The sequence below is a fragment of the Sminthopsis crassicaudata genome, chromosome 6 (assembly GCF_048593235.1).
Source record: "Sminthopsis crassicaudata isolate SCR6 chromosome 6, ASM4859323v1, whole genome shotgun sequence".
NCBI classification, from domain to species: domain Eukaryota; kingdom Metazoa; phylum Chordata; class Mammalia; order Dasyuromorphia; family Dasyuridae; genus Sminthopsis; species Sminthopsis crassicaudata.
The window spans coordinates 246,571,595-246,643,683 of NC_133622.1; the positions used below are offsets into that span (position 1 = coordinate 246,571,595).

General features: G+C 34.9%; 3 protein-coding genes across 3 annotated transcripts in view; all 3 read right to left on the reverse strand.

Moving 5' to 3' along the window:
* LOC141547590 (vomeronasal type-2 receptor 26-like) overlaps positions 1 to 4,726 on the reverse strand; it is a 19,407-nt gene extending 14,681 nt beyond the window's left edge. The window contains exons 1-2 of the mRNA XM_074275976.1: positions 4,563 to 4,726; positions 2,415 to 2,706 (exon numbers count right to left, since the gene is read on the reverse strand). Of these exons, the coding sequence (XP_074132077.1) occupies positions 2,415 to 2,706; positions 4,563 to 4,726 (456 nt within the window). The remainder of the gene's footprint in view (positions 1 to 2,414; positions 2,707 to 4,562) is intronic.
* Positions 4,727 to 15,360: 10,634 nt separating this feature from the next.
* On the reverse strand, positions 15,361 to 42,701 carry LOC141547592 (vomeronasal type-2 receptor 26-like). The gene is made up of 5 exons (XM_074275977.1): positions 42,538 to 42,701; positions 40,365 to 40,656; positions 27,200 to 27,418; positions 25,930 to 26,053; positions 15,361 to 16,265 (listed from the first exon to the last, which is right to left on the reverse strand). The coding sequence occupies exons 1-5, from the start codon at positions 42,699 to 42,701 to the stop codon at positions 15,361 to 15,363; spliced, it is 1,704 nt and encodes a 567-aa protein (XP_074132078.1).
* A 17,547-nt stretch (positions 42,702 to 60,248) lies between these two features.
* LOC141547593 (vomeronasal type-2 receptor 26-like) overlaps positions 60,249 to 72,089 on the reverse strand; it is a 16,785-nt gene continuing 4,944 nt past the window's right edge. The window contains exons 2-4 of the mRNA XM_074275978.1: positions 65,452 to 65,547; positions 64,976 to 65,099; positions 60,249 to 61,153 (exon numbers count right to left, since the gene is read on the reverse strand). Coding sequence (XP_074132079.1) covers positions 60,249 to 61,153; positions 64,976 to 65,099; positions 65,452 to 65,547 — 1,125 coding nt within the window. The remainder of the gene's footprint in view (positions 61,154 to 64,975; positions 65,100 to 65,451; positions 65,548 to 72,089) is intronic.

The window sequence follows — 72,089 nt, forward strand, 5'->3', positions numbered from 1 at the left end:
TTAATCACAGCAGTTCACCAATTAATACCCTCAGGGATGACTCAGTAGAGCAACTTGCATTCCCAGCTCAGAAGACAAACTCTGGGAAACCAGACTCTTTCCTGAACAGAGCAGGCAATGCTAACCTTGCAAACAATTTTCAATTGACAACATTAAAGCCATTTATAATTATATGAAAAAGTGCTCTAAATCACTATTGATTAGACAATTGAAAATTCAAACAGTTGTGCAGTACCATCACACTTCTCAGATTGGCTAAAATGACAGGAAAAGATAAAGATAAATGTTGGAGAGGATGTGGGAAAACTGGGTTATTAATGTTTTATTTGTGGAGTAGTGAACTTACCCAACCATTCTGGAGTGTAATCTATACTATGCCTAATTTGCTATAAAAGTGTGCATGTCCTTTGTCCCGGCAGTACCATTACTGGGTCGGTAGGAAAAAAATCACAAGGAGAGAAAAGGACCTACTTCTGCAAAAATGTTTGTAGCAGGTCTTTTTGTGGTAACAGAGAATTGGAAAAAGAGTGGATTCCCATCAGCTGGGGAATGACTGAATAAACTTTGGGCCATGAAAGTAATGAAATATTATAGTTCTATAAAAAGGATACTGAATAAGCTGATTTTAGAAATCCTGGAAAGATTTACATGAACTGATGCTGAGCAGAACAAGCACAACAAGGAATGCATTGTTCACACCAACAGCAAGAATGTGAGAAGATCATCCAGGAAAGGCTTGGTTTTCAACAGGTCAGAGGTCCAAAGGAATCCCAATAGGTTATGGGCCAGAATTCTGAACTTGAAACAAGGATTCTTAAAAGGTGCTAAATCAGTGGAATTGATAAAGACAATGGTTATCTACTTTAGCATGGTGTTTAGTAGTTCTCTAGTACTTAGTACTTAATATAGTTCTACAAGATTAAAACCTGTGATAATGGAGTATATAACAGCCGGCAAGGACTGAATCAAATTCAATTCTATCTTCAACAGCCTCATGGTTGGTTGACCTGTCCTCTTACATTTCTTCCACTGACAGCAAGTCTCCTCAGAAGGCCTCCAGAAATCTAGAGGAGACCCAAGTGAAGGAGCTAGGACTTCCAAGGAGACAATAAAGACTTTTGGATTTTAACACCTGTCTATTACTGTGATGATTACTCTGCTGAAAGGAAGGCTTCCCAAAGACCTCTAGAAAACCAGAACAACAACATTACACCAATAGACTTTGGACTTAAAATGCCGTCTGCATCCAGAAAAAAAGATCTAAGAAGAATAAATATAAATCAACACATACTATATTCACTTCATTTTTCTATTTTACAATCTCTCCCATTGTTTTTCCCTTTTGCTCTAATTTTTCACTCCCAACAAAATTCATAAATAATGTGTTTTAAAATCAAATAAACAAACAAAAAGTAGAGAAAGAATATTGCCAAATTACAACATGCTTCATACCATAAAGTGGGAAGGAAAGGCAAGAGTACTTTCTCATCCTTTAACATATAATATAATAGGTTTGGATGTGCCTTAAAATGTGCAAAATATGAACCACAATAATGGCAATTTTAAAACTTCAGTAGAGAAATTATGAAAAGTCACTCTTATATCCCCAGTGAGAAAAAAAATACATTTTTAAACAAGTTAGCTATGGTTTTATCTATAATATGCTAGGTAACTATCTCCTCAATGACTAAATACATATAAATTAAACTTCAAACTATTATCATAACAGCATAAATTGGCTGAAATGAGAGAAGGAACAAAGGACAAACAAAAGACAGAGGCTGTAGAAAATTTGGGATACTAAGACTTTTGGTGAGATTGTAAGCTGGTTCAACCTGTTTGAAGAGCAATTTTAATTACTCCAAAAATAGCACAAAACTATCTTTACCATTTGATACATTAACATCAGTATTAGGTGTATTTCTCAAGGAATTGCCTGATTGGAAGATCTCAGGAAACACAGAATGGGATGCTCTTTCTTAGTACATACTGATGAAGACAATTACTAGAGCTTCATGCTTTTAGGGCAAATACAGAAATCAATTTCAAAATGAAAAGGAACGGAGACCTCTCCGTAGGAATTTTTGAAGGTGGGAAAAAAGAAAGCTTTCTCCTATCTAAAGTCTTCAGAGTTCTATAAAGTATAAAAAGATGAATTAGAAGTATAGTCATCATTAGATTTTTGCTTGGTTCAAAATCATCAGACCATAACTTCACTTAACATACAGAATGATTTCCCAGATGGAAAAGGACCTCCTTTTTGTATCACCTTTTGTCAGAACATGTGGGAGGACTTCTTAATATTTGGTTATTGACTTATTGATAGTACATCACAACAGATTATAAAGAATTTGCTGTTTTAAATATAAAGAACATATTGGATTAAAATGAGTGACTGTATTGTTCTCTCTTACCTGTGGAACTTTATACAGTTTGAGAATGGTGGCCATGGCCACAGAAAGTGTAGTTGACATCCCTCCAATGACAGCCACAGAATTGGACTGTTTATCACAGCTATAGTTGGGGATAATGGGACCTCTCCCTGACAGCCATATTAAGGAGCTCTCCACAGCTAGTTTCTCCAGATGGAAGTTATTGAGTAACTGGTATCCCAAGGTTATGTTGGGCAGCAAATAGGGGTTCTTGTTGATCTCTTCAACAGCATATTGAAAAGCAAGGAAATGGTGGTATTGTTTGAACATTGAGCTAAAGTGAGAGGAAAAAAAAACAGGCAAAACTCTATATGCAAAGAAACAGCAAATTTTCATAGTGGGAAGGGTGTCACACACAGAGTCATTAATTCCTATCCTAAATACTGCCCCTAAAATTGACTAAAATTGTGGTCTTGAGCACATCATTTCACCACCAGGAGTTTCAGTGTCCACAATAGTAATATGACAGACTTGGACTACATCCTGTAAGGTTCTTTCAAGACCACACACATTAAGACATTAACACATGCACACACACACACACACACACACATATACACACACACACACATGATGATATACTTTAGACATTAGACTATGTCTCACTTTGAAAAAGAATTAAACAGATCATACAGATTGATTATCTTCAACAATAATAAAAAGATGCATTTCTAATTCTCAAACTGCAATGAGATTACTATACAAAGCCTATATTAGCTAAGAATAGATGATTATATAAGTAAAATTGCTTCTAAATGCCTTATAATGATTCTGGACATTATACATTGGAAAGCAAATGGAACACATATATTTCAAAAGATTGTCATGATCATGTAATGGGTAATACTGGAAGATTCAAGATTAAGTACTAATTTTACTCTAGCTGAAATAGGTACCTTAGTTATCCAGATAGAAAGACAATAGAGAGAAGAAAAATACCTCTGTTCTTTTGGCCACAACAGAAAATGTGTCAGTGTGTGAAATAGAAATTTGGGACAAAGATGATAAAATATGACTTGGAGAAAGTCATCAATAGCTTGGGGGAGCAGGAACGTCTTCATATCAAGTGAGTTAAATTTTAAATGAAAATAGCAATTCTGAGACATGGAACGTAGCAGAGATTCCATTCGTACAATTGGGGACAGCATGGACAAAAGCATGAAAATGAGAGATGGGGTATGGAACACAGAATGCGGTTTGGTGGTCTCTTTGGCTTTATTAAAATGCAACAAAAACGGCAAGGGATAACAAATGTCAAAAATTTCCCCATCCTTTATATTTTTAGACATAAAATGAGGAAAACCTCAGTTCATGTATTGGATCTTGTCAGTAGCACTTGTTGACATTGTAAAGTTCATATTGTTTGGTATTTTTGATGAATTGACATATTACTCTGATATTGGTAAAACATCAATATAGAATCATTCAGATCAAATGGTCCTATCACCCATAAAGTTTTTAAGTAAAGATAAGACATTTTATTGCTTTTCTTTAGCAGCTCTCTGCTGGGAAGATAAGGCTTGAAGCTTTGGATTAGATAAAACTGGACTGAGTATTCTGAATTTGTTCTTTTTTCTGATGCCTAAGATAATGAATGTTTGATCACATACCCCATTTTAGGTTGTTATGATTCAGAAACACTCTTTACCCAAATCTCACTCAACCCAAGCATTCATAAATGACCTTGAGAATTTCATCATGTATAAACACAGCTGTGAATATTTCCTCCTCTATTTAGAACAAGTAATCAAATCCTAACTATGTCCATTCTTAGAGAATATAGTTTTGACACCTAAACTCCAATTGGGAGTGTAGATCCTCTCTAATGTGTTTCACCCCTCCTTCTACTGGGTGAGGTTTTGTCATCAGTGGAGATGAATCTGTGATTGTTTATAATGTCAAATAGATTAGGGATGAATAGTCTCTCTATGTTTGCTGCACTGCACATTAACAATACTTTTAATTTATCAATTTATTGAAAATTAGATTTTTCATCATTTTTGCACCCACATCTTTGCTTTAACCAAAGTTCTGAGAATAAAGGAAACCCATCTCTACCAACAAACCAGTCAATAAGAAATATGGATTACTATTGCAGCAATTAGACAGGGTGAAAAAAAAACTACTTACTTTGGTACTGCTGGAGTTCGGGAGTGATATATTTTGAAGAAAAATTTGTCCACTTGAGTCTTAAACTTCACAAAAAGGGAGAAGAATCCAGCAATGATTAGGTCTCCTTCCTTTCTATACGTGGGATTGAAGCTTCTTTCTATGTGACAAGGATTCTTGGCCATCTGGTACTCAGATAAGAAAATCTGCAAAGTCAGAAATACAAATAATATAGAGGATGAGAAGCCCAGTTTGCCCAAACCCATGGCCAATATCCCAGATCTCTAAAGAGCCAAGGAATGGGGGAGTATAAGATTACAGGAGATCTTGGTTCTTGTAAATATAGGCACATGCTCTGTTGCTAAGCATTTGTCTTTTTAAATAGATGCTCAAGCTTTGTACAGTCTCTTTTCCTTAGGAAAATAGAATGTGAGACATGAAGTTGGCCTCTATTTGGGATAAAGGCAAAAGTTTGGATGAGCAGGACATATTTATTTGACATTTTTGCCTCCTGGATATTATTCATCTAGTTCCTTCAGAAAAATGGTTCCTTCTCATCTCTTGGGTGCAAGTCAAACAAATATTTTGACCAGAGTCTGAGAGTTTCTCCAAGGACCAGCTAGCCCAGCAACTCTGCACCTGTGTCCTTCATCTTAAAAAATTCCAAACTTTACAAAAAAATAATATGAGAACCTTCTTGCTTGTTTTCTGTCTCTGGAGCTTTCACAACTTTGAAGGGATCTGAAATGCCCAAAAGACTCTCTGATCTTTTTCATGCTAGGTCAACCCAGAAATTCCTTCCTTAAGAGTAGATATTAAAATCAAAAGTGAATTATTAGTCAATAAAAAGGAATGATAAAAAAGAATATTTTCAGAAAGAGCAATTATTATTTATTATAGCTTTTTGTTTACAAGATCTATGCAAGGGTAATCTTGCATTGACAATTGCAAAACCTTTAGCTCCAACTTTTCCCCTCTTTCCCCCCACCCCTTTCCCAAGATTGGAGGTTGACCAATAACTGTTAAATATGTCAAAGTATAAGTTAAATACAATATATGCATATATGTCCAAACAGTTATTTTGCTTTAAAAAAGAATTTGTCTTTGAAATAGTGTACAATTAACTTGTGAAGGAAATCAAAAATAGAGGGATTGGGAATTCTATGTAGTGATTTATACTAATTTCCCAGCATTGAGAAAGAGCAGTTATTCTGAAAGCCTTTTTCAGGACAAAATTTCAGACACAGAATATGATTTGAAAACATATTCAAGAAAACTTATACTTTCGCAATCCAATTCTTAACGTGCAACAAGAAAATTGGATTTACACACATATATTGTATCTAGGTTATACTGTAACACATGTAAAATGTATGGGATTGCCTGTCATCTAGGGGAGGGAGTAGAGGAAGGGAGGGGAAAATTTGGAAAAATGAATACAAGGGATAATGTTATGAAAAAAAAAAGGTTACATAGTTAAATGCAGTCTAGTAGCTGCACAGAGTACCCTATAAAGGAATTTACAAGCCTGAAAACTTAGATTGATAAAAAAGGTTTATTGTAGGGGTTTGGCAGTAAGGGTAAAGGTAGAAAGACACCAGGGCCAGAGCTGGCTTCCGGGTGGACAGGAACCCTTGGCATGGCAGATATAAGAATGCCATGTTTGGGTTCCTGCAAAGAGTAGACTTTTTATAATCTTGAAGGTGGATGGAGTCCTAGGTTCCTGGCTGGTTTCTGCCAGGGTTAGCATTGAATAGAATTCAATGGGTTTTTAGATAAGGAAGAAGGTGTTTGTGGGGGTTAGGGAAACCTGAGCAGATAGTGGGGTGCTGGGAAAGCCCAAGTTAGCTCAAATCCCATGGGGGCTGGGAAAGCCCAAGTTCATTGGAATTCAAATGAGATCTTTTGACCAGGATTTATGAATCAATGATCCTAGCTTACAACTAAAATTGCTAGAAAAGGAACAAATTAAAATCCCCAAGACAAACAAGAAACTTGAAATTCAAAAAATAAAAGGTAAGATTAATAAAATTGAAAGTAAAAAACTATTGAATTAATTAATAAAACTAAGAGCTGGTTCTATGAAAAAAACAACAAAATAGACAAACCCTTAATAAACCTGATTTAAAAAAGAAAAGAGAAAAAGCAAATTGTTAGTCTTAAAAATGAAAAAGGAGAACTCACCACTAATGAAGAGGAAATTAGAAAAATAGTTAGGAGCTACTTTGCTCAACCTTATGCCAATAAATTTGATAACTTAAATGAAATGGAAGAATACCTTCAAAAATGTAGCTTGCCCAGATTAACAGAGGAAGAAGTAAGTATTCTAAATTGTCCCATCTCAGAAAAAGAAATAGAACAAGCTATTAATCAACTCCACAGGAAAAACTCCCCAGGACCAGATGGATTCACATGTGAATTCTACCAAACATTTAAAAAACAATTAGCCCCAATGCTATATAAACTATTTTAAAAAACAGGGATTGAAGGAGTCCTGACAAATTCCTTTTATGACATAGACATGGTACTGATAACTAAACCAGATAGATTGAAAACTGAGAAAGAAAACTATAGACTAATCTCCTTAATGAATATTGATGCTAAAATCTTAAATAATATATTAGCAAAAAGACTTCAGAAAATCATCCCCACGGCAATATATTATGATCAAGTAATATTTATACCAGAAATGCAGGGCAGGTTTAATATTAGGAAAACTATTGGTATAATTGATCATATTAATAATCAATTAATAAAAACCATATGATCATCTCAATAGATGCAGAAAATGCATTTGACAAAATCCAACATCCATTCCTACTAAAAACACTTGAGAGTATAGGAATAAATGGACTATTCCTTAAAATAATAATGAGCATATATTTAAAACCGTCTGTAAACATCATATGTAATGGCGATAAACTGGAACCGTTCCTTGTAAGATCAGGAGTGAAACAAGGTTGCCCACTAGCACCATTACTACTCAATATAGTAGTAGAAATGCTAGCCTCGGCAATAAGAGCCTAGAAAGAGATTCAAGGAATTAGAGTAGGAAATGAGGAAATCAAACTATCACTCTTTGCACATGACATGATGGTATACTTAGAGAACCCCAAAGACTCTGCTAAAAAGCCATTAGAAATAATTCAGAAATTTAGCAAAGTTTCAGGATACAAAATAAATCCCCATAAATCCCCAACATTTTTATACATTACCAACAAAATCCAACAGCAAGAGATACAAAGAGAAATTCCATTCAAAACAAATGTTGAGAATATAAAATATTTGGGAATCCATCTACCAAAGAAAAGTCAGGAATTACATGAGCAAAATTATGAAACACTTGCCACAAAAATAAAGTCAGATTTAAATAATTGGAAAGATATTGAGTGCTCTTGGATAGTCCTAGCAAATATAATAAAGATGACAATACTCCCCAAACTAATCTATTTATTTAGTCTATACCAATCAGACTCCCAAGAAACTATTTTACTGACCTAGGAAAAACAACAACAAAGTTCATATGGAAGAATAAAAGGTTGAGAATTTCAGGGGAATTAATGAAAAAAAAGTCAGATGAAGGTGGTCTAGGTATACCTGATCTCAAGCTATATTATATAGTAGCAGTCACCAAAACCATTTGGTATTGGCTAAGAAATAGACAGGCTGATCAGTGGAACAGATTAGGTACAAAGGACAAAAAAGGGTACAACTACAGCAATCTAGTGTTTGATAAACCCAAAGATACAACATTAGGGATAAAAATTCATTATTTGAAAAACAATCTGTTGGGAAAACTGGCAATTAGTATACCAGAAATTAGATATGGATCCACACTTAACATCATATACCAAGATAAGATCAAAATGGGTCCATGATTTAGGCATAAATAATGAGATCATAAATAGATTAGAGGAACATAGGGTAGTTTACCTCTCAGACCTGTGGAGGAGGAAGGAATTTATCACTAGAGAAGAACTAGAGATCATTATTGATCACAAAATAGAAGATTTTGATTAGATCAAACTAAAAAGCTTTTATACAAACAATACTAATGCAAACAAGATGAGAAAGGAAGTAACAAATTGGGAAAATATTTTTACAGTTAAAGGTTCTGATAAAGGCCTCATTTCCAAAATATATAGAGAATTGATCCTAATTTAAGAAATTAAACCATTCTCCAATTGATAAATGTTCAAAGGATATGAACAGACAATTCTCAGATAATGAAATTGAAACTATATCAATTCATATGAAAGAGTGTTCCAAATCACTACTGATCAGAGAAATGCAAATTAAGACAACTCTGAGATATTACTACACACCTGTCAGATTGGCTAAGATGACAGGAACAAATAATGATGAATGTTGGAGCGATGTGGGAAAACCGGGACACTAATACATTGTTGGTGGAGTTGTGAAAGAATCCGGCCATTCTGGAGAGCAATCTGGAACTATGCCCAAAAAGTTATCAAACTGTGCATACCTTTTGATCCAGCAATGCTACTAGTGGGCTTATATCCCAAAGAAATACTGAGGAGGGGAAAGGGACCTTTGTGTGCCAAAATGTTTGTAGCAGCTCTTTTTGTAGTGGCTTGAAACTGAAAAATGAATGTATGTCCATCAATTGGAGAATGGTTGGGTAAATTATGGTATATGAAGGCTATGGAATATTATTGCTCTGTAAGAAATGACCAGCAGGATGAATTCAGAAAGGCTTGGAGAGACTTACATCAACTGATGCTGAGTGAAACGAGTAGAACTAGGGGATCATTATACACTTCAACAATGATACTGTATGAAGATGTATTCTGATGCAAGTGGATATCTTCTACATAAAGAATAGCTAATCCAATTCCAATTGATCAATGATGGACAGAAACAACTACACCCAGAGAAGGAACACTGGGAATTGAATGTAAAATATTAGTACTACTGTCTATCTACCCAGGTTACTTATATCTTCATAATCCAATACTTAATGTGCAACAAGAAAATTGGATTTACATATATATATATATATATATATATATTATATCTAGGTTATACTATAACACATGTAAAATGTATGAGATTGCCTGTCATCTAGGAGAGAGAGTAGAGAGAGGGAGGGAAAAATCTGGAAAAATGAATAAAAGTGATAATGTTTTTAAAAATTTTATTCATGCATATATACTGTCCAAAAATGTATAATTATACGATTAATAAAAAATAAAATAACAGGATCCAATATTTTTGAAAAAAAAAAAGAATCTAACCATTCTGGAGAGTAATCTGGAATTATGCCCCAAAATTTATCAAACTGTGCATACCCTTTGATCCAGCAGTGCTACTACTGGGCTTATATCCCAAGGAAATACTAAAGAAGGGAAAGGGGCCTGTATGTGCCAAAATGTTTGTGGCAGTTCTTTTTGTCCATCAATTAGAGAATGGTTGGGTAAATTATGGTCTATGACTGTTATGGAATATTATTGTTCTGTAAGAAATGACCAACAGGAGGAATACAGAAAGGCTTGGAGAGATTTACATCAACTGATGCTGAGTGAAATGAGCAGAACTAGGAGATCATTATACACTTCAACGATGATACTGTATGAGGATGTATTCTGATGGAAGTGACATCTTCAACATGGAGAATAGCTAATCCAATTCCAATTGATCAATGATAGACAGAATCATTTACATTCACAAAAGGAATACTGGGAAATGAGTGTAAACTGTGAGCATTTTTTTTGTTTTTGTTTTTCTTCCCATATTATTTTTACCTTCCGAATACAATTCTTCCTTTATAACAACAACAACAACAACAAAATTCGCTTCTACACATATATATTTTACCTAGGATATACTATAAGATATTTAATATGTATGGGAATGCCTGCCATCTAGGGGAGGGGTTGGAGGGAAGGAGGGAAAAAATTCAGAACAGAAGGGATTACAAGAGATAATGTTGAAAAAAAAATACCTATGCATATGTACTGTCAAAAAAAAGTTATAATTATAAAAATCAATAAAAAAATAAACTAAAAAAAACTTATTAAAAGTTTGTTCAATAATTAGATATGGATCCACACTTAACATTATATACCAAGATAAGATCAAAAATGGGTCCATGATTTAGGCATAAAGAATGAGATCATAAATAGATTAGAGGAACAGAGAATAATCTACCTCTCAGACCTGTGGAGGAGGAAGGAATTTATGACCAGGGGAGAACTAGAGATCATTATTGATCACAAAATAGAAGATTTTGATTACATCAAACTAAAAAGTTTCTGTACAAATAATACTAATGCAAGCAAGATGAGAAGGGAAGTAACAAATTGGGAAAATATTTTTAAAAGTAAAGGTTCTGACAAAGGTCTCATTTCCAAAATATAGAGAGAATTGACCCTAATTTATAGGAAACCAAACCATTCTCCAATTGATAAATGGTCAAGGGATATGAACAGACAATTCTCAGATGATGAAATTGAAACTATTTCCACTCATATGAAAGAGTGTTCCAAATCACTACTGATCAGAGAAATGCAAATTAAGACAACTCTGAGATACCACTACACACCTGTCAGATTGGCTAAGATGACAGGAACAAATAATGATGAATGTTGGAGGGGATGTGGGAAAACTGGGACACTGATACATTGTTGGTGGAGTTGTGAAAGAATCCAGCCATTCTGGAGAGCAATTTGGAACTATGCCCCAAAAGTTATCAAACTGTGCATACCCTTTGACCCAGCATTGCTGTTATTGGGATTATATCCCAAAGAAATACTAAAGAGCGAAAAGGGACCTGTATGTGCCACAATGTTTGTGGCAGCTCTTTTTCTTGTAGCTAGAAACTGGAAAATAAATGGATGTCCATCAATTGGAGAATGGTTGGGTAAATTATGGTATATGAATGTTATGGAATATTATTGCTCTGTAAGAAATGACCAGCAGGAGGAATACAGAGAGGCTTGGAGAGACTTACATCAACTGTTGCTGAGTGAAATAAGCAGAACCAGAAGATCACTGTACACTTCAACAACAATACTGTATGAGGATATATTCTGATGGAAGTGGAAATCTTCAACATAAAGAAGATCTAACTCACTTCCAGTTGATCAATGATGAACAGAGGTAGCTACACCCAGAGAAGGAACACTGGGAAGTGAATATAAATTGTTAGCACTACTGTCTATCTACCCAGGTTACTTATACCTTTGGAAGCTAATAATTAATGTGCAACAAGAAAATGGTATTTACACACATATATTGTATCTAGGTTATATTGTAACACATGTAAAATGTATGGGATTACCTGTCATCGGGGGGAGGGAGTGGAGGGAGGGAGGGGATAATTTGGAAAAATGAATAAAAAAAAATTAAATTAAAAAAAAAAGTTTGTTCAATGACTTTGTCCATGATACTATTGCTATTGTGGTGGATTTTGCTATTGGTATACAATTGTGTCTCATTCTGTGACTCAGACCATAGTACACCAAGTCCTTCTCTCCTCCATTATCTCTCAAGGATTGCTCAAGTTTTTCTTTATATTATTGATACTATCCATCTATTTTCTCTCCCATTTACTTTTCTTTTCACCTGCAATATTAATCTATAGCAGCATCTTTTCCAGGGAATTCCATCTTTCCATTGTATACATTGTTTTTTAATGATTATGCTTCAATATTTGACCTTCTAGTGAATAATCTCGATTGATTTGATATATTGGCCATTACTGTCACAGGGACTGTCAAAAGTCTTTTCCTGACCCACAATTCTAAAGTGTCAATTCTGGAGGGTTCAGAATTCTTTACATTCCATCCTCAAAAACTCCGTTATAACAAATTCAATTGAATTTGGGTCTCCCGTTCCCCATACAATTGATTTACATTTTTATTTTTAATAAATGTCAAATGATTTCAATGGCTGCAATTGATAACATGGTTTGAGGTTTGTGAATTTCATTTTTTCCCTTTTCTTTTGATATTTTCTTCCACATTTTCCTTCATATTCCAGATCAGACTTTTCTTCAGGCGAATTGAGTTTAAATAGTATTAGACATTTAAATATTTGGTAATCTCTAAACTGACTTTCCTAGTGTGGCCTTTCCTTATTTATTAACATATAAATCAAACTATCCAAGTTTACTTCATACACTGGTAATATCACAGAATAAGTAAATTAATTTCAGTATTCTTTTCATTGAATTATGTTGCTTTGTCTAATCATGAGCAATTAAAATTTATCCAGTTACTCAGATCTTTCTGTATTTGTGGGAAGAGTTTTCTGTGACTCTCAAATGTTTTGTACTGTCAATAACGTTATTAACAAAAATTTGTCTTTTTAGGGCTTCCTACACCATTGGGTAATTAACAAACAGAAATGTTAATGATTTGTATGGATTTATCTCCTACCCTGACATTTTTCTTAAATGACTCCTTATTTCAACTTGTTTTTAAGTTGACTGTCAAGGCCAGACTAGCTACCCGAAGACCTCAGAATCAGCCAGAGCCAGGATAAACAAAAGTCCTTGCCCCAAGTTGGGAGCCAAAATGTAACATTCTGTTATCTCTAGATTTGGGGTCATTCTCTGGGAAGAGATCTCTTGGGGAGTTTCTGGGGATGAAGCCTTGGATTTAGTTCTGTATTGTATCTTTCAACATCTTGAATCTTTTCCTGTCAGAATCTTTCCAGCCAGCTTCAGTCTCTAGCTCCCTCTGAATCCAAAGCCTCCAGTCAGCATGAAGGTAGAATCTCCTCCAGCTTCCCTGAAGTTCTCCTGGGAAGTGTTATCCTTAATCCAATCCAGATTGTGTCCTTCCAGACTGCCTTCTTCCAGACTGAACTTTAGACTCAATGTTGGCTCCTTTTATCCTCCCAGAGAATGGGCTTGTGAGAACTTCTTACAGACCAATGACCAAGCTCCTTTTAAAGGTGTAAACTCCTTTAAAGGTTTGAACTAAAGGTGTGAACTCTGTGCTGGAGAATTGTGATGTACCATGCTAAATTAGATAACCGAGTTAGCACTTAGTAACAGTTGACTTTCTAGAGTTTCCTAGGTAAAAAAATTACATCATCTGCAAAAAATGATAGAAATATTTTGTCCTCTTCTTGATTTTCAGGAAGACCTTGATTTGTTATACTTAACTCATTGACACGGGAAATCATATGTCTAATTCTGAAAGTAAGACAATTAATTTTTTCCCAGGATAATGGGGATGGAGAATTTTCTTGCCTGGACAAGAGAATTTGGAGCTGGAGAAAGCAGGAGTTCATGGCAAGGCATATCTTCCACTTGGTTTGGGAGTAATATGACACTCATTTCCTTTCAAGAAAAGCCAAAACCACTGGGTTCCTACATTTTTAAATATATAGAAGGCAAAGGAATTGTAAGTTTGTGGTATATTTAGGAATGAGAGCAAAGGAGATCCAGGAACTCTGAGAATGTCTGGAATGCCAGGTTGGGGACAGTAGTTCAGATACTGTTTCTAGAAGAATTAGCTAGGAATCAGTTCTTGAATTTTTGTGTTTCCTCTCTTCAGATTTTTACTTCTATGTTATATTATTTCTAGAAGAATGCTGACCTGTAAATATCACTATTATCAACCTGGGAATCTCCTACTAATTTTAGGTGGAATATTCATTTGAAAACAGAAACAAAAGAAAGAACAGAGATCTGGGCAGGGGAATTTTTGTAAATCTTTTTTTTATTGAAAAAATATTAGTGCATTCTCAAAAAATACCACATCTTATACACTATTGTTGATAGTTATAATGGTGTTTTTTTTTAAGAGAAAGTCATAGAATTTCAGCCATCGACTTTTCTTTGCCAGGTCAGCTAGGTGGTGCAGTGGATAGAGCACCATCTGAATTCAGGAGGATCTGAGTTCAGATCTGGTCTCAGACACTTAACACTGACTAGCTGTGTGACCTTGGGTAAGTCACTTAACCCCTGCCTCAGAAAAAAAGGGAAAAAAAGAAAGAAAAAAAAAAATTTCCTTTGATGTATCTATACCCAGAGATATATTCAAATATGTTAGAAAAACAAAAGAGGTGATAGGTTGCAATAATGGATGATGAATTGAATAAGTAATATGACCACTAAAATATTCTAATTGAAGTCATTTTCTTGAAGAAAGAAAAGAATATTATTACTCCTGTATTATAATCATCCCATTTTTATTATTCTATGACAATCAGTTACTTATATGCCCAAGGTTTGGTAACAAGATGTATTTGATGGACCTAATAAGGCTTTGAAACAGATTTCTAGATCCAATGATCACTCTACAATTACATAATTGATGGAAAAGTGAGAGGCTAAATGATTTCTAGTACATAATCACTGGTTAGAAACCATACTACTCAGCAAATTAATTAGCATTCTCCCAAAAATCTTTTCTCATAGATAAGTTCAATTCACTCAAAAATATTTGTTAACCATATAATTCAAACAAACTGGGGAGAAATTAAAGCTCTGATTTTCCAAGTAACAAATCAAAGATTCAGAATGCTGGATGGACTTATCAAAGTTTAGGATTAGAAGCCAGGCAGTTATTTACTGAAATTCCACAATTGTTTTCCACCAATATGTAAAAATATCATTCACATATTGTCTGCTATATGTAAACTAATTCAAAATATCCATTCTACCTCTAATCTTAAATCAGGCAATAGGATGCTTGAATATACTATTGTATTGAAATAAAAACAAAGATGAATATTAGAGAAAACAGAGGCAAATAAATGAGATGTATTTAACATTTTGTTATGACTTTGGATCAAAGGAGTTCCTTGATTGTGATTGGTGAGCTTTCCAAGACCTGGCTTCTCAGAGAATAGCTTTCTTTTTTAGTATCCCCAGAGTATTTTGTTCTGATCTCAGTAGGATCACAAAACACTTGGGAGCAAAGATGCAAGTGACAATCCCGGCACTGGAGGTCAAGATGGCAAAGACTTCCAAGGCCACGATGGCCTTGCCCTTGGAGCTCTGGTACGAGGGAAGGAAGGAGATCCAGACGCTGCAGAACACAAGCATGCTGAAGGTCAGGAACTTGGCTTCATTGAAAGTGTCTGGCAGGTTCCTGGCCAGGAAAGCCAAGGTGAAGCTCACCAAGGCCAGCAAGGCCAAGTAGCCAAGGACACAGTAGAAGGTGAGGAGGGAGCCCTCATTGCACTGGATGATAATGGAGCCAGGCTCAGAGTGGATGTCCATCTCCAGGAAGGGGGGGTATGTCCCAAGCCAGATGCCACAGAGACCCATTTGGATGAGAGTGCAGGTGAAAATGAGAGAGTAAGAAGCTGTGGATCCCAGCCAGCTCCGGAGCCTGCTCCCTGGTTGGGTGGCCCTGAAGGCCAGAACCACAGTGATGGTTTTAGCCAAAATGGAGGAAACAGCCATTGTGAAGACAACTGCAAATGTGGTTTGGCGCAGCAGGCAGGTGGCTGTGGTAGGATGGCCAATGAAGAGCAAGGAGCAGAGGAAGCAGAGGCTGAGGCAGACCAGCAGAGTGTAGCTGAGACTGCGGTTATTGGCTTTGACGATGGGGGTGTCTCTGTGCTTCAGAAAGACCCCCAGGACCAGCACAGTGAAGAGTGAGAAGCAGATGGCTGCACAGGCCAGAGTCATTCCCAGAGGTTCCTCATAGGCCAGGAAGGTCACAGTCCTGGGTAGGCAACAATCTCTATTCTTATTGGGATATTGATCTTCAGGGCACTGGAAGCACTCCTCTGCATCTGTGAAACACAGTAAAATCATGCTATATCCCAGACTGGTCATCTTTTTGTCTCCTATGAAGCATGGTGTGATTCATTTTACACTGAGGTCAAGCTCATTTTTGGACTCCTTTGAAGTAAGGAGGAAAAATGTTCTAAAGGCTGAATAAAATGAAGGTGCATTTCAGTATCTTCATTTCTCCACATATGGATAAAAAAAGTGTTGAATGTATTTATTTCATATCATAAGTTTACTAAACAAAAATTCAAAATCCCTGCAGTCCTCTAATTTGAAACCATCTACAATGAGTCAGAAAGTGTGCTTTTATACATTATTAAATACTTTAGGATCAGAAATGAAACACGGAAACCATAGAGGAAGGCCAAGAATTGTTTTTTAAAAATTAGGTTAACAAGACTTTTTGTTGTGTTTCTCTGAATGTAAGGTTATAGCTATAAGCCATTCTCCAATTGGCACTTGGTCCAAGAGTATAAACAGACAATTTTCAGAAGAAGAAATTAAAACCGGTTTTTATTCATATGAAAAAATGCTCTAAATCACTATTGGTTAAAGAAATCCAAATTAAGACACCTCTGTGGTACCACTTCACACCTCACAGATTGGCTAAGATGACTGGAAAAGATAATGAAAAATGTTTCAGGGGAAGTGGGAAAACTGCGACACTAATATGTTTTTGTTGGAGTTGTAAACTTACCAAACCATTCTGGAGAGCAATTTGGAACTATGATGAAAAGGCTATTCAACTGTGCATCCACAAGTAGATCTACTGTATCCCAAAGAAATCATAAAAAAGAGAAGAGCACCCATATGTAAAAAAAATATTTTAAGAGTTCTTTTTGTAGTGGCAAGGAACTGGAAACAGAGTAGATGCCCACCAGTCGGAGATTGGCTGAATAAATTATGATATATGAATGTAATGGAATATTACAGGCTGATTTCAGAAAGGCCTTGTGGAACTCATGTGATCTGATGCAAAGTGAATTGGGTAGAATCAAGAGAACACTGTACCCTGAAAGAGATACGCTGTGATTTTCAACTGTGATGGACTTGGCTCTTTTCAACAATGAGACTTGTGATGAACACAGACATCTATATTCAAAGAGAGGATTATGGGGACAGAATGTGGATCACAACATAGTATTTCCACCATTTTTGTCATTGTTTATTTCCTTGTTTGTTTGTTTTTCTTTTTTTTCCCTGTTGGTCCGATTTTCTAGTGCAGCATAATAAATATGGAAATATGGTGAGAAGAAATGTATATGTTTGACCTACATTGAATTACTTGCTGTCTAGGAAAGAAGAGAGATGAACAGGTAGGAAGATAAATTTAGAACACAGGATTTTTTTTTGCAAGGGTGAATGTTTAAAACTATCTTTGTATGTATTTTTACAAATGAAAAGCTATTATTATAAAAAAGAAAGACTTCATAATAAATACTACACATTATGATCAGAAATATAATTGTAATTGGAAAAAAAAAGAAATATTAACTGAAATAAGGGGAGAAATTATCTAATTTGTGGGCTTGACCATAACATTATAAGTAAAATGAAAATAAAAATCCATTCCAAAGGACAGACATAAAGAGTAAGTTTTATGTAAAAAAATAGAAGAATTAATAAATGAAGAAAGATAAACTACCAAAAAAAAAATCACCCCAAAGCTTAAGCTTTCAATCATACTATTTTATTGATTAATATCATGTATAAAGGACATCAAGATGATATCTCATCAGCTTGACAGTGATATAGGTTTCAGGATGATCAATTTTTATTCAATTTTTTTTTCAGCAAAGTTTCCGTTAATTGGGACTCCATCCTCCAGAAAACAAATCTTTCAAATAATCTTCATTGGGCACTCTGAACAATCTTATGCCAAGGGATATTTTCATGAGGACTAAATCCTGAGTCTCTTACAATAAATATATCTGTTCTTAGAAAATTTTTAGAATTAAGTATTTTTTAATTTATTTTTCCTTTAAGAGGGACGAAGCTTAGAACTATTTTAGATTAAGCTTTCCTACAGGAATGGGAAATATTCCAATTAGGCTACAAGGTCAAGGAAGTATTAGGGATTACCATGGTAGTTAAATCCTGATGGGTTCTGCTTGGACAGATTTTTGGTATCTTCAACCAGGGGATGTTTCTAATTACTATTATATATATAATAGTAATTAGAAACATATATGTATATGCATATATATATATATATAATTAGAATTCTAATTATAAGAATGATCACAAAGCAAATTGAATGAAAAGGACTGAATAATTGCAACTCAGAAAATATTATTTTGCCAAATACAAAGCATAACAGTTTAAGATGAACAGATTAGAACATTGGGGGTCGGAGCCAAGATGGTGTATAAGCTAGATGGAACTTTCTAAACTCTTTCTACCAAGATCCCTTTCTACCAAGTATTAAATTCAGCCTCAAATACAATGCTTGACTGGTAAAACCCAAGAAGATTGGAAATACAAAAACTTACCAGCGGAAGAGAATCTGGAATATCTCCAGAAAATGTTTGACCTGAGGTGGCAGAAGCAGAAGGGAGAGAAAAGAGAGGGGGAGGTGGCGCATCTGTGGTTGGAAAGTTTACACAGAGCTCTCTGCTGTAGCCTGATTGCTTTGCTTTGGTGCTTGGGGACCAGCAGAGAAGTTGGAGCCAGGGGTAATGGGTACACTGAAGGAAGCCAAAGCCTGAGCAGCTCTGGCTTCGCCGACCCATGACCGGAAGTGACCTAGCACAGACCATAACACAGCTCTTCACGGCATTCAGCAGGGAGGGGCTCTTGGGGGGCAGTCACACACAGCAGGAGCATAACCCAGGGCAGCCTTTCATCTCTATAGTGAGGGGCTTGCTGTGGATAGTGGAATTTCCCCAGCCAGCCTTCACTCCCCAAGGCTGGGACACTTCTGGTGTGGTGAGGGACAGGACTATTGCAAATACTCAAAGGAGGCGTTTGTGGTGGTGGTGGGGGGGCAGTGATACCTTTGCTCCTTAATCACTAGCCCCAAGGCTGTCATTAAACCTCACAGTGGGGCTCCTAGCAGGGCACTTACACAGCCCAGCCTGTGATACCCAGGCATAATCACTTCCCCATGGAGGTCTTCCCAGAGTCCTCCTGCAGCTGGGCCATTCCTTGCAGCCCACTGAGAGCGCAAATACTGCCCATAAATCCATCCTCACTCTGCAACGGAAGCTGGTAATCCCCTTGCCCTGAGGGCAGACCCTGAAGGCTTTAAAAAAAATGAGCAAAAAAATTAAGAAAACAATTGAAAACTTCTATGCAGAAAAAGAGCTGGTTTCCAAACCTGAGGAGGCTAATAGGAGACAGTTTCCAGACAATTCCCCAAATAATGCTCTCCTAGAAGAGACTATTAAAGATCTGAAGAGAGAATTAGAAGAAAAATGGGGAAAGAGAAGCTATGCTAGAGAATAACAATGTCCTGAAATGTGAATTAGAAAAGGTAAACAACTTCCTGAAATGTAAATTGGAAAAGGTAAAGAATTCACAGGAAATGCAGGGAAACAGAATTAAGGAGTTGCAAAAAGGTAAAGAAATCACAGGAAAGTAGGATCTGTGAATTGGAAAAGATAAAGAATTCCCAAGAAAGTAAGATTTGTGAACTGAGAAAAGAAAATAACTCATTAAAAAATAAATTTAGTGAAATGGAAAAAAAACTCCATGGAGCAAAACAACTCATTTAAAAACTCAATTAGTCACATACAAAAAGAAGTTCAAAAAGCTAAAGAAGAAAATAACTCATTAAAAATCAGAACTGAACCAATAGAAATGAATAATTCACCGAGACACCAAGAAACAGTCAAGCAAAGCCAAAGAAAATGAAAATCTGCAGAAAAATGTCAGCTATCTACTTGCCAAAATGACAGACCTGGAAAATAGATCTAGGAGAGACAATCTGAGGATTATTGGACTTCCCGAAAATTATGATGAAAAAAAGAGCCTAGCTACTATTTTACAGGAAATCATCAAAGAGAACTGCCCAGAGATAATAGAACCAGAAGGTAAAATGGACATTGAAAGAATTCATCAAACACCTTCTGAAAAAGACCCTAAAAAACAAAACAACAACAACAACAACAAAAAACTCCATGGAACATTGTGGCCAAATTTCAGAACTATCAGAATAAGGAAAAAATATTACAAGCAGCCAGGAAAAAACAATTCAAATACCAAGGTGCCACAATAAGGGTCACTCAAGATCAGGCTGCCTCTACATTAAAGGATCGAAGGGCCTGGAATCTGATATTCTGAAAGGCAAAAGAACTTGGAATGCAGACAAAAATAAACTACCCAGCTAAATTGAGCATTTCCTTCCATGGAAGTAGACGGACATTAAATGAAACAGATGAATTCTATATGTTTCTAAGTAAAAAACCAGATTTAAAGAAAAAATTTGATCTCCAATCATAGGTGTCAAGAGAAGCAGAAAAAGGTAAAAGGGACTCTTGAGAACTGTATTTCTGTTGTGGATATACATTAAGATTATATGTATAATTTGATTTTAAGGATATAACCAAAAAAAAGGTAAGTAGAAATTAAAAGGGGATAGTGTAAGAAAATGGGGAAAGGGGAGATAAAAATAGTGAAATCACATCCCACAAAGAGGCAAAGAAAACCTATCATATCTGAGGGAAGGTAGAGAGGGGGAGAAACATTGTGTGAACCTTACTCCCATCAGAATAGGCTCAAAGAGAAAATTATTAACATATTAGCTTTACAGAAAATTCTTTCTCACCTCATTAAAAAGAGGGAAAGGGAAAAGGAAAAGAGCAATAAGGAAAGGGAATAAGAAAGGGAAAAAGATTTAAAGGGAGGAGGGACGGATATTAAAGAGGGAGGGCTGAGTGACACAAGTGGGGCTCATAAGTTTAATACTGGGAAAGGGTTTGGTGGGGGTAAGGGAAAAAAAGAATAATCAGGGGATATTATGATGGCAGAAAATACAGAATTAGTAATTTACCTGTAAATGTGAATGGGATGAACTCTCCCATTAAGTGGAGGCGCATAGCAGACTGCATCAAAAGTCAGAACCCTACAATATGTTGTTTACAGGAAACACATTAAAGCAGGGAAATACTTACAGAGTAAAGGTAAAAGGCTGGAGCAGAATCTATTATGCTTTCAGTGAAGTCAAAAAAGCAGGGGTAGCTATCCTTATCTCAGATCAAGCAAAAGCTAAAATTGATCTAATCAAAAGAGATAAGGAAGGAAACTATATCTTGCTAAAAGGTAGCATATACAGTGAAGCCATATCAATACTAAACATATATGAACCAAGTGGTATAGCATCTAACTTCCTAAAGGAGAAGTTAAGAGAGTTGCAAGAAGAAATAGATAGCAAAACTATAATAGTGGGAGATCTCAACCTTGTACTCTCAGAATTAGATAAATCAAACCACAAAATAAATAAGAGAGAAATTAAAGAGATAAATCAAATATTAGGAAAATTAGGTATGATAGATCTTTGGAGAAAACTGAATGGTGATAGAAAAGAGTATACTTTCTTCTCAGCAGTTGATGGAACCTATACAAAAATTGACCATATATTAGAACATAAAGATCTCAAAATTAAATGCAAGAAGGCAGAAACAGTAAAGGATTTCTTTTCAGATCACAATGCAATAAAAATTACATTCACCAAAAAGTTAGGGGTAAATAGATCAAAAAGTAATTGGAAACTAAATAATCTCATCTTAAAAGAATGATTGGGTGAAACAGCAAATTAACAATTTCACTCAAGATAATGACAATGATGAGACATCATACCAAAATTTATGGGATGCAGCTAAAGAGGTAATAAGGGGAAATTTCATATCTTTGGAGGCTTACTGGAAGAAAGTAGAGAAAGAGAAGATCAATGAATTGGGCTTGCAACTCAAAAAGGTAGAAAAAGATGAAATTAAAAACCCCCAATCAAATACTAAACTTGAAATTCTAAAATTAAAAGGAACTATGCCCAAAAAGTTATCAAACTGTGCATACTCTTTGATCCATCACTACTACTACTGGGCTTATATCCCAAAGAAATACTAAAGAAGTGAAAGGGGCCTGTATGTGCAAAATGTTTGTGTCAGTTCTATTCATAGTGGCTAGAAACTGGAAAATGAATGGATGTCCATCAATTGGAGAATGGTTGGGTAAATTATGGTATATGAAGGTTATGGAATATTATTGCTCTGTAAGAAATGACCAACAGGATGAATTCAGAAAGGTTTGGAGAGATTTACATAAACTGATGCTGAGTGAAATGAGCAGAACCAGAAGATCACTATACACTTCAACAACAATACTGTATGAGGACGTATTCTGATGGAAGTGGATATCTTCAACATCAGGAAGATCCAACTCATTTCCAGTTGATCAATGATGGACAGAAACAGCTACACCCAGAGAAGGAACACTGGGAATTGAATGTAAACTGTCTCTCTACCCAGGTTACTTATACCTTCGGAATCCAATACTTAACGTGCAACAAAAAAATTGGATTTACACACATATATTGTATCTAGGTTATTCTGTAACACATGTAAAATGTATGGGGTTGCCTGTCATCTAAGGGAGGGAGTAGAGAGAGGTAGGGGAAATTTTGGAAAAATGAATATAAGGGCTAATATTATAAAAAAAATTACTCATGCATATATGCTGTCAATTTTTTTCATAATTATAAAATTAATTTTAAAAAAAGAAAAAAAAAGAACAAAGGACAACACTCCCAACCAAAAAAAAAAGAAAAAAGAAAAAAGAAAAGAAAAGGAAAGGAAAGAAAAGAAAAGGAAAGGAAAGAAAGGAAAAGAAAAAAATCCACACCTTTAGCAAAGTTGCAGGATACAAAATAAATCCACATAAATCATCAGCATTCTTATATGTCACTAACAAAGCCCATAGTTAGAGTTACAGAGAGAATTTCCATTTAAAGTAACTACTAATAGTATAAAATATTTAGGAATCTATCTGCCAAGGGAAAATCAGAAACTACATGAGCAAAACTACAAAACACTTTCCACACAAATTAAGTCTGATCTAACCAATTGGGAAAATATTAAATGCTCTTGGATAGGGCGAGCAAATATAATAAAGATGACAATACTACCTAAACTAATCTATTTATTTACCGCTATACCAGACTTCCAAAAAATATTTTAATGACCTAGAAAAAATGACAACAAAGTTCATATGGAAAAACAATAGGTCAAGAATTTCAAGGGAATTAATGAAAAAAAAATCAAATGAAGGTGGCCTAGCTGTACCAGATCTAAAATTATATTATAAAGCAGTGGTTACCAAAACCATTTGTTATTGGCTAAGAAATAGACTAGTTGATCAGTGGAATAGGTTAGGTCCAAAGGACAGAATAATTAATAACTCTAATAACCTAGTTTGACAAACCCAAGGACCTTAGCCTTTGGGATAAGAACTCAATGTTTGACAAAAATTGCTGAGAAAAGTGGAAATTAATATGGCAGAAACTAGGCATTGAACCACACTTAACACGGTACACCAAGGTCAGATCAAAATGGCTTCATGACCTAGGAATAAAGAATGAGATTATAAATAAATTAGAGGAACATAGGGTAGTTTACCTCTCAGACCTGTGGAACAGGAAGGAATTCATGACCAAAGAAGAACTAGGGATCATTATTGATCACAAAATAGAAAGCTTTGATTATATCCAATTGAAAAGTTTTTGACAAACAAAATCAATGCAGATAAAATTAGAAGTGAAACAATAAAATGGGAAAACATTTTTATAGTCACAGGTTCAGATAAAGGCTTCATTGCCAAAATATGTAGAGAACTGACTCTAATATATAAGAAATCAAGCCAATCTCCAATTCATAAATGGTCAAAGGATATGAATAGATAATTCTCGGATAAAGAAATTGAAACTATTTCTAGTCATATGAAAAGATTCTCCAAAGCATTAATAATCAGAGAAATGCAAATTAAGATAACTCTGAGATACCAGTAAACACCTGTCAGATTGGCTAGAATGACAGGGAAAGGAAATGAAGAATGTTGGAGGGGATGTGGAAAAACAGGGACACTGATACATTGTTGGTGGAACTGCGAATACATCCAGCCATTCTGGAGAACAATTTGGAACTATGCTCAAAAAGTTATCAAACTGTGCATACGCTTTGATCCAGCAGTGTTGCTACTGGGTTTGTATCCCAAAGAGATCTTAAAGAAGGGAAAGGGGCCTGTATATGCAAGAATGTTTGTGGCAGCCCTCTTTGTGGTGGCCAGAAACTGGAAACTGAGTGGATGCCTGTAACGTGCTCTCCTGGCAGTTACAATTACTAGTCTGTCCTAGACCCACCAGAGTACCTTTGACCACTGTCCTTTGCAGTGTGAACTCTACCCGGCTCACCTCCTCTGAGGCCTTCTAAGGTCTCTGGCCACAATCTCTTGAATCTATAGCTTAATAACCGGTAGCGCACTCAGGAACAACCACGTGTAATCTTAAAAGGGCCTTCTAAGGTCTCTGGCCACAATCTCTTGAATCTATAGCTTAATAACCGGTAGCACACTCAAGAACAACCACGTGTAATCTTAAAAGCCTTTATTATACCTACTCACATAATGCCCTAACTGATGCCCTGACTTGTTGGTTCCCGAGTGAACACCTGGTCAGAAGACCCATGTGTTCACTACCAAAACCCTTACCTCTTTTGGCTACCCATCTTGGCTTGGCCACCCAGGCTGGGGAGCCAGGGTGAACAGCACGAGGTTAAAGAGGGCGGTTGCTGCCTGCAGTGGGCTTACATAGGGCCTGTGAGGTCACACACACAGCCAATCAGTGAGAGAGTCACCCATTACAAAACTATCTCAATATGGCCAGGATCCCGCCCAAGGGCAGTCCTAATATCCACAGAAATTACTTCTGGGCCTCAATCTCCAGATGCACTGTGTCCGCCCATTTAAAGGGCCCTTACAGATGCCCATCAATTGGAGATTGGCTTAACAAATTGTGATATATGAATATTATGGAATATTATTGTTCTGTAAGAAATGACCAACTTGATGATTTCAGAAAGGCCTGGAGAGACTACATGAACTGATGCTGAGTGAAATGAGCAGGACCAGGAGATCTTTATATACTTCAACAACAATACTATATGATGATCCATTCTGATGGACGTGGCCCTCTCCAACAATGAGATGAAGCAAATCAGTTCCAATAGAGCAGTAATGAACTGAACCAGCTACAATCAGTGAAAGAACTCTGGGAGACCACTATGAACCACTACATAGAATTTCCAATCCCTCTAATTTTTTTCCGCCTGCATTTTGGATTTCCTTCACAGGCTAATTGTACACTATTTCAAAGTTCGATTCTTTTTGTTCAGCAAAACAACTGTTTGGTCATGTATACATATATTGTATTTAATATATACTCTAACACATTTAACATGTATTGGTCGACCTGCCATCTGGGGCGGGGGGGGAAGGAGGGTAAAAATTGGAACAAATGGTTTGGCAATTGTCAGTGTTATAAAATTATCCATGAAAATATCTGGTAAATAAAAACTATTAAAAACAAAAACAAACAAACAAACAAACAAACAGACAAAAAACAAATTAGAACGTCTATTACTTTGGGAAAAGGACACGTTATCTTTAGGAACCCACCTGTCTGGTTGGAAATTGTGCCTTCAGGACATGGGGTGCAAGCATAGCAACACTTGGGCTGGCTTTCAAGAGCAGTCTTTTTGAACCCAGGGCCACACTTCAGATTGCACCTAGACGTTGGAGTCTATATTTCCACCAGAGAAAAGCAGAAAACATTGTTGAAAAAACAACTGGTGAAAGATGGATGAATTGAGGAAATTATAATTTCAAAGTTCTCCTATAGAAGACAGGTAGAATAAAATATTTGCAATTCTGCAGGACAAGAATGATCTAATTCTCAATGGAAAACTTGTATCGTCATATTCCAGTTCAGATCATCTTATCACCAATCATTCCACACAAATTACCCAGTACATACAATGAAACTCCTTGATATTTTTTCATTGTAATTTCTTGTTGATTTACTTTTTCCCAAGTAATATTTTAACTCTAAACTTCATTCCATTTTAGAATTGGTAATGCTGAAAAGTCTTTGGCCACACAAGAGGAAATATATTATTTTACTTTACAACCCCAAAAAGTTTTGGTTTTCTGTGTTTTCATAAATTCATAAATTCAAACATTCTTTCCAGAATGTTTCAGGGAATCATAATTTTAGAGAGTATGTACTAAGATAAACTAATTGTACTGTTCAGCTTGATTGAATCAAAGAATAAGGTGATTTTATAGGCTAATCTTATTCTCAGGCTGACATTTGAAATCTCTTCTTAGGATTGTAAAGGGTAGGATGGAATTTATCCAATTATACACAAAGAAAATTGTATACAAATAAATGTTTCATATCAGCAGAGGCTAGAGCTGAAACATTTTCATTAAAAATCCCTAAAGCCATTGTGTCTTTGAAATAAAAGACAGCTTTGTACAACTGTATCCAAATTAAACAAAAATTCAGATGAAATTATTTGCCTATACAAATCCAGATATCAAGTAATCTTATGTAAATAAATCCTCTTGGAGGATAATTTTTCTCTACTCTGTGCCCTCTTATTATTTTTTTAAACTTAATCACTTAATTTGGGATATATCAAAACGAACATTTCTGATCATTATTTATTTAACTTAGTTGGAAAGAATGTGCAAGTGGGACTGAAAAAAGAAAATCCTAAAACTCTTTTTTTTCAAAGTAAAAAGAAAAGTAAGTGGATATTAGTACCCTCTCATAGACATTTCCAGTATCTGTAAGAAACATGCGGGTACCCATGAAGAAACAGCCAGTGTCCAGGAAGCTAAAGAGACAAAGTCATAAAGTTAATATCTATTAGTCCCTTACCTGATGGAAATCTTCTGGCCAATCTATGTCTTCTTCCTTAATGGTGAATCTCTGAGCGAGAGGATACACTTCACCTACTTTGACCAGAGTCTCTATCTGGCCAGGGAAGGATTTATAATTCAGTATGTCATATATCTCAGCAGCTGGCTGGGCTCCATCCTCACGTGACTCATCACTGGCAGTATTGACAGAATTGATGGATTTCAGAAAGTGGTGGAGCTGAAGGCAAGGACAGGTGGTTGTTAGTCTTTGGAGAAAGAAGGATTCATGCTCATGTCCCAGGATTGACTATTAATGAAAAACTGGCTATGAAATTGGAGCTTCCAAAAGTTGCCTTTCTCCTTCTTGAGCTTCTCTTAGAGTTCTGAACACTTTTTCACCTTTCTCCTTGAACACTAAGACAAATGAAAAATAGCAAAGCTGGTAATCAATTATTTTCTATAGATATTAAACTTCAAAATATAGATCATCTTACTTTAAAAGATACATAATGGTCAGGCCAGTTCCAATGGTCTTGTTATGGAGAAAGCCATGTGCAGTCAGAGAGAGGACTGTGGGACTGAGTGGAGACCACAACATAGTTCATATTTTTAGTTTATTTGATTTTTGCTTACATTTTTCACCAATTCCCCTGAGTTTTGATCTGATTTTTCTTGTGCAGCATGATAATTGTGAAAATATGCACAGAAGGTTTGCAGATGTGTAACATGTATTGGATTACTTGCTGTCTAGGGGAGGGAGTCAGGAGGAAAAATATGTGCAACACAAGGTTTTGGAAAGGTGAATCTTTAAGACTATCTATACATATGTTTTAAAACCAAAGGCTTTAAAAAATAAAAAACGTAAAAAATAAAATTAATGCAAAAATATCATCTTCCATTCAGCAAATCAGGAATTCCTTACAAATATATCTGATTGTCTTACATTCCAAGTTCTTTGTTTAACAAAAAGCTGGTCCCAGAGAACTCAGTACATCTGACAAGCAAAAGCTTACTATTTCTTCATTTATAGATTTTCAGACACCCCCCTCCCAAACTGAGATTTCTTATTGAAGTATTTTATTGATAGAATTTAACATATGTCTTAATTCATAGTGTGTTCTTAAGAAATGTATAATTATAGATTGATATCTAGGGAAAATTTTATTCCTTGTTTCTGTCTTTTATTTTTAAAAAATGTCCAATATAACATTGTTGGTAGAGAGTAATTTGGAACTATGCTCAACAAGTTAAACTGTGCATACCCTTTGACCCAGAATTGTTTTAATTAGGCTTATATCCTAAAGAGATTTTAAAAGGACTCACATGTTCAAAAATGATTGTGGCCGTTCTTTTTGTAGTAGCAAGAAACTGGAAAATGAATAGATGCCGATCAGTTGGAGAATGGCTGAAAAATTTATGGTATATGTATGTTATGGAATATTATTGTTCTGTAAGAAATTGCCAACAGGATGATTTCAGAGAGGCTTGGAGAGATTTACGTGAACTAATGCTGAGTGAAATGAGCAGAACAAGAACATGGCAACAAGAAGATTGTACAATGATCAATTCTAATAGTCTTGGCTCTCTTCAACAATGATGAGATGATTCAAACTAATTCCTGTAAAGGGTAGAACTATGGGGAAATATACTTGAAAGAAGGAGTTAACTCAGTGGAATTGGTCAGACAATGCTTATCTGCTTTAGCATGGTGCTTAATAGTTCTCTTAGTTCAGTACATGTACTTAGTACTTAATATAGTTCTACAAGATTGACACCTATTCTATAAGATTGACACCTAAGATACTATAATTATAAAAGAGTATATAAGAGCCAACAAGGACTGGAGGAGAGAAACATTTCATCTTTGATCAGGCTCCTGGTGGCTCTCCATTATTTCTCCACTGAAACAAATCCCATCTGAAGACCCTCCAGAAAGTAAGCCAGGCCCCTAGTGAAGGAGAGAAACTGTGAAGGAGATAATAAAGACTTTTGGACTTCATCCCTAGCTATTCTCATGGTTATTACTCTGTTAAAACTAAGGCTGGTCCCAAGACCTCCAGAAAGCTATTAGAATATTACAAGTTCCAGTTGTTTAGTGATGAAGAGAGCCATCTACACCCAGAGAGAGGACTGTGGGATATGAATGTAGATCAGTCTTGCATTTGCATTTTCATTCTTTCTGTTGTTGTTTGCTTGGATTTGTGTTTTCTTTCTCTGTTTTTTTTTTCCTTCTTGATCCTATTTTTCTTGTGCAACAAGATGACTATAGTAATATGTATTCATATATTGGATTTTACATATATTTTAACATATTGAGCATGTGTTGAACTACCTGCTCTCTAGGAGAAGGGGTAGGTAAAAGGAGGAGAAAATCTGGAACAGAAAGTTTTGCAAGAGTCAATATTTAAAAAATTACCCATGTATATCTTTTGTAAATAAAAAGCTTTAATAAAAAAGATGAAAAAGGGAAAAAATAAAATTGTCCAATATAAATCTCAGAAGTGGATAATAAGCTCAATTTAAGAATAAAGGAGAATTTGCTATTCACAGTGATGCAATTCAAGATTAAAATAAAAGCAAATACAAATTATAATGAAACTAAATCTTTGGCAAAATCATTCTTGAAAAAATAGAAAGGACAAAAACTACAATGGAACAAATTGGGAATGAAATTTTAAAATGACAAAGTTTAAGAAAATGAAACAATAATTCAATCTGAGAAAGATTTGAAACAGAGTTTTTAGTAAAACCTGTTAGGATTACTAAGTGAGAACTGAGGTTGTCTGGATAGTTACAAGGTGAGAACTCAGGTTGACTTGGTAGAAGGAGCAAGCCCATTGGCTGAAGTGGTTCTTCCCAGAAGCCCTTGCATTATCCCACGCCCATTCTCTGGGAGGATAAAGAGGACAGCAATCCAGGAAGAGGGGAAGACTCTGAATTGCATCAGGCTTGACGGGGCTCTCTGCAGGAAGGGAAGTCTCTTCTTTGGACAAGAGTTAACAGCAACTACCTGGAGACAATGGTTCACTACAGGAAGAAGAATCTGTCTGAGAGATTTGAGTAGACACAGCAGATCTCTTCCCAGAGAGCGATCCAGCAGCTTCTGGAGACGACAGCTCGCTACATTTGGCGCCCAACGTGGGGCAAGGACTTTTGCTTATCCTGACAAGAAGAGCTAGACCAGACCTTCGCAATTTGGCGCCCGAACAGGGACTAAACCAGGAATCTCTTATAGCTGAAATGGGGCAGATGTTAGCTATATTCAATCCCTGGACCTCAGCCGACTCATCCCCAGCCCCAGAAGCAACCTCAGCTCCACCCCCATTCAGGAGTGGTACTATAGAGAGTATAATCAACATAATTGAGGAGCAGAGTTTACTTGTAACCTGGGTACAGATTGCTAAACTCTTGGCTGCATTAAGATGCACATCCCCTTGGTTCTTAGAGGAAGAAAAGATAGATGTAGATAAATGGAAGCTAGTGGGATATGAAATGAAAGAATTTCAAGCAAAAAATGGGCCTCGTTCAATTTCTGCAGAAGTATTTTATATCTACAACATAGTTCAATTAGCCTTAAACTATCAAGCAAGTTGTAGGAGAAGGAAAAGTTCTAAAAATGAACAGAGGAGGAAGTGTGAGGAAAAAAGGAAAGATCAAGATCTTTCCCTAGAGCAAGAGGATTTAAATGAGGAATTATGGTATGATTCTCTTGAAGAAGCTTCAACCCTGCCTAGAGAACAGATTATTGACAGGCCCACATCAACCCCACCTTCAGAGGTGGAGGAAGAAAGAGGGGAAGTGTCAACTAAACTAGGTGAAAAGGATGAATCAGATAACAATGAAGTTAAGTACAATTCTGAGCAACAGGAGCACCTCCCATCTCCTCCCTCAATTAACCCTTCATGGGTGGAGCAAGAAGGAGGAGAGGAAGAGGCAGAAACACAAACAGAATTGCCTGTGAAGCAGCCTAAGCCTATGACAAGATTAGAAAAAGCATTGGTTAAAGCTAAGAGAGAAGGACAGGATATAAGTGATTTTATACATGCATATCCTGTGATTGAAAATATTGATTCTGTAGGTCATAAAATGAGAAGATATGCACCTTTAGATTTGAATAAAATTAAGGATTTGAAAAAAGGTTGTACCCTTTATGGGACTACATCAGCTTATGTCAAAATGTTACTAGATGGTTTGTCTTATGAAGTCCTAACCCCGAATGATTGGAAATCCATAGCAAGGATATGCCTGGAACCTGGAGAAAATTTATTATGGCTTTCGGAATTTCATGAATTATGTAAAATTCAAGTCAGATGCAATTTGGAAATAGGAGTTAACACACAATTCACTTTTGAGCACTTGGCTGGTGAAGGTCGGTATGGAGAGAATTCGGAACAGATTAATTATACCATGACAATATATGAACAAATTGCTAAGGCTGCAATAAAAGCTTGGGGTGTCCTTCCTGGACAGAAAGATCGTGGAGAGGCTTTCACTAAAATACAGCAAGGTCCCAATGAACCTTTTGCAGATTTTGTGGGACGTTTGCAAACTGCTGTCAAAAGAACTATTGGAGAAAATGCAGCTACAGAAATAATGACCAGACATCTGGCTAAGGAAAATGCCAATGAGATTTGCAAAAGAATTATATGGGGATTAGACAAAGATGCTCCTTTAGAGGAGATCATAAGACGCTGTGCTACAGTGGGAACAAATGCTTTTTACACCGGGACAATGATGAATGTGGAAAGGCAGGGTCCCTCCTGGCAAGGGACTTCTAGAGAAACTCGGCGATGTTTTCAATGTGGAAAAATTGGACATCTAAGAGCTCAGTGTAGGTATGGAGATACAGTGAGAAGACAGGGTGAAAGAAGACCTAAAACCCCATGTCCAAAATGCAACAGAGGATTCCATTGGGCATCAGAGTGTAGAATAATTCAGGGAAATGGGATGAGGGGCCCAGGTCCTGGGCCCCAGGCAAAAAAGACTTGGGGCATGATGGCAGCTGATGTTACACCCAAAGAACCTTTAGAAGGCCAGGACTCTGATTTAATCAACCAGCAGAAAAGCAATCACATGGCAGAAAGGGATTACCCAATCAGTCAACCAAAAGGCAATCAGATTGCAAAAATGGATTACACTTGGGGAGAATACAGGCCTTTTAAACCAACAGGGCTGTGTCCAGTGCAAACAATTCCGATGTAATTGCCAGATGATGAGAAGAGATTTAGAAAGTGGTAAATAGAAGGTAATTAGATAGGTTAACTGCCTGGGAGAGAGGGTTTGCTTGTATTTCTTCAGCAGGAGAAGGAATCAGATGGGTGCCAACGAGTCATATTCGCCTTGTCCACCAGAGAGAGACAGAAAAAGAGAAAGACCTCAAAATAAAGGAGAAGATCTAAGAAACATCTTACACCGAAAGAGCATGGATAATAAAAAGACTGTTAAAGAACTTTAAAATCAGCAGGAATCATTGGACTTCCTCACACAAGATGAGACTAATGGACAATGGACTTATGGACATTTATAAATTTTCAATTTATGATTATTTGATTATGATTATGTTATATACTTCTAGCATGTGTTATGTTACTATGTTACTATGTGCTTATGTAATTTATGTAATTATCTGTAATACTTCCCATATTGATGGATTTATGTTTCAAGGTCATGACTGTCCTATGTTCTAAATCAAAAGAAAGGGGGAGATGTTAGGATTACTAAGTGAGAACTGAGGTTGTCTGGATAGTTACAAGGTGAGAACTCAGGTTGACTTGGTAGAAGGAGCAAGCCCATTGGCTGAAGTGGTTCTTCCCAGAAGCCCTTGCATTATCCCACGCCCATTCTCTGGGAGGATAAAGAGGACAGCAATCCAGGAAGAGGGGAAGACTCTGAATTGCATCAGGCTTGACGGGGCTCTCTGCAGGAAGGGAAGTCTCTTCTTTGGACAAGAGTTAACAGCAACTACCTGGAGACAATGGTTCACTACAGGAAGAAGAATCTGTCTGAGAGATTTGAGTAGACACAGCAGATCTCTTCCCAGAGAGCGATCCAGCAGCTTCTGGAGACGACAGCTCGCTACAAAAACCTATAATTTATGTGGGACAGTCAGGTTGTGTTTTTCGTTGGTCAATGGAAAATATTCAAGAAAATTTTCCCAGATAATTACAAAATATAGAATGAGAAGTTTGAAAAACAGAAATTTAATCTACATTGTTTATCACTGAGAAATATAATGGTAAGTCCTGAATATTTTAGGTAAAAGAAAAATAATCTAATTGGACAGAATTTATAGTATACATTTGTTGTCCAGTCATTGAGTCCTGTCCCTACTGTCCATGACCTCATGGACCATAGCCTATATCACCCTGCTATGATCTACTATATCTCAAAGTCTGTTCAAGTTAATATAAACTTTTCCATGATACTATCTATCTTAAAGTGTACCATTCTTTGTTCCTTTTACTTTGAACCTTTTCCAACAACAGGGGTCCCATCTTCCTATTATGTGGCCAAAGGTTTGACCTTCTGCTTCAGGATTTGAACTTCCAGTGAACAATGGGGATTAATTTAAGTATTGAATGATTTTATCCCCTTGTTGACCAAGAGTCTCTCTAAAGTCTTATCTAGCAGGACTATTATTCAATAGAATCAGTTCTGAAGCGCTTATCTTTCCTTTAAGTCCAAATCTCACAGACATAATTTTTTCTTGAAAACACACATATGAAAGAGAGCAAGAGCCAGACCAAGAGCAAGAGAGAGAGAGAAAGAGAGAGAGAGAGAACACAGAGTTTTAACTACAAAAACCTTTGTTAGTAAATTTTAATTCTAGTAATCATCACATATATTACTGTGGAAAAGAATCCCTTATAAAAAATGGAGTAATCACCATAACAGATAAAAAGGTGAGAAAAGCAATACTTGGCTATTGAATCAAAAATAACAGGATGATGATATCTTTTGGAATCTAAGGAAAAGTGTTCAGCATTATATTACAAACATATGCTTTTCCCACTGGTGGGGAAAAAGGCCAAAGTTTGTCACTTTTTTGAAGATTTGTAAGGTGTTCTACAAATAACTCCCATACATACAAAACATATCAAATTTCTCAAAGGAAATGAAAAGACTAATGTAATTAAGCAAAATAGAATTAGAATAGCAGGCAGATTTTGATTTTTTATTACAAAACAAAGAAAAGCTTCATAAAAGAAAGCCAACTCCTACGGATTTTCGAGTTGAGTACATTAAGTAAGAAAAGCAAATAAAATATGAAAAAAAATTGAGGAAACGTTTATCAATCGGGAAATGGAGGAATAAATTTTGGTATATGTTTTCCTGGGATATTATTGTTCTATGGGAAATGATGAGCAGGATGCTCTCAGAAAAAAATCTTGGAAAATCCTCAATGGACTCAAGCAAAGTGAAATGTACTGTTTACAAACAAATATCAATGTTCTGTGAAGACTAGCTGTTATCAGTAATACAATGATCTATGACTACTCTGAAGAACTATGTGATTTAAAAAAAAATCTTTCCATACCCAAAGAAGAAATGAGTGTGTCATGTATCTAAATATAAATTGATGTATTCTCTCTCTCTCTTTCTCTCTCTCTCTCTCTCTCTCTCTCTCTCTCTCTCTCTCTCTCTCTCTCTCTCTTTCTTTCTCTCTCTCTCTCTCTCTCTCTCTCTCTCTCTCTCTCTCTCTCTGTCACTTTCTCTCTGTCTTTCTCTGTCTCTGTCTCTGTCTCACTTCTGCTCTGTTTCTTGTTCTCTTTGTCTCGCTCTCTCTCAATTTATTTTTGTAAGTTTTTTTTATTAGGTTGAGAGATCTCTCTTTTTCTTTCACAATATGACTTTTATTGAAATGGTTTGCATATAAGATGAATTCAAAAAGGTTTGGAGAGACTTGCATGAACTGATGCTGAGTGAAATGAGCAGAACCAGAAGATCACTATACACAAACAACAATACTGTATGAAGATGTATTCTGATGGAAGTGGAAATCTTCAACATAAAGAAGACCAACTCACTTCCAGCTGATCAATGATGAAGAGAACCAATTACACCCAGAGAAGGAAAACTGGGAATTGAATGTAAAATATTAGCACTACTGTCTATCTACCCAGGTTACTTATACCTTCAGAATCCAATACTTAACGTGCAACAAGAAAATTGGATTTACATACATATATTGTATCTAAGTTACACTGTACCACATGTTAAATGTATGGGATTACCTGTCATCTAGGGGAGGGAGTAGAGGGAGGGAGGGGAAAATTTGGAAAAATGAATATAAGGGATAATGTTATAAAAATTGCTCATGCAAACATACTGTCAAAAAATTATAATTATAAAATTAATAAAAAAAAGAAATGCTTTGCATAATTTCTTATATGTTTTCTTAAAATGAACTGGAATGGGAATAATAGAGAGAATCTGCAACACAAAAGTTTTAAAAACAAACGCAAAAATTATTTTAAATGTAACTGAGGAAACTATTAAATAAATTATTTTTAAAAGATTGTTTTATAAGACTTGAAATAAATGAATCTGAAGTAATTTACTGTTTCTACCCAGAGTTACATGTAATCATAAAGGGGAAAAATTGAAAAATATATAGAGGAATAACTCAAGTAATCACTGCATCCTCTCTAGAACAAATCACTAACAACAGAATATTATGAGTAGTCTATGCTAAGCCCAATTTTTGAAGAGATATGTTACCTTCCAAGGAAGAAGTAGGTTTCTTGCAAGGTCTGATGCCTCCTTTACTTCAGAATGGAGCATTTGATGGAGAGCCTGGGCCACTAAATACACTGCATTATAAACATTTAGAATCAGTTCCATAAGAGCCATGTCAATATTCATGTCAGGCAAATCTCTGATGGAAAGATCTTTTGGGCACAAAGGAGAAAATATTTCTTCATCACTTTTTTTTGAAAATCTACAATGAAAGGCACTCTCCCAGAAAGATTTTAGGAAAATGTCCTCAGGAATCTCACTTGAATTCAGGCTTCTTACAAAATCTGTAAAACCAGGAATCTCCATCTGGGTATGAGAAAATAGAATTGTACCATGAAAAGTCGCAAACTGTTCAAAATTACCATCATCAGAAAAATCCCAGGAAGATGTGGTAATAAACAACTTCCCATAAGGTTTATTAATTATCATTATAATGGGAAGATTATGAAGATAATCAGCATCTCCATAGATGAAAATCACATTTGATGATGATGAAATAATCCTAGAAAATAGTTCAAAATCTTCTGAGTCTCTAAAATTTTGGGGCACTCTTTCCTTAAAAGTCACACACAAATCATGCCTGACCATCTCTTCTTTCAGATCATTGAAGAACCTTTCCCCTCTTGGATTATCAGAAACAAGCAGTCCTATCCATGTCCAGTCAAAATGCAGCATCAATTGGATGAATGCCAGGTGAAGAGCAGACTGCTCTTTCCCCATCTGATAGACATAAGGATACTGGACTTTATCATTCAGTAGAAGAGCAAATGAACCATAGATAATCTAAATGAAACATAAAGAAGACAATGAGTTCCTTCAATGTAAGAATTTCTCCTTCATATTTGTATATCAAACAACTGTTAATGAGTTTCACAGAGCAGATAATTTGCCTGTAAATTCTAATTCATAGTTTTAGATCGTAAAATTATGTTGTTTTGGAATGGAAAAGTTAGAAATTGCACCCAACCAAGAATCTTTTTTCCAATGTCTCCATAAAATAATTTCTAAGTTTCTGTTAGAAACATTCCAAGGAGGAAAAATTCTCCACAAAACAGTCTTTACCCCTTTTAGGTAACTTGATAAAAAGTAGAATATTTTTTCTTTAACTTTGTAGCTAAATCAATCTCTTTGGAACATTGACTTGTTGCTCCTATTTCTTTTCTGTATATTCAAGAGGAACATTTTTGTGTCTCCTGCATGAAGCTATTACTTAAATACTTAAGCGTAGTTACATGTCTTCTCTAACTCATCTTACTTGTATTTCATTTCAAATATCAACAATTATTTTACTAAGATTTCTCATAATTTTAGGGAGAATTTGATTTCTCTGAAAACAGTTAATGTGCCTCAGAGCTTGTTCTAGGAACAAAAGTTCTCTAAATCAAAATCAATAAAGAATAGGAAATGGAGAACTCCTCATACTGAAATCTACTGCCAAGATTGGAATTCCACATTACTGATATCCTATGAATAAGCATTCTGTAAGAGTTCTTAGTACTTCTTAGTAAGAAATGTGATAAGCAATGGTTCACTCCATATGCAATGAGTACCATAATCACTGAACTCTAAACACAATAACAACAAAAATTGCACTTGTATGAGACTATCAATCATGACATTTGTACAGGTCACAAGAGAAAATTTCCATATACACTATGTCTTTGGTATACTATTCAGCCCCAGTTTTATAAGAAGGTGATAAATTAACTAGCACTGAATTCTGATTTTAATCAGATCTCCAGTGATCCAATCAGCAAGGATATCCTCATACAGATTCCCAAACTCTTGGCTTCTGAGATGGAACCCCTAAGGCCAAGTGTTTCAGAAATTATTGTCTTTATTTTTGTATCAGGAGGTGGAGCTAAGATGGAGGTGTAAAGTAACAAAGCTGCTCAAACTCAAACTCTCCAGTTTCCTGAAAAATCAAAATAAGTGTCTGAACAGAATCTGATGGACTGAAAACACACCCTAGTTCAAGATAGAGTAAAAAAACTTCAAGAAAGGTCAGTCTCACTGGGGTGAAAAGGGCATTTTGTCAAGTTTAGATAGACTCTGGGAAAGCCAGTGGGGGGAGGTTAATCACAGCAATTCAGCAATTAAGACCCTCAGGGATGACTCAGTAGAGGAGCAAATCAGTAGAGCAACTTGCATTCCCAGCTCAGAAGACAAACTCTGGGAAACCAGACTCTTTCTTGAAGAGAGCAGGCAATGCTAACCTTGCAAACAATTTTCAAATGATAAAATAAAAACCATTTATAATTATATTGAAAGGTGCTCTAAATCACTATTGATTAGAAAATTGAAAATTAAAACAGTTCTACAGTACGATCTCACACCTCTCAGACTGGCTAAAATGACAAGAAAAGAAAATTATAAATATTGGAGGGGATGTGAGAAAACTGGGTTATTTTTGCTTTAATTGTGGAGTTGTGAACTTATCCAACCATTCTGGAGTGTAATCTATACTATGCCTAATAGGATATAAAAGTGTGCATGTCCTTTGTCCCAGTAAAAAAAAATCATAAAGAGAGAAAAGGACCTACTTCTGCAAAAAATGTTTGTAGCAGATCTTTTTTTGTGGTAACAAAGAATTGGAAAAAGAGTGGATTCCCATCAACTGGGGAATGTCTGAATAAACTTTGGGGCATGAAGGTAATGAAATATTGTTGCTCTATAAAAAAGATGCTGAATAAGCTGATTATAGAAATCCTGGAAAGATTTACATGAAGTGATGCTGAGCAAAACAAGCACAAAAAGGTATGCATTGTTGACAACAACAGCAAGAATGTGAGAAGATCATCTTGGAAAGACTCAGCAGGTCAGAGATCCAAAACAATCCCACTATGTTCTGGGCCAGAACTCTGAACTTGAAATAAGGATTCTTAAAGGTGCTAAGTCAGTGGAATTGATAAAGACAATGTTATCTAGCTTAGCATGGTGCTTAGTAGCTCTCTAGTTCAGTACATGTACTTAGTACTTAATATAATTCCATAAGATTCAAATCTGTGATAATGGAGTGAACAACAGCCAATAAAGACAGGACCAAATTCAGTTCCATCTTCATCAGCCTCATGATGGCTGGCCTGGCCTCCTGCATGTCTTCCACTGACACCAAGTCTCCTCTGAAGGCCCTTCAGAAAACTAAAGGAGTCCCAAGTGAAGGAAATAGGACTTCCAAGGAGAAAATAAAGACTTTTGGACTTTAACACCTGGCTATTCCTGTGGTGATTACTCTGCTGAAAGGAAGGCTTCCCAAAGACCTCCAGGAAACCAGAAAAAAAAATTACACCAATAGATGTTGGACATAAAATGCCATCTGCATCCAGAAAAAAAGATCTAAGGAGAATAAATATAAATCTACACATGCTATGTTCACTTCATTTTTTGTATTTTACAATCTCTCCCATTGTTTTCCCTTTTACTCTAATTTTTCACATCCAAAAAAATTCAGTAATAATGTGTATTAAAAACAAATAAACAAAGAAAAAAGTAGAGAAAGAATATTGCCTAATTACAATATGCTTCATACCATAAAGTGGGAAGGTAGGGCAATAGTACTTTCACATCCTTTAACATATAATATAATAGGTTTGGATGTGCCTTAAAATGTGTAAAATATGAACCACAATAATGGCAATGTTTTACCTTCAGTACAGAAATTATGAAAAGGCTCTCTCATATCCCCAGTGAGAAAACAAATACATTTTAAAATAAGTTAGCTATGGTTTTATCTATAATATGCTAGGTAAGTATCCTCTCATTGACCAAATAAATATAAATTAAACTATAAACTACTATCATAAAAGTATAAATTGGCTGAAATGAGAGAACAAAAAACAAACAAAAGAGGGGGGTTGTAGAAAAATTGGGATACTAAGAAGAGCAATTTTAATTACACCAAAAATAGCACAAAGCTATCTTTACCACTTGATACATTAACATCACTAGTAGGTGTATTTCTCAAGGGATTGCCTGATTGGAAGATCTCAGGAAACACAGAATGGGATGCTCTTTATTAGTACATACTGATGAAGACAATTACTAGAGCTTCATGTTTTCAGGGAACATACAGAAATCAATTTCAAAATGAAAGGGAGACCTCTTCATGGGAATTTTTGGAGGTGAGAAAAAAGAAAGCTTTCTCCTATCTAAAGTCTTCAGAGTTCTATAAAAGTATAAAAAGGTGAATTAGAAGTATAGTCACCTTTAGATTTTTGCTTGGTTCGAAATCATCAGACCATAACTTTACTTACATACAGAATGATTTCCCAGATGGAAAAGGACCTCCTTTTTGTATCACTTTTGTCAGAACATGTTGGAGGACTTCTTAAATATTTGGTTATTGAATTATTGATACTACATCCCAACAGATTATAAAGAATTTGCTGTTTTAAATGTAAAGAACATATCGGATTAAAATGAGTGACTATATGGTTCTCTCTTACCTGTGGAACTTTATACAGTTTGAGAATGGTGGCCATGGCCATAGAAAGTGTAGCTGACATCCCTCCAATGACAGCCACAGAATTGGACTGTTTATCACAGCTGTAGTTGGGAATAATGGGACTTCTCCCTGACAGCCATATTAAGGAGCTCTCCACAGCTAGTTTCTCCAGATGGAAGTTATTGAGTAACTGGTATCCCAAGGTTATGTTGGGCAGCAAATAAGGGTTCTTGTTGATCTCTTCAACAGCATATTGAAAAGCAAGGAAATGGTGATATTGTTTGAACATTGAGCTAAAATGAGAGGAAAAATAAAAAAAAAAAAAAACAGGCAAAACTCTATATGCAAAGAAACAGCAAATTGTGATAGTGGGAAGGTGTCAGATACGGAATCAGAAATTTCTATCCTAAATCTTGCCCCTAAAATTGACTAAAATTATGGTCCTGAGCACATCATTTCACCACCATGAGTGTCAATGTCCACAATAGTAATATGATAGACTTGAACTACATCCTGTAAGATTCTTTCAAGACCACACGCATTAAGACATTAACACACACACACATATACACACACACGCACACACACACACACACACACACACACAAATGATGATATATTTTAGACATTAGGTTATGTCTCGATTTGACAAAGAATTGTACAGCTCATACAGACTATCTTCAACAAAAATAGAAAGATGGATTTCTAATTCTCAAATTCAAGGAGATTACTATGCAAAGCTATTAGCTAAGAATAGATGATTACATTGATAAAATTGCTTCTAAATGCCTTATAATGATTCTTGACATTATACACTGGAAAGCAAATGGAACACATATATTTGAAAAGTTTGTCATGACCATGTAATGAATAATACTGAAAATTCAAGGTTCAATACTAATTTTACTCTAGCTTAAATAGCTACCATAGTCATCTGGATAGAAAGACAATAGAGACAAGAAAAAATACCTCTCTTCTTTTGGCCAGAAATGAAAATGTGACACTATCTGAAGTAGACATTTGGGACAAAGATGATAAAATATGACTTGGAGAAGGTCATCAATAGCTTGGGGGAGCAGGAACATCTTCATATCAAGTGAGTTGAATTTTAAATGAAAATAGCAATTCTGAGACATGGAACATAGCAGAGATTCCATTCGTACAATGGGGGACAGCGTGGACAAAAGCATGAAAATGAGAGATGGGGTATGGAACACAGAAAGTTTGATGGTCTCTTTTATCTTTATTAAAATGTCACAAAAATGGCAAGGGATAACAAATGTCAAAAATTACCTTATACCTTATATTTCTAGACATAAAATGAGGAAAACCTCAGTGCAAGTATAGGATCTTGTCAATAGTTTGATATTCAATGCACCTGTTGACATTGTAAAGTTCATATTATTTAGTATTTTTGATGTATTGACATATTACTCTGATACTGGTAAAACATCACTATGGAATCATTTAGATCAAATGGTCCTAACACCCATCAACATTTTTAAGTAAAGATAAGACATTTTATTGCTTTTCTTTAGCAGCTGTCTGCTCCGAAGATAAAGCTTGAAGCTTTGGATTAGATAAAACTGGACTGAGTATTCTGAATTTGTTCTGTTTTTTGATGCCTAAGATAATGAATGTTTGATCACACACCCCATTTTAGGTTGTTATGATTCAGAAACACTCTTTACCCAAATCTCACTCATGCCAAGCATTCATAAATGACCTTGAGAATTTCATTACGTATAAACACAACTGTGAATATTTCCTCCTCTATTTAGAACAAGTAATCAGGTCCTAACTATTTCCATTCTTTGAGAATATAGTTTTGACACCTAAACTCCAATTGTGAGTGTTGATCCTTCCTAATGTGTTTCACCCCTCCTTCTACTGGGTGAGGTTTTGTCATCAGTGGAGATGAATCTGTGAGTTTTTATAATGTCATATAGAGTAGGGATGAATAGTCTCTCTATGTTTGCTGCACTGCACATTAACAATACTTTTAATTTATTAATTTATTGAAAATTAGATTTCTCATCATTTTTTGCTCCCATATCTTTGCTTTAACCAAAGTTCTGAGAATAAAGAAAACACAACTGTACCAACAAACCAGTCAATAAGAAATATGGATTACTATTGCAGCAATTAGACAGGGTGGGAAAGTAACTACTTACTTTGGTAGTGCTGGAGTCCGGGAAGGATTGATTTCGAAGAAAAATTTGTCCACTTGAACATCCAACTTCACAAAAAGGGAGAAGAATCCAGCAATGATTAGGTCCCCTTCCTTTCTATACATGGGATTGAAACGTCTTTCTATGTGACAAGGATTCTTGACCATCTGGTACTCAGATAAGAAAATCTGCAAAATCAGAAATACAAATAATATAGAAGATGAGAAGCCAAATTTGCCCAAACCCATGGCCAATATCCCAGATCTCTAAAGAGCCAAGGAATGGGGGAGTATAAGATTACAGGAGATCTTGGTTCTTGTAAATATAGGCACATGCTCTGTTGCTAAGCATTTGTCTTTTTAAATAGATGCTCAAGCTTTGTACAGTCTCTTCTCCTTAGGAAAACAGAATGCGAGACATGAAGTCGGCCTCTATTTGGGATAAAGGCAAAAGTTTGGATGAGCAGGACATATTTATTTGACATTTTTGCCTCCTGGATATTATTCATCTAGTTCCTTCAGAAAAGTTTTTCCTTCTCATCTCTTGGGTGCAAGTCAAACAAATATTTTGACCAGAGTCTGAGAGTGAGTTTCTCCAAGGACCAGTTAGCCCAGCAACTCTGCACCTGTGTCCTTCATCATAAAAAATTCCAAACTTTACAAAAAAAAAGTTTGGGAATCTTCTTGCTTGTTTTTTGTCTCTGGAGCTTTCACAACTTTGAAGGGATCTGAAATGCCCAAAAGACTCTCTGATCTTTTTCATGCTAGGTCAACCCAGAAATTCTCTCCTTAAGTGTAGATATTAAAATCAAAAGTGAATTATTAGTCAGTAAAAAGGGTGATAAAAATAATATTTTCAGAAAGAGCAATTATTTTTTATTATAGCTTTTTGTTTACAAGATCTATGCAGGAGTAATCTTTCAGCATTGACAATTGCAAAACCTTTAGCTCCAACTTTTCCCCTCTTTCCCCTACCCCTTTCCCCAGATGGCAGGTTGACCAATAACTGTTAAATATGTCAAAGTATAAGTTAAATACAATATATGCATACATGTCCAAACAGTTATTTTGCTTTTAAAAAAGAATTGGACTTTGAAATAGTGTACAATTAACTTGTGAAGGAAATAAAACATAGAGGGATTGGGAATTCTATGTAGTGGTTCATAGTCATTTCCCAGAATTCAGAAAGAGCAGTTATTTTGAAAGGCTTGTTCAGGACAAAATTTCAGACACAGAATTTGATTTGAAAACATGTTCAAGAAAACTTCAAAGAAAAATAAATTATTTTAGCAAAGTCGCAGGATACAAAATAAATCCACATAAATCCTCAGGATTTTTATACATTACCAACACAATCCAATAGCAAGAGATACAAAGAGAAATTCCATTCAAAATAACAGTCGATAGTATAAAATATTTGGGAATATATCTACCAAAGGAGAGTCAGGAATTATATGAGCAAAATTACAAAACACTTGCCACAAAAATAAAGTCAGATTTAAATAATTGGAAAGACATTCAGTGTTCTTGGATAGGCCGAGCGAATATAATAAAGATGACAATACTCCCCAAACTAATCTATTTATTTAGTGCTATACCAATCAGACTCCCAAGAAACTATTTTAATGACCTAGAAAAAATAACAACAAAATTCATATGGAAGAACAAAAGGTCGAGAATTGCAAGGGAACTAATGAAAAAAAAGTCAGAGGAAGGTGGTCTAAGTGTACCTGATTTAAAGCTATATTATAAAGCAACAGTCACCAAAACCATTTGGTATTGGCTAAGAAATAGACTAGTTGATCAGTGGCATAGGTTAGGTTCACAGGGCAAGATAGTGAATAAAAATAGCAATCTAATCTTTGACAAACCCAAAGATCCCAAATTTTGGGATAAGAATTCATTATTTGACAAAAACTGCTGGGAAAACTGGAAATTAGTATGGCAGAAACTAGGCATGGACCCACATATAACACCACATACTAAGATTAGATCAAAATGGGTCCAAGATTTAGGCATAAAGAACGAAATCATAAATAAATTGGAGGAACATGGGATGGTTTACCTCTCAGAATTGTGGAGGAGGAAGGAGTTTGTGTCCAAGGGAGAACTAGAGACCATTATTGATCACAAAATAGAGCATTTTGATTGATTACACCAAATGAAAAAGTTTCTGCACAAACAAAACTAATGCAAACAAGATTAGAAGGGAAGTAACAAATTGGGAAAAAATTTTTACAGTTAAAGGTTCTGATAAAGGCCTCATCTCCAAAATATACAGAGAATTGACTTTAATTTATAAGAAATCAAGCCATTCTCCAATTGACAAATGGTCAAAGGATATGAACAGACAATTTTCAGATGATGAAATTAAAACTATTTCCACTCATATGAAAGAGTCTTCCAAATCACTATTGATCAGAGAAATGCAAATTAAGACAACTCTGAGGTATCATTACACACCTGTCAGATTGGCTAAGATGACAGGAACAAATAACGATGAATGTTGGAGGGGCTGTGGGAAAACTGGGAAACTGATGCATTGTTGGTGGAGTTCTGAAAGAATCCAACCATTCTGGAGAGCAATCTGGAATTATGCCCAAAAAGTTATCAAAATGTACATACCCTTTGACCCAGCCATACTACTACTGGGCTTATACCCCAAGGAACTACTAGAGAAGGGAAAGGGTCCTGTATGTGCCAAAATGTTTGTGGCAGCCCTTTTCATAGTGGCTAGAAGCTGGAAGATGAATGGATGTCCATCAATTGGAGAATGGTTGGGTAAACTATGGTATATGAATGTTATGGAATATTATTGTTCTATAAGAAATGACCAACAGGAGAAATACAGAGAGGCTTGGAGAGACTTACATCAACTGATGCTGAGTGAAACGGGCAGAACCAGAAGATCATTATACACTTCAACAATGATACTGTACGAGGATATATGCTGATGGAAGTGGATTTCTTCAACATAGAGAAGAGCTAATCCCATTCCAATTGATTAATGATGGACAGAACCAGCTACATCCAGAAAAGGAACACTGGGGAATGAATGTAAACTGTTATTTTTACCTTCTGAATCCAATTCTTCCTGTGCAACAAAAAATTCGGTTCTACACACATATATTGTATCTAGAATATACTGTAATATATTTAACATATATAAGACTGCTTGCCATCTGGGGGAGGGGGTTGGGGGAGGAAGGGAAAAAATCTGAATAGAAGTAAGTGCAAGGGATAATGTTGTAAAAAATTACCCATGCATATGTACTGTCAAAAAAATGTTATAATTATAAAATAAAATAAAAATTTAAAAAAAAAGAAAAATAAACTTGGGCAGAATTTTGATTGCAATTTCAGAAAGAGAAAAGGCAAGGTATTCTTACAGATCTGAGCTCTGAGATCTTATACTTGCTACAGGCTCAATCACAGGTGTATCCTGGACCCCATAGTTGGTGATGCTTCTTTCTGGGTCAGTATCCAACCTAAGCTTTAACTGGCCTTGGGCTGGGGGAAAAATCCCTAAATCTAAGCTTTTATATACCAGGCCAATCCACAATTTAATTTGAGGAGCTATTCTAATGATATTTGAAGGGACGTACTAGAAGAACTTTGCAGTATTGCTTTCTTTGTTCCACTATTTGGGCTGAATTGGAATTCCTTGAAATATAATGTCCAGGAACCATTTTAGTCACAGTTTTCTGGTGTACTAATAATGCTTAAACTTTCTTTCTTCAATGTCTTAATGGTTAGTTGTTTTGAAATATATATTTTTTTCTAATTTTATATTTATTATTGTTATTTTTAAATTCATTAGTCACATTGAGGAATTATTTTTGTTGCATTCTAATTTTCAAAAAAAATTTTCATATTTGTTATTCTAAGCTGAAGAGTCTTCCAATAATTTGTTTTTTAGGCCACATTTATTTTTGCATTTTTCCACTATCATTCAATATTAAAAATAATTTTAATTTCTTAAAAACACAATGTATCACATTTTAAGCTAACCTAATGAAAACCAGTGTGAATTCAAATTATTTATTAAACATTATATGCATTTCTAAGTGTATATCTATAATGAGAAATTAAGTCAAATACTTAAGCCAATTCCTTATCTGGAAAATTCTCAGGTATACATAGAGTAGGCAGGGATTTGAAAATTAATATAAATCTTGAAGATAGTAAAGAAAAATATGATATGAAGCTAGGAAAAGTCACCATTTCTTTTTCTTAATACACTCCTACACACACACACACACACATACACACACATACACACCAAAATATGATTGTATATATTGGATGGGGATGTGAAATATGATGTCTCTGAATTATTTCTATATTTATTTTGCTAATTAATAATAATTTACAGAATTTTTTCATGTAACAAGTAATAACTTTAAATTCATTTTCCCCAAAAATCCCCTATTCAAATCTTCTGTCAATTTATTAACTGGGAAATATTTTATATATTCCTATATTTGGTTCAGTTCCCTATTTATTTATGAAATAAGATGTTCTTCAAAGACATTTGGTGCATATATATATATATATATATATATATATATATATATATATATATATATATATACATATATATATATATATACACAAATATATGTATGTATATACATATATGTTACTTTTTGTAACTTTTCTTCCCATTTTAGTTACATTTTTTTTGCAAATCAATTTTAATTTCCAGTACTTTTTTTTATTAGGTTTCCGGTGATTCTTTTTATCTCTTCTTTGGTCACAAGTTCTTCCCTTATCCATAGATCTGACAGGTCTATTCTTCCATGCTCCTTCAATTTAAGTATATTAACACTCTTAATCTCTAAATTATTTCTCTTTTCTAATGTTATCTTAATTTTAATGTGTTATAGTGGTCTATAGCTAGTTCTGCTAAATTGCCTTCCAGTTTTGCCTACAAATTTTCTCCAATGGTGCGTTGCATTGTGAAAGCTAGGATCTATAGGTTTATCAAAGTCTGGATTACCAAGGTCCTTATTGTGTATTGTATAATACATACAGTATGTGTATTGTGTCATTAATCTATTCCTCTGAGCTAGTACTTTGTTTCTTAGCCACTAGTACTTTGTCATATAGTTTATAATCTGCTGTTGCAACACTAGTTTTCATATTTTTTTTTGGACTGTCTTGATACTCTTGGCTTTTGTTGTTCCAGATGATTTCTATGTGATTTTGTTTTAATCTCCATACAATGATACTTTTGAAATTTCATTCATATGGAACTGAAAAATTAATTAACTTAGGTATAATTGTCTTTTTATTAATCTTTGGTTTTCAACTCTTTACTCTCTCTAGTTGTGGTAACAAAATGATATTTGTGTCATAAAACGCATTTTATTGCTACTTATTAATTACACTCACCACTTAAATATGTCTTGTTGTAATTCTCCAAAATTGCAGAATGATCAAACATCCAGATATTGAGTCCCATATTGTTGAAAGGAGTACTCTACCAGGCTCATATTGACTCCAGTTAAAGTTGACACTCCACTGACACAGAAACTCTATAGATAAAACAAAATTTAAATGTGTATTATTTCATTTGATGCAATAATCTGTTAAGGCAATTCCAAGGCCACATAAATATATGCTAAATACAAATAGCTCAATACTTTAAATTCAAAACCTAAAAGAGTCTATATGGGTATTTACTTCAAATACCCCCCTTATAATCACTGGATTATGATGGTCATTTAAGCGAAGAATGCAGTCCAAAGCAGCAATGCCATTCACATTGTCACTTTTTAGTCACCTTTTTATATGAAACCTTTGAGTCCATATCGTCCACTGCTCATATGAATTACTGATGAGAAAATTGTCAATATTTATTTGAGAATCTAATAACCTCCATTTCTGTACTCACTTTTGTTCCCTAACACTATTCTTACAGTCCTCAGTTCATGAAATGCCAAGGTCCATTTTATTTCTAGAATGCATTTAGAATTTTTGTTTCTTCGTTTTTCAAAGGCTTTTAACAAAAGTCAAATCTCTTTATCCTATCTTCTCCAGATGATGTTGTATACAAATATTTCATACTGCCATGCTCTTTCTAACCTCATTTGTTTATATGTATATATGTGTGTAAATGTTGTGCCTTTGTCTTCTCCTCAAAGTCAACCAAAATTGAGCTTATTATCTCTCTGAAATGAAATTATTACAAAAAGATAGAAAATTTGAGACTGTTTAAATTTCAAAATGAGAAATAAACCTTGGTAATGGTTGATAAGTGAAGTTCTTTTAAATTATTGTAAAATAGAACCAAGATAACATAATAGGGAAAGAACCTGCATGAAGTCTTTCAAATTCTCTTGGTTATAAGCCACTACAGAATAATGTGTTGAAATGAATTCAGAAATGGCTGAACTAACAAAGGGATGAGTTCAAACAACTGGCCAACTTAAGCCAACTTAGAAAGTCCACAAGAAGGGTATGTTTCATTAGGGTAAAAGGGGTTTACCCTTTTACCCAGGTAGTTTCCAGGCAAGCTAGAAGCAATCTGAATACAAATGAGCAAACAGCAAGACTTCAAACTCCATGACAGGTTAGTATTGAGGTCCTGCAGCCCCAGCAGAAGAAGCATCTGGCAATGCCCCTCCATCTCCCAAATAGAATCCAATCTTACCATGTAAATATAAAAAAATTAGGCTGGAAAATGAAGATACACTAACCAAAAAAAGTTAGTATGATGATAGAAATTATTGAAACACAGATAGAACAAAAGCAATTTAAAAATTTGAGTTACAGATTCTTTCTTCACACTCATTGAGAATGCAAGCAATTCAATATAGTTTATATTTATATAGATATTCAAAATGCTTTTATGATAGTCAAATTGTGAAAGAAAACATAAACCAAAACAATCCAAAACACCTCAAGCAAAATAAATGAACTTTTAAAAAGTATGCTTCACTCTGCATTCAGGCACTATTAGTTCTTTTTCTGTTTGTGAATAGCATTTTCATCATGAGTCATTCAGAGTTGCCTTGGATCATTGCATTGCTGATAATATTTATGTTATTCACAGCTGATCACCTTACAATATTGCTGTTCCTTTGTACATAATCCATTTCAGTTTGCATCTGCTCATGGAAGACGTTCCAGGTTTTCTTTTTTTTTTAGAGAATTCTGTTTATCCTTTCTTATGACACAATAATATTTACATCATAATTACATATCACAGTCTATTTAATAATTTCCCTATTGATGAGTAACCCCTCATTCTTTTTTTTTTACTCTAGAACAGAGCTGCTATGAGTATTTTTGTACATAAAGGCCCTTTTCCTATGTTTTTTTTATCTTTTGGGGGATACAGAATTAGTAGTGATATTGTTAATTCACATGGTATGCATGGAGCCATTTGGCCATGTTTCCAACTGCTCTTCCAAATGGTTAATCAGGTTACTACTCTACCAATGTACATTGATATTTCATTTTCCTCCACACCCCCTCTAACTATTGTTATTTTTCCTCTTCTATTCTATTGCCCAATCAAAAACATATGTTGTGGTGCTTCAGAATACTTTTAATTTGCATTTCTACAAGTGATAGTGTGTTTTTTTCATATGGCTATAGACATCTAAGGTTATTTCATCTGAAAATGGTTCTTATCTTTTGATCATTTATCAATTAGGGAATAACTCTTTTTTGATTTTTTAAATTAATTTTATCATTATAACATTTTTTGACAGTACATATGCATAAGTAATTTTTTACAGCATTGTCTCTTGTACTCCCTTCTGTTCTGTTCTGAATTTTTCCCCTACTTCCCTCCACCGCCTCTCTAGATGGCAGGCATTCTCATACATATTAAATATGTTGTAGTATATCCTAACTACAATATATATGTACAGAACCGAATTTTGCTGTTGTTGTTGTTGTTGTTGCAAAGGAAGAATTGGATTCGGAAGGTAAAAATAACCTGGGGAGAAAAAAAATGCTAACACTTTACACTCATTTCCCAGTGTTCCTTCTCTGGGTGTAAATGATTCTGTCCATCATTGATTAATTGGAATTGGATTAAATCTTCTCTATGTTGAAGATATCTACTTCCATTAGAATATATCCTCATATAGTATTGTTGAAGTGTCTAATGATCTCCTAGTTCTACTCGTTTCACTCAGCATCAGTTGATGTAAGTCTCTTCAAGCCTCTCTGTATTCATCTTGATGGTCATGTTTTACAGAACAATAATATTCCACAACATTCATATACGATAATTTACCCAACCATTCTCCAATTGATGGGCATCCATTTATTTTCCAGCTTCTAGCCACTATGAAAAGAGCTGCCACACACATTTTGGCACATACAGGTCCTTTTCCCTTCTTTAGTATTTCCTTGGGATATAAGCCCAGTATTAGCACTGCTGGATCAAAGGGTATGCACAGTTTGATAACTTTTTGGGTATAATTCCAGATTGCTCTCCAGAATGGTTGGATTCTTTCACAACTCCACCAACAATGCATCAGTGTCCCAGTTTTCTCACATCCCCTCCAACATTCATCATTATTTGTTCCTGTCATCTTAGCCAATCTGACAGGTGTGTAATGGTATCTCAGAGTTGTCTTAATTTGCATTTCTCTGATCAATAGTGATTTGGAACACTCTTTCATATGAGTGGAAATAGTTTTAATTTCATCATCTGAAAATTGTCTGTTCATATCCTTTGACCATTTTTCAATTGGAGAATGGCTTGATTTCTTATAAATTAAAGTCAATTCTCTGTATGTTTTGGAGATGAGGCCTTTATCAGAACCTTTAACTGTAAAAATGTTTTCCCAATTAGGAGGACTTAGAACAAAGTCCAATGCCATTGACATTGTAAGACCTAGGACAATACAAAATTAAGTTAAATTGTTATGTCTCTTCCTAAAATTCCAAAATCATTGTAGTGTTAAGAAAATGTGGGAAATGAATGGAAAGAAAGCAGAGTAAAAAGATTAAGGATAAGGAATAAGGATAATAATGAAGACTGAATGGATTGTTTTAATTGTAGTTTCTCAAACTTCAAAAGCAATCTCATTATTCAGAAGAAAAATATTTGCAGAAATTATCAACTCAACCATAGGCAACATGAAAACAATTTGTTTTAATAGGAATTAAAAAAAATGGTGGGACCAGGGTCATTTTTGATTTGCTAATCCCTAGATCATAGTCAGTACATAATCTTCTGATTGTTCATTTGAGGAAAATTTCCCTATGTCTTATATTTCCCAGACATAAAAGAATGGAAAACCTTAGTGCAAGTATAGCATCTTGTAAGTAGATGGATATACATGGCACTTGTTGACATTATAACTTTATATTTTTCAGTATCTTAGATATATTTTCATATTATTCTTATATTGATAGAACTCCAATCCAGAATCACATAGATTGAATTGTCCCCAAGTCCATCAAAGTTTTTAAATAAATATAGATATTTTGCTCTTTTTCTTTGGCAGATCTCTGCTGGGTAGATAAGGCTTGAATCTTTGGATGGGATGAAACTCTGGAACCATTGGAGTATTCTGAGTATTTTCAGGAGCTTAAGGTAGTGAATGTTAGATCCTCCCTAAATTTATGTTATTTTGATTCAGAAACTCTCTCTCCCAAACCTCACCCAAGTCTAACATTCATAAGTGACCTTGAAAACTTCATCACATATGAACCTGATTAGGAATATTTCTTCCCCTATTTAGCACAATAAGGTCTCAACCATGTCCATTCTTAAGGAATATTATTTTGAAACCTGAACCCCAACTTTGAGCCTATTTCTTTCCTGATATGTTTCACCCCTCATGTACTGGGTGAATTTTTGTCATCTGTGGACTTGAATGTTCTGACATATAATATCATATAAGATATGTATGAATAGTCTCTCTGTACTAGCTACATGGCATATTAATAACACTTTTAATTTATCAGTTTCTTGTATGTTAGATCCAGTTACTTTGAAACCCACATCTTTGCTGTAACTAAAGCTCTGAGAAGAAATAAAACACAACGCTACCAACAAACCAGTCACTAAGAAATATGAATGATTGTTGCATCAATTAGAGGGGGAAAGTAACCACTTACTTTGGTTCTGCAAAAATCCAGAAGGGAGATTCTTTGAAGTAATTTCTTCCTATATGATCCTGTACTTTCAAAAAAGGGAGAAGAATCCAGCAATGATTAGGTCTCCTTCTTTTCTATATGTGGGGTTGTAAATTCTTTCTATGTGACAAGGACTCTCGACCATCTGGTACTCAGGTAAGAAAATCTGCAAAATCAGAAATACAAATAATATAAAGGATGAGAGTCCCAGTTTCCCCAAGCCCATGGCCAATATCCCAGATCTCTAAAGAGCCAAGGAGTGGTGGAGTATAAGGTGATTGGAGATCATAGTTCTTGTATCTATAGGCATATGTTGTCTTGCTAAGCATTTGTCTTTTTAAATAGATGCTCAAGCTTTGTACAGTCTCTTCTCCTTGGGAAAACAGAATGTGAGACGTGAAATGGGCCTCTATTTGGGATAAAGGCAAAAGTTTGGATGAGCAAGACATATTTATTTGACATTTTTGCCTCCTGGATGTTATTCATCTAGTTCCTTGCAGAAAAGTCATTCCTTCTCATCTCTTAGGTGCAAATCAAATGAATATTTTGACCAGAGTCTGAGAGTGAGTTTCTCCAAGGACCAGCTAGCCTAGCAATGCATCCTTGATTTCAGACACAGAGTATGATTTGAAAACATCTTCAAGAAATCTTCAAAGAAAAATAAACTTGGGCAGAAATTTGATTGCAATTTCACAAAGAGAAAAGGCAAGATATTCTTATAGACCTGAGGTCTGAGATCCTATACCCGCTACAGGCTCAATCACAGGTGTATTCTGGACCCATGGTTGGTGATGCTTCTTTTTGGGTCAGTCTCCAACCCAGGGTCTAACAGGTCTAGGTCTGGGAAAAATTCCCTAAATCTAAGCTTTTATTGACCAGGCCAATCCACAATTTAATCGAAGGAGTTATTTTAATTATATTTGAAAGGACATACTAGAAGAACTTTGCAATACTGCTCTCTTTGTTCTGCCATTTTGGCTGAATTAGAATTCCTTGAAATATAATGTCTAAAAACTATTTTAGTCACAGTTTTCCAGTGTATTAATAATGATTAAGCTTTATTTCATTAATATCTTAAGGGTTAGTTATTTTGAAATATATTTTTTTCTAATTTTATACTTATTAGTTTTATTTTTAAATACATTAGTCTCATTGAGAAATTATTTTTGTTTTTTATTTTAATTTTCAAAGAATTTTTTCATACTTATTATTCTAAGCTGAAGATTCTCCTTCCAATACTTTGTTCTATAGGCCACATTTATTTCTGCATTTTTTTCCACTATCATTCTCATTCAATTTTTAAAATCATTTTAATTTTTTAAAAAACACTCAATCCAGCATATTTTAAGGTAATCTAATGAAAACCAGTGTGAATTCAAATTATTTTTTAAACTTTATATGTATTTCTAAGTTTATATCTATGATGAGAAATTAAAGTCAAATACTTAAGCCAATTCCTTATCTGGAAAAGTCTCAAGAATATATACAGTAGGTAGGATTTGAAAATTGATCTAACTCTTGAAGATAGTAAAGAAAAATATTATATGGAGCTGGGAAAAGTCACTATTTGTTTTTTTTAATACACTCCTACACACACACACACACACACACACACACACACACACACACACCAAAATATAGTTGTATATGTTGGGTGGGGATGTTTGGAATAAGATGCCTCAGAATTATTTTAATATTTTTTCATTAATTAATAATAATTTACAGAATTTTTTCAGGTAACTAGTAATAACTTTAATTTATTTTTCCTGAAAATAGCCTATCCATATCTTCTGTCAATTTATTAACTGGGGAATACTTTGTATATTCCTACATTTGGTTAAGTATCCTATTTATTTATGAAATGAGATGTTCTTCAAAGACATTTGGTGTAAATATATACATATACACAAATATAGATGTACTCTCTGTTGCTTTTCTTCCCATGTTAGCTATATTTTTATGCAAATCATTTTTAATTTTCTGTAAATTTTTTAAATTAGGTTTCCTGTGATCCTTTTTATCTCCTATTTGGTCACAAATTCTTCCCTTATTCATAGATATGACAGATCTATTCTTCCATGCTCCTTCAATTTAAATATATTAATGCCCTTTATGTCTAAATCATTTTTCTTTTTTAATGTTACCTTAATATTTGGTGTATTATGTGGGTCTATACCTAGTTCTGCTACCTTCCAGTTTTGCCCACAAATTTTCTCATATGGTGAGTTTTATTCTGAAAGCTAAGGTCTTGTATGATTTTATCTCCTATTCTGCCATTCTGCTGAAATGACTCCTTATTTCAACTTGTTTTTAAGTTGACTTTATAGAGTTTCCTAGGTACAAAATCACATCATCTGCAAAAAGTGAGAGACACATTTTGTTCTCTTCTTGATCCTTAGGAAGATCTTGATTTGTTATACTTAACTCATTGACACAGGGATGAAAAATCATATGGGCCTATCTCTGAAAGTAAGACACTTAAGTTTTTCCCAGGCTAATGGGTATGTAGAATTTTCTGGCCTAGAAAAGGGAATTTGAACTGGAGAAAGCAGGAGTTTATGGCAAGGCATTTTATCTTCCACTTGGTCTGGGAGTAAGATGACACATTTCCTGTCAAGGAAAGAAAGCACAAAGTACTGAGTTCCAACATTTCTAAATTTGTAGAAGGCAAAGGAACTGTAGGGTTTTGGGATATTTGGGAATGAGAGGAGAGGAGAGCCAAGATCTCTGAGAATATCTGGAGTGCCAGGTTGGGGATAGTATGTTATGATTTCTAGAAGAATTACCAAGGAACCTGTTCTTGAATATTTCTCCTTCCTCTCTTCAAATTTTTTCTTCCCTTTTATATTATTTCTGGAAGAGTGCTGACATGAAAATATCAGTATTATCAACCTGGGGAATCTCTACTTGTTTTTGGATGGAATATTCATTTTTAAAAAGAAAGAATAGAGATCTGGGCAGGGGACTTTTTGTAAATTTTTCTTTATTGAAGAAATATTAGTGCATTGTCAAAAAATACCACATCCTATACCCTGTTGTTGGTAGTCACAGTGTTTTTTGTTTTTTTTTTTTAAAGAATAGGTCACAGAATTTCAGCAATCAATTTCCCTTTGAAGTACCTAAACCCAGAGATTATTCAAAGATCTCAGAAACACAAAAGATTATAGGTCGCAATAATGGATGATGCAATGAATAAATAATATGACAACTAAAATAGTCTAATTGAAATAGTTTCCTTGAAAAAAGAAAAGAATATTATTACTCCTGCATTATTATTGTCTCATTTTTATTATTCCATGACAATTAACTACTTATATGATCAAAGTATCATTACAAGTATTTGATGGAAATAATAAGGCTTTGGAATAGATTTCTCAATACAATGACCACTCTACAATTACATAATTGATGGAAAAGTGAGAGGCTAAATGACTTCTAGTACATATTCACTTGTTTAGAAACCATTCTACTCAGCAAATTAATTAGTATTCTCCCATAAATCTTCTCTCAGAGGTAGGTTCAATTCACTCAAAAATATGTGTTAACCATAAAATTCAAGCAAATTACGGGTAATTTAAAGTTCCAATAACAAATCAGTGATTCAGAATGCTGGATGGACTTATTAAAGATTAGAATTGGAAAACAGACAGTTGTTTACTTAAATTCCACAACTGTTTTTTTAATTTTTTTTTATTAATTTTATAATTATAATTTTTTGACAGTACATATGCATAGGTAATTTTTCACAACATTATCCCTTCTACTCCCTTCTGTTCCGAATTTTTCCTCTCCTTCCCTCCACCCTCTCCCCTAGATTGCAGGCATTCCCATACATATTAAATATGTTATATTATATCCCAGGTACGATATATATATATTTGCAGAACCAAATTTTGTTGTTGTTGTTGTTGTTGTTGCAAAGAAAGAATTGGATTCAGAAGTAAAAATAATTTGGGGAGAAAAACAAAAAATGCTAACAGTTTACACTCATTTCCCAGTGTTCCTTCTCTGGGTGTAGCTGTTTCTGTCCATCATTGATCAACTGGAAGTGAGTTGGATCTTCCTGATGTTGAAGATATCCACTTCCATCAGAATACATCCTCGTACAGTATCATAGTTAAAGTATGTAGTGATCTCCTAGTTCTGCTCATTTCACTCAGCATCAGTTGATGTAATATTACTAAGTGCTAAGTCGGTACTTGACAATTCTCTAGTTCCGGCCTTTCCTGGAGAAGAGCTTGCATGCTTAGGAGGAGCAAGCTCATTGGTTGAAGTACTTCTTCCCAGAAGCCCTTGCATTATCCCACACCCATTCTCTGGGAGGATGAAGAGGGCAGCTCTGGAAGAAAAAGTGAGTCTCTGCTCTACATCAGGCTTGATGTAGCTCTCTGCAGGTAGTACATCAGCTTATGTTAAAATGTTACTAGACTTCCGGCCAAGATGGCGGCATGGAGGCAGACAGCTGCTTGAGCTCCTCATTTTCTCTCAGAACTTACTTCATGACAAGCCTCAGACTTAATGCTTGACCCAGAAAGAAACCCACAAATAATCACCAAGAGAAGCCATCCTTGAAAGTCACCAGAAAAGGTCTGTGTTTGCTCGGGGGAGGGTCAATCAGACTGGGCGCAGACTGAGGGCAGACAGCCAGAGCAAGACAGGCAGCTCACACAGCTCAGACCGGAGGGGGAGGGGTGTGATCTCTGCCGTTTCTGCGAAAGGGCTTTTGCCCCAGTGTGGATGCTCCATCTTGGCAGCAAGCCAGGAGCAGCGGAGAGGGTGTAAACACCGGAGGTGAAGATTAAAACCCCAGAAAGCCAGCATCTCTCAGAACCCAGCCACCCCCAACACCCACCTGGACTGACTCGGTGCGTTCTCGGAGCCTCAGAGCGCAGACTCAGTACAGTCATTGCTGCTCTGTTAGTGGCTCTCTGCTGCCCTACCCTCAGTCTGTAGAGGAAGCCCATTAATACCATCCAGCCCCATCCCCGGCAAAACAGACCAATTGTTTCTCTTGTCAGTTTGTTTTCTTTGATTCCTATTCTGACAAAATGAACAAAAAATTCAAAAGGGCTCTAACCATTGACAGCTTTTGTGTGGAGAGGGAGCAGACTTCAAATGCTGAGGAGACTAGGAACAGACTGTCCCCAGATGTATCCCCTGGGAGGGATATAAGCTGCTCCTCAATACAAAAGAACCTCATAGAGGAAATCAAAAAGGCTCTCACAAGAGAGCTGGAAGAGAAATGGGAAAAGGAAAGGGAAGCTTGGCAAGAGAGCCTGGAGAAGTCATCCCATGCATTCAAAGACAGAGCGGATAAAGAAATCAAATCATTGAGAAACAAGATTAGTGAGCTGGAAAAGGTAAACAACTCCAAGGAAAACAGGATTAGTGAGCTGGAAAAATAAAACAGCTCTCTAAAAAATAAAATGGATAAAATGGAAAAAAATTCCATAGAAGATAAAAACTCAATTGGACAATTACAAAGAGATATTAAAAAAGTGAGTGAAGAAAATACATCATTGAAAATTAGACTGGAACAAGTAGAAATGAATGACTCAAGGAGAAACCAAGAGGGAGTCAAGCAAAACCAGAGAAATGAAACAATTGAAAAGAATGTCAAGTACCTTACCAGAAAGACAACAGACCTGGAAAACAGATCCAGGAGAGACAATTTGAGAATAATCGGACTCCCTGAAAAATGGGTGGAAAAAAAAGAGCTTGGACACCATTTTCGAGGAAATTATCAAAGAGTACTGCCCAGACATTCTGGAAACAGAGGGTAAAATAGACATTGAAAAAATTCATCTATCACCTACTGAAAGGGACCCTAAAATCAAAACGCCAAGAAATATAGTGGCCAAGTTTAAGAACCATCAGACAAAGGAAAAGATATTGGAAGCTGCTAGAAAAAAGCAATTCAGATATGGAGGAGCCACAATAAGGATAACCCAGGATCTAGCAGCATCAACATTAAAAGAACGAAGGGCCTGGAACATGATATTCCAAAAGGCTAAGGAACTTGGTATGCAGCCAAGAATAACTTACCCAGCAAGAATGAGCATCGTTTTCCAGGGAAGAAGATGGACATTTAACGAAATAAATGAATTCCATCTATTTTTGATGAAAAAACCAGACCTACATAAAAGGTTTGATCTTCAAATACAGAACTCAAGAGATTTCTAAAAAGTAAAAAGAAATCTTGAGAACTATACTTCTGTCAAAAAAATATGTAAAGAACATATAAACAATTTGTCTTAGAAACTAGAGGTGGAAAGGAAATTATATCATAAAAAAGTGTAAAGTGGTGGTACTACATCTCATGAAGAGGCAAAAATAACCTATTATATCTGAGAGAAAGAAAGGAGGGAGATGAACATAGTGTGTATCAATAGACATATTCGATTTATGGTGAAACTTCTTCCACTTCATTGAAAAGTGAAAGGGAAGGAGTAAGCCAAGGGGAAGGGAATACAGAAATTTCGGAAAAGGGGTAAAATAAGGGGAGGATCTTTAAGGTGGGGAAGGGATCCTAAAAAGGGAGGGCTGTGAAAAGCAAGTGGTGTTCACCAGTTTAATACTGGGTAGGAGGGTAAAAGGGAAGGAAAGGGGAAAAGCATAAGCAGGGGTTAATAGGATGGCAAGCAATATAGAATTAGTCCTTCTAACCATAAATGTGAATGGAGCAAACTGCCTCATAAAGAGGAAGCAGTTAGCAGACTGGATTAAAAATCAGAATCCTACTATATGTTGTTTACAGGAAACACACCTGAAACAGGGTGATACATTCAAACTAAAAGTAAAAGGGTGGAGCAGAATCTATTATGCTTCAGGCAAAACCAAAAAAGCAGCAGTAGCCATCCTCATCTCAGATCAAGCAAAAACAAAAGTTGATCTAATTAAAAGAGATAAGGAAGGGTATTATATCCTGCTAAAGGGCAGCATTAATAATGAAGCAGTATCAATATTAAACATATATGCACCAAGTGGTGCATCATCTAAATTCTTAAAAGAGAAATTAAGAGAGCTGCAAGAGGAAATAGATAGCAAAACTATAATAGCGGGAGATCTCAACCTTGCACTCTCAGAATTAGATAAATCAAACCGCAAAATAAATAAGAAAGAAGTCAAAGAGGTAAATAGAATACTAGAAAAGTTTGATATGATAGATCTTTGGCGAAAGCTAAATGGAGACAGAAAGGAATATACTTTCTTCTCAGCAGTTCATGGAACCTATACAAAAATTGATCATATACTAGGGCATAAAAACCTCAAAATCAAATGCAGTAAGGCAGAAATAGTAAATGCATCCTTTTCAGACCACAATGCAATCAAAATAACATTTAATAAAAAGCCAGGGGAAAATAGACCAAAAAATCATTGGAAACTAAATAATCTTATACTAAAGAATGATTGGGTAAAACAGCAAATCATAAAAACAGGCAATAGGATGCTTTCAAAATGCTATTATATTCAAATAAAAAACAAAGATGAATTTAGTGAAAACAGAGGCAAATGAATAAGATGCATTTAACATTTTATTATGACTATTGGATCAAAGGCGTTCCTTGACTGTGTTTGATGAGCTTGAGAAGACCTGACTTCTCAGGGAGAAGCTTTCTTTTTAAGTAACCCCAGAATATTTTGTTCTGATCTTAGAAGGATCACAAAGCACTTGGGAGCAAAGATGCAAGTAAGAATCCCAGCACTAGAGGTCAAGATGGCAAAGACTTCCAAGGCCACAATGGCCTTGCCCTTGGAGCTCTGGTAGGAGGGCAGGAAGGAGATCCAGACGCTGCAGAAGACAAGCATGCTGAAGGTCAGGAACTTGGCTTCATTGAAAGTGTCTGGCAGGTTCCTGGCCAGGAAAGCCACAGTGAAGCTCGCCAAGGCCAACAAGGCCATGTAGCCCAGGACACAGTAGAAGATGAGGAGGGAGCCCTCATTGCACTGGATGATAATGGAGCCAGGCTCAGAGAGGATGTCCATCTCCAGAAAGGGGGGATATGTCCCAAGCCAGATGCTACAGAGACACATTTGGATGAGGGTACAGGTGAAAATGAGAGAATAAGATGGTGTGGATCCCAGCCACCTGTGGAGCCTGCTCCCTGGTCGGGTGGCCCTGAAGGCCAGAACCACAGTGATAGTTTTAGCCAAAATGGAGGAAACGGCCACTGTGAAGACAACTGCAAATGTGGTTTGGCGCAGCAGGCAGGTGGCTGTGGTGGGATGGCCAATGAAGAGCAGGGAGCAGAGGAAGCAGAGACTGAGGGAGACCAGCAGAGTGTAGCTGAGACTGCGGTTATTGGCTTTGACTATGGGGGTATCCCTGTGCTTTAGAAAGATCCCCAGGACCAGCATAGTGAGGAGGGAGAAGCAGATGGCTGCACAGGCCAGAGTCATTCCCAGAGGTTCCTCATAGGCCAGGAAGGTCACAGTCCTGGGGAGGCAATGATCTCTTTCCCTATTAGGATATTGATCTTCAGCGCATGGTAGGCACTGCTCTGCATCTGTGAACAACAATAAAATCATGCTATCTCCCAGATTGATCAGTTTTTTTTCCTCCTCTTAAAGCACACTGTTATTCATTTCAGATCAAATTCAGTCTCATTTTTGGACTTCTAAATCAGAAGGACAAGAATTTTAGAGGCTGAATAAGGTAAAAACACATGTCAGTATCATTTCTCCATGTAGATTAAATAATATGCTGAAAGTATTTGTTCCATAACATAGCTTTACGAAATAAAACATTAAACTTTCTACCATTCATTTCAATTTGAAATCACCTTCAAGGAGTCCTAAATAGTCACTTTACAGATAATTCATTATTTTCCGAACAGAAATGAGACGTTGTCAACTTTATCATGGATGTCATGGATGAAAGCCAAGAACACGTTTAAAAAAATAGATTAAAAAGAATTTTTGATGTGTTTTTCTGAAAGTATGGTCATAACTCTTAATCTTCTGGGTTGTTATGGAACATGATTTTGATTATGCAAATCAACCTGTCCCCAAATACAGTATTTTCCATAACAATTTTGAAGTTTATAAAGCAGAAAATATATTGTGCATTTATTACAATGTTTCTTTAGGTTACCTATAAATGAGGATTTCAAACTTGTCTCCTTCATGTTTCCAAGTTTTTAGTGTTATGCTGTTATTGGCTGTATGTGCATTATTACTCCAGTTTCTATTATGATTACTCTCACAGGGCCTATTTCTTCTATATCATACTTACATGTATATTTCTTTTGTTGTTTGCTTAATTGTTAATGAATTGTACCATCATTTACTTTGAGATTTATTTTTACTTAAGAGATTGCACCAAAGAGGGAAAGTCAACTGATGGAAAATTATGTAAACCATTGATTTTCAGAGTTATTTGATAAATGGCAATTTGACAAAAGGCATTTAATCAAATAGTAAATTGGCTTCCAGATAAGTCATTTTTCAATAAGAGGGAAGTGTCAACTTTAGTAATTGCTATTGAAATATTAAGTGAAAAATACCTTTGTTAAAGCAGCCAGATAGCATGTTGATACAGTAAGAGCCCTGGATGTCAGAAAGACCTGATTTCAAATATAACTTCAGAAACTAATACATTTGTGTGACCCTGGACAAATCATACAATTCTGATTGCCTCAAAAATAAAAATAAAAGATTCCCTTCTTTCAGGAAATTCAGACAGCCTATGAATTGTGAAGTATTCTTTAAAAATATTAAATACTCAAGCTACCAGGAGAACAAGATTTTCAGTAATCCAATATTAATTAATAATATTGAATTAAGTTTGTAACAATTCTTTTTTTATTGGTAAGGAATAGGAAACTGAGTGGATCCCAAGCAACTGGCGAGTTGCTGAAGTTATAGTAAATGAATATTATGGAATATTATTGTAAGAAATAATCAGCAGGAAGACTTCAAAAAGATCTGGAGAAATGTACATGAAATGATGCTATGTGAAGTGAGTAGAGCCAAGAGAACATTGTACCTAGCAACAACAAGATCATATGATGATTGATTCTGATGTACATGGTGATTCAGGCTAATTCCAATAGACTTGTGATGGAGAGAGCCATTTGCATCCAGAAAGAAAACTAGCAGGACTGAATGTAAATTGGAATATAGTACTTTCACCGTTTTGTTGTTATTTACTTGATTTTTTTCCTTTTTCTCATTTTTTTTCCTTTTTGATCTGATATTTCTTGTGTAGCATGATAAATAAGGAAATATGTATAATAGAACTGCACGTGGTTAATATATATCAGATACTTGTTGTCTAGTGGAGGTATAGGAAGAAGGGAGGGAGAAAAATTCAGATCATAAGGTTTTGCAAGGGTGAATGTTGAAAACTAACTTTGCATATGCATATCTTGAAACCAAAAGGCTATTATTAAAAAAAGGAAAACACTGAATTAATTGCAAGAAACCACCCCAAGGAAGGAGAAATACTTGATTCACTGGAGAATTATATGAAAACCTTTTTTTTTTTTAAAAGTGGTACAATATCACCATCATTATTCTTAAGAATTAAGAAAGGATATTACTAGATCCATTTTATGAGGCAAATAAAGTCCACTGTTCAAATTAAAGAAGCATAAAACACAGGTGATATCTTTTAAAATTATTAATATCTATTGAAAATTTTTAAATAAACTCCTGACAAGAGGTTTTCAGTGATTCACCCACCATGCAATTCATTCTCTGCAATTTCTATTTAAATTAGAGAAACAAAAATAGTTCAAATTTAGGGGAAAATGACATCAATTCAAGACAGAAATTATAACAAAGAAAAAAATTTAAGAAAGTAAAATAAATGCTTATTCTGAAAACACTACAAAAATATAAAGAACTTTTAAGGCATAATAATACATCTTTTAAAGGCTACCAAATTATGCAAAAATGCACGCAAGTATTTTTCACAGTGAGTATAGGAATAAAACTCATATGACTAATCTTTTCCTTAATTACTACAGAACTGGAAATGGAAATGAGAACATTGAAATGAGAGAAATTAAAACATAAAGACAGGAAAAAGATATCCAAATGTTTCTATTTTCATATGACATAAAGTTTTATTTTAAAAATATTAAGGAATTAGTTAAGGAACTAACAGAAAAATTAATAAATTATTCAGGCAAACAACAAAATAAATCTATTGAACCTCTAAATTTTTACATAATAAAAAGAGTTATAAAGAAAAAGAAAGATTATTTGAAATAACTGAAAAAGTGCTTACAGTAACAAAATATCTTTGGAATTATTCAAAATCCTTATGTTTATTCAATTACAAAGAAGACCTTAAAGAAATAATTAATTGCAATTAAATTACAATTAAATTAAAAGGAGAAGTGGTCTATTTTTCTAGATTGACTATAGTGACATTAGCAAAATAAAAACAAAAGTCCAAGAATTCCAAAGGGCAGACATGAAGAATAACGGCAATAAGAGAGACACAGAGACACAGAGACACTGAGAAAGAGAGAGATAGAGAGACAGAGACAGAGACAGAGACAGAGACAGAGAGACAGAGACAGAGACAGAGAGACAGAGACAGAGACAGAGAGACATAGAGAGAGGAAGAAAGAGTTAAATGGAGAGAGGACACTTTGTTCAGTGAAAGATAAGCTACCAAAAAACAAAAGTTTAAACTTTTGAAGATACCATTTTATGAAACAACACCAATTACAAAGCTAATCAAGACCAGGCCTCATCAGTTTTGAAAATTAATCTAACATGCAGTGGGTTGCGATGTGGTATGGCCAATTTTTATTTGGTTTTTTGGGATCCAAGTTTCCTAGAGTTAGGATTACAACCTCCTGAAAATAGCTTTTCAAAAAACAATCTCCCTCCAGGACTCCAGTTAATCTGATAATCTTATAAATTATCAGGAAGATTAACTCCTGAGGCCAGACTCCTATTGTCAAACCAAATGCATCTGTGCTTAGATATTTTTTTTTAGATTTTAAGGTTTGTCCTATTAATATTTCTTTTAGGAGTGAGACAGGTTAAATAAGTTTTAGATTACACTTTCTCATAGGAATGAGGAAGATTACAATTAGGCCACAAGGTCAGGGAAGTATTGGGGATTTCTATGGTATTAAAATCCTGGTGGATTCTGCTCAGATAGATTTTTGGCATCTTGAACCAAAGGTTGCTCTTGATAGTTATAGGAATGACCAGAAAGCACATGGAATGCAAGGGACTGATTAATTGTAGTGTTATTTTAACTCAGAAATTATTATTTTACCAAGCAAACATCACTTCAGTTTAAGATTAACAAAATAGAATATCTATTACTTTGGGAAGACAGTTTACCTTTAGGAACCTACCAGTCTGGTTAGAAATCTTCCCTTCAGGACATGGGGTACAAGCAAAGCAGCATTTGGGTTGGTTTTCAAGAGATGTTTTCTTGAATCCAGGGCCACATTTCCCACTGCACATGGAAGTTGGAGTCTGTATTTCCACCAGAGAAAGGGAGAAAATGTCATTGAAAGAAGGACTACTGAAAGGTGGATTTAGTGAGGAAACGATGATTTCAAAGCTCTCTTACAGAAGACAGTTAGAAAAACTTAATTATTATTCTGCAGGGCAAGAATGAGATAGCTGGAAAGAATGTGCAAGTAGTACTGAAAAAAAAGAAAATCAACTCCTTTGTTCAGAGCAAAAAAGAAGAAGTGGGTATTAGTACCCTATCACAAACATTTCCAGTGTCTGTGGGGAACATCCTGCTATCAATGAAGAAACAATTAGTGTCCTGGAAGCTAAAGAGTCAAAGTGATAAACTTCCTATTCATTGGTCCCTTACCTGATGGAAATCATCTGGCCAATCTATGTCTTCTTCCTTAATGATGAATCTCTGAGCAAGAGGATACACTTCACCCACTTTGACCAGAGTCTCTATCTGACCAGGGAAGGATTTATAATTTAGGATATCATAAGCCTCAGCAACTGTCTTGGTTCCATTCCAACATGACTCATCACTAGCATTAGTGACAGAATTGATACACTTCAGAAAGTGATGGAGCTGAAGGCAAGGATAGGTGATTGTTAGTCTTTGGGGAAAGAAGGATTTATGCCCCTCCCCCAGGATTGCCTATCAATGGAAAACAGACTCAAAAATTATCATTCTCCTTCTTAAGCTCCTCTTAGAGCCCTGAACTCTTTTTCTCCTTACAAGCTAAGTGCAATGGAAAAATAGCAATTCCAGTACCCAGTTGTGTGTTATAAAAACTAAACATATTGAAAATGTATCTGACAAGCAAAAGCTTACCATTTCTTCATTATTCGATTTTGAGAAGCCCAAACTAGGCATATTTTAAAAAATTAACATTAAAACTTAACATATAACCTAATAAATGGTGGGTGCTAAAGGAATGTGTGATGATGGACTGGATTTTAAGGGAAATCTTATTCCTTGTACAAAAGAATCTTGAATAAAATATAATATGAATCTCTGAAGTGGTTGATAAAGTCAACTTAAGAATAAAGGAGAATTTGACATTCAGAGTGATGCAATTCATCCTTTGGAAAATTCAGTCCTTCAAAAGACATGGCCAGGAGAATGATTCCCATAGAAGAAATTATGAAAGGGATTTCAAAATGATAAAGTATAAGAAAATGAAATACTAAGACAATCTGAGAAAGATTTGAGAAGCAGAGTTCAATAAAAGCCAGAAATTTATTTGTATCACTTAGGTTATGATTTTCATTGATCGAGGAATATTTTCAAGAAAATTTCCTAGAGAGCTAGAAAATGTAGAATGAGAAGGCTGAAAAACAGAAAATAAAGCTGCATTGTTTCCATGAGAAATTTCCTGGTAAGACTTTAATACTTTAAGATTTTAAAAAAAATGTGAAAAGAAAGAATCCAATTTGCCAGAAATAATAATACACATTTGTTGTTTAGTCATTGAGTCCTGTCCAACTTTTCTTGACTCCACCAACCATAGCACTCCTTTTTCTGCTATACTTTACTATCTCTTAAAGTCTGTGCAAATTCACATTCATAGTGTTATGGTAGTATCTATATATCTTATTCTCTGCCTGATCTTTTTATCAAATAATTTGTAAGAGGGGGTGGGATTAACATGGTCCCTTTAAGGTACTGGAGAAATATAAAGAGATAACATGAGGGAATTAATATACACATCTGACAGAAACAATAAAAATTTTAAAAAGAACCTTGAAGAGAAAAGAAGGAAGTATGGTTGAGAATATTTTGTTTGACACTTGCCACAAAAATAAAGTCAGATTTAAATAATTGGAAAGACAATCAGTGCTCTTGGATAGGACTAGCGAATATAATAAAGATGACAATACTCCCCAAACTAATCTATTTATTTAGTGCTATACCTATTTTAATGACCTAGAAAAAATAACAACAAAATTCATATGGAAGAATAAAAGGTCGAGAATTGCAAGAGAATATTTTGTTTGATCTCTAATGAATATTATAAATAAGAGTGTAAGCTAATGAAGAAAAGAAGGAAAATGTTACATTAATAAACCTTAAGCTTCCTGTTTAAATAAAAGAAAATCATTGAATTTAGATCATTAAAAATTATTTATCAGGCTGTGTCACAATAGCTGACTAGAGGAATCAATTCAACTGAATTTTCTCAATTTTTAAAAAATCATGCCTCAAATCAAATTCTGGAGCAGCACAGTCAATAAAATGTCATAATGAGACATTTTCTCATCTCTGAACAACTTATAAGGTTGGAAGTAAATGTCTGTGGCAGCTCTTTGGTGGCTAAATAAAAGTGGACAAAAATGAAAAGAGTATTGAACAGAAATGCAAGAGCAGTTGCAGTGACGTACAGAACTATTATTCTATACCCAGATGTCCTCACGTATATTATGAATTCTACTAGGTTATAACTACTCTCTAGATTTCCAGGTTCCCAACATTTCAAATATAGAGACCAGTACATTCAAGCACCAAGATCATACTTAGGATACAGTATATTCTATAGAAGAAATTATGGTTCCATAATGGTTCCTCTTCATTTAAAAAAAAATGAATGCAACATTGAAGTAAATATACTCATGTGAAAATATCAGCTAAGCTGCTCAGCTATCAATGTTAGTAGAAATTAAAAGAAAATGATCAATTAGAAATTGATTAGAAATTTTGAAGGTCAATGATACAGACCACTATAAAGGTCTTAATTTAGAATAGATATAATGAATGTCTCCTGCCACATAGACTCAGACACAGAGAAATGGGTAAAAGGAAGCACTCCAACAATTTCAAAAAGATTGCTCTATAAAAGTTAAAATAAATGCCTATTATCACAGGTAATTTCAATTTTTTTGCCCAGATTTCAATGTATCCCCAAAAGGAAAAAAAAAACTGGAAAAATATATTAAGGAATAAGTCTTTTATGGAACTTTCAGGTAATTGCTTCATCTTTAGTACAGATTACTAATGATATAATGTGAATATCATGTGCTGAGTATAATTTTGGAATAAAAATGTTACCTTCCAAGGTAGATTCGAGTTTCTTGCTAGGTTTAATGCCTCTTTTGCCTCAGAATGGAGCATTTGATGGAGAGCATGGGCAATTAAATACACTGCATTGTAAACATTAGGAATCAGTTCCATAAGGACCATGTCAATTTTCATAACAGGAATATCTTTAAAGGAAAAATCTCCTGGGCACAAAGGATAGAACATTTGTGCACTATTTTTTTCTGAAAATCTACAATTGAAGACTGATTCCCAGAAAGCTTTTAGGAAAATGTCCTCAGGATTCATGACTGGATTCATATTTCTTACAAAATCTGTGAAACCTGGAATTTCCTTTTGGGTAGCAGAAAATAGTATTGTACCATGAAAAATGGGAAACAGTTCAAACATAGGATCAATAGAAAAATCCCAAGAAGAAGTGGTAACCAATAACTTTCCATAAGGTATAAAAGTTGTCAATACAAGAGAAAGTTCTTGAAGGGAATCAGAATCTCCATAGATGAACATCACATTTGATGATGATGCAATGACCCTAGAAAGGAGGTTAAAATCTTCTTTCCTTTTAAAATATTGAGGCACTCTTTCCTTAATAGCCACACAGAGCCCATTCTTGGCCATCTCTTCTTTCAGATCATTGAAGAACGTTTCCCCTCTTGTGTTATCTGAAAGGAGCAGTCCCACCCAAGTCCAGTCAAAATGCAGCATCAATTGGATGAATGCCAGGTGAAGAGTAGATTCCTTGCTGCCCATCTGGTAAACATATGGATACTGAACTTTATCATTCAGGAGAGGATCGAATTGACCATAGGTAATCTAAATAAAATATGAAGAAGACAGAAATGATGATTCAATTGATTCAGAGTCAAAATTTGTCCTTCATATTTGTATGTCAAGCAAGTATATTACTTTCAGAAAGTAGGTAATGAATAAATGCTTGCAAATTTTAATGTATAGTTTTTGGTTACACTATTACACCATTAAATAATGGAATAATTGAAAGGAAATGTTAAAACTGTATCTGATAAAACATTTCTCCCATGTCTCCAGCAAGCAATTCCTAAGTAATTGCTTAAAACATTTCCACGAGAAAAAAAAATCCGTTCCCCCCAAAAGTCTATTCCTCTTTTAGACAATTTGATCAAAGGAGAGAATGTTTTTTTTTTTCTTAATTTTGTAATTAAATCAACCTTTTTTGGAATATTGATTTGTTGTTTGTATTTCTTTACTGTTGATTCAAGTGGAACATTTTAGTGTCTCTGGCAAGAACCTGTTATTTAAGTAAATAGCATAGTTACATGACCTCTCTCACTCATATCACATCTTTTTCAGCTCTAATATCAATCTTTCCTCTATCCAGACTTTCTGTAGCATACATTCCCCTCCTCTTTTGATTCCAAGCATAATTTTATGTCCTTGATAATAAGTGTGTCAGGTATCATGCTCTAGGGGAAAAAGTTCTCCAGTCCAGCCCACTGAGAAAAGAGAGATGGAGAATTTCTCCTACTGGAATCTACTGCCAAGATTGTCATTAAAATATGTCCCCAAACACATCAGTAAGAATTCTCTGATATAAACAATGGTTCACTCCTCCATAGCTGAGTAATACCCAAATTTTTATCTCTAACAACAAAAAACGATGCACTTCTGTGAGACCTTCAATCATGAGATTTGGCCAGAAGATGAGAAATTTTCATATGGAGAGTTTCTTTGTTATATCATTAAGCCCCAATTTTCTGAGAAGGACATAAAGTAACTAGTATAGATATCTGATTTTAATCAGGACCCCAGTAATCCAATCAGCAAGAATTTCCTTATCACAATTCAAAACCAGATGGCCTTGTGAGAACAAACTCCTAAGGCCAAGTGTTTCAGAGAGTATCATCTAATTCCCATAAAATGGGAAAATTATGTAACATAACATCAGTTTATTCTTAGACTTGGACATGTGACTTAAAAATATATAAAATATGACTCACAATAATGACATTTTTCCTTCAGAAAAGTAATTATGAAATGGCTCTCCTAATTCCAGTTAGAAAGCAAATCCATTTTTCAATAATGAAAGCATGGTTCTACTTGCCATATACTAAAAATCCTCTCATTGAAATTTCTCATTGAAATTAAATTATGTATGTAATAGTATTCTATACCTATCAAATTGACTGGCAGGAGTGAAGGAGCAAAGTACAAATGTTGGAGGGAATGCAGAAAATTGGGATACTTCTAGATTACTGGGATATTATGAATTTATTCAATGATTTTGAAGAGCAATTTAAAATTGTACTAAAAAAGATATAAAATGAACTGAACAACGTGATACAGCAGTACCACTATATATCCCAAGGTTATCAGGGTAAAATAAAATAATACTACATTTTATAAAATATTTTTGTTAACGCACGTAGTGATGGGAAAGAATTACCAATGGCCATCAACAGGAAAACCTTAAAGAAGTTCTATATAATTGTGATGTAGTACTACAGTGGCATGGCATGAAATACATGGAAAATATCAAATCAAATTATTTAGAGTGAAATGAGCAAAACCAAGATAACATCAAACACAAAGTCAGAAACAGGATTCAAATATTATTGCTCAATGACAACTATTCTGTGTAATATAAACTTTGAAATTACCTATGAGTGGCTTATGGAAAAAAATTCTACTGATCTCCAGAAAAAGAATTGATCTATGGCAATAAGTCAAACATCATTTGAGCATTATTATAGTGGGTCCAGTGTTGTATCTTGTACTCTAGCCAATCATAATCATACTTAATATCTCTTTGAAATCAAATAATAGCATAAATAAAAATGATAAAATTAGAAATCAAATTATCTTAGATTTAAAATGAAAAAATGTATCATGGTAATGCTTGATATTTTCTTTTTCAAAACTGGAAAAAAGGATGATGATGGCAAAATAAGGTAAGAATTTGCCTAAAGTCTTCCAAATTTTCCTAAAAAACAATAAAATAATGAATCATGATTAATTCAGGAGTGGCAAAACCAACAAAGCCATGGATTCAAATAATTATCCAGTCCAAGACAACTTAGAAAGTCATCAAGAACATGTTTAACCCATATTGTGGAGCTTTCTATGGGCAAGGGATGTAGGGAGGAATGGGGGAAAATTGGGAACACAAGGTTTTGTAAGAGTGAATGTTGAAATCTATCTCTGCATGCATTTTTAAAAATAAAGTTATCATAAAACTTAAAAAAATAAGCAAAAATCATATTTGGTATCATGGTAAAAGAAGAGCATACAAAAGCTGCAGTAGTTTCTAGGCAAGGCAGCAAGAAGGCCTCATACTCTAGGATACATTAACAGTGAGGTCCTGAGCTTCAGTTCCAGAAATTTGAGACAATTCTTCTCTTCGTCAAAAGCAGGACTCAATATTAACATTAATATAAAAATGTAAAACAGACTGCAAAATAAATGCACACATATGAAAGTAAAAGAAAAAAATTGAAGCCTACTATAGAAAATTTCTATGGTTACACATTAAATTAGAATAGAAACTCAGAAGAGGACAATAATAGCAAAATATGTAGATTTGAAAACTCAAAGAAAATATGGATTTGTTTCATACCAAAAAAGAATTCATTGTAGAAAGTCCACCAGAAAGGGATACAAAAAGAAATTCAATTCAAAATAACAATCATATTAGAAAATATTTGGAAATTAATCTGCCAAGGGAAACTCATGAACTATATGAACACAACTACAAAACACTTTCCTTGCAAATAAAGTCAGACTTAATCAGTTGGAAAAATATCAAGTGCTCATGGGTAGGTAAAGCAAATATAATAAAAATGATAACATTACCTAAACTAATCTACTTGTTTGGTGTCATACCAATCAAACTCCCAAGAAATTATTTGAGATATTAAAAAATGTAGTAATGAAGTGCATCTGGAAGAACAAAAGGTAAAGACTTGCAAATGAATTAATGAAAAAAATTCTAATGA

Bases quoted from the DNA above. Each gene is read 5' to 3' on its own strand.
- LOC141547592 (XM_074275977.1), bottom strand. From the start codon at position 42,701: ATGGTCAAGAATCCTTGTCACATAGAAAGACGTTTCAATCCCATGTAT. The intron at 40,657-42,537 runs GTAAGTAGTTAC...CTCTCATTTTAG, and splicing joins CGGACTCCAGCACTACCAAA to CTCAATGTTCAAACAATATC. The intron at 26,054-27,199 runs GTAAGGGACTAA...GTGGAAATATAG, and splicing joins GGCCAGAAGATTTCCATCAG to ACTCCAACGTCTAGGTGCAA.